General features: G+C 35.1%; 3 protein-coding genes and 2 long non-coding RNA genes across 8 annotated transcripts in view; 4 read left to right on the forward strand and 1 right to left on the reverse strand.

Moving 5' to 3' along the window:
• Positions 1 to 5,058: 5,058 nt before the first annotated feature.
• On the forward strand, positions 5,059 to 32,427 carry LOC120336871 (uncharacterized). Of its 2 annotated transcripts, none has more exons than XM_039404640.2 (23): positions 5,059 to 5,490; positions 7,704 to 8,086; positions 8,167 to 8,275; positions 10,352 to 10,465; positions 10,765 to 10,900; positions 11,092 to 11,269; positions 11,443 to 11,689; positions 12,181 to 12,315; positions 13,256 to 13,400; positions 14,472 to 14,611; positions 14,916 to 15,100; positions 15,580 to 15,784; positions 15,966 to 16,043; positions 19,932 to 20,135; positions 20,367 to 20,486; positions 20,878 to 20,984; positions 21,400 to 21,583; positions 21,996 to 22,148; positions 22,597 to 26,595; positions 26,998 to 27,141; positions 27,758 to 27,916; positions 28,570 to 30,630; positions 31,680 to 32,427. In XM_039404640.2, the coding sequence occupies exons 1-23, from the start codon at positions 5,203 to 5,205 to the stop codon at positions 31,899 to 31,901; spliced, it is 9,696 nt and encodes a 3,231-aa protein (XP_039260574.2). In that variant the 5' UTR covers positions 5,059 to 5,202; the 3' UTR covers positions 31,902 to 32,427. The 2 variants fall into 2 exon arrangements, with proteins under 2 accessions (XP_039260574.2, XP_039260575.2); XM_039404641.2 differs by having other exon boundaries at positions 28,570 to 30,589; positions 31,680 to 31,839.
• Positions 32,428 to 37,992: 5,565 nt separating this feature from the next.
• LOC144414761 (uncharacterized) lies at positions 37,993 to 40,192 on the forward strand. Of its 2 annotated transcripts, XR_013470667.1 has the most exons (3): positions 37,993 to 38,793; positions 39,079 to 39,195; positions 39,617 to 40,192. It is a non-coding gene; the product is annotated as an uncharacterized LOC144414761 (long non-coding RNA). The 2 variants fall into 2 exon arrangements; XR_013470656.1 differs by lacking the exon at positions 39,617 to 40,192 and having other exon boundaries at positions 38,004 to 38,793; positions 39,079 to 39,570.
• Positions 40,193 to 48,708: 8,516 nt separating this feature from the next.
• LOC120335958 (uncharacterized) lies at positions 48,709 to 51,860 on the forward strand. The gene is made up of 3 exons (XR_005568744.2): positions 48,709 to 48,866; positions 50,853 to 50,943; positions 51,729 to 51,860. It is a non-coding gene; the product is annotated as an uncharacterized LOC120335958 (long non-coding RNA).
• A 4,106-nt stretch (positions 51,861 to 55,966) lies between these two features.
• Positions 55,967 to 59,441, reverse strand: LOC144419923 (uncharacterized). The gene has a single exon (XM_078110153.1). It carries the CDS (start codon positions 59,421 to 59,423, stop codon positions 56,616 to 56,618), a length of 2,808 nt encoding a protein of 935 aa, XP_077966279.1. The 5' UTR covers positions 59,424 to 59,441; the 3' UTR covers positions 55,967 to 56,615.
• A 6,139-nt stretch (positions 59,442 to 65,580) lies between these two features.
• LOC120336257 (uncharacterized) overlaps positions 65,581 to 72,089 on the forward strand; it is a 7,966-nt gene continuing 1,457 nt past the window's right edge. The window contains exons 1-16 of one of the 2 annotated variants that reach the window (XM_039403890.2): positions 65,581 to 65,858; positions 65,982 to 66,121; positions 66,661 to 66,788; positions 67,340 to 67,425; positions 67,845 to 68,006; positions 68,382 to 68,435; positions 68,587 to 68,730; positions 68,815 to 68,898; positions 69,255 to 69,478; positions 69,662 to 69,863; positions 70,101 to 70,235; positions 70,667 to 70,866; positions 70,952 to 71,005; positions 71,199 to 71,331; positions 71,581 to 71,637; positions 71,927 to 72,013. In XM_039403890.2, the coding sequence (XP_039259824.2) occupies positions 65,648 to 65,858; positions 65,982 to 66,121; positions 66,661 to 66,788; positions 67,340 to 67,425; positions 67,845 to 68,006; positions 68,382 to 68,435; positions 68,587 to 68,730; positions 68,815 to 68,898; positions 69,255 to 69,478; positions 69,662 to 69,863; positions 70,101 to 70,235; positions 70,667 to 70,866; positions 70,952 to 71,005; positions 71,199 to 71,331; positions 71,581 to 71,637; positions 71,927 to 72,013 (2,101 nt within the window). In that variant the 5' untranslated portion in view covers positions 65,581 to 65,647. The remainder of the gene's footprint in view (positions 65,859 to 65,981; positions 66,122 to 66,660; positions 66,789 to 67,339; positions 67,426 to 67,844; positions 68,007 to 68,381; positions 68,436 to 68,586; positions 68,731 to 68,814; positions 68,899 to 69,254; positions 69,479 to 69,661; positions 69,864 to 70,100; positions 70,236 to 70,666; positions 70,867 to 70,951; positions 71,006 to 71,198; positions 71,332 to 71,580; positions 71,638 to 71,926; positions 72,014 to 72,089) is intronic. The other variant, XM_078110207.1, reaches the window with a different exon arrangement.

A 72,089-nucleotide genomic window follows, 5' to 3' on the forward strand; every position in this document is an offset into this window, starting at 1 on the left:
TCGAAAAATTCACATAATTCCAAGTTTTTGTTTAAATTCATTAAACTTTGCTTATAATCTATATAACTATATCTTTAATTTAAAATAATAAAATCAACCCCCTCTTGACCGGAAACACATGCTGCTGGGCTTTAAAAATCACCAAAATCGCCATATATGAGTTACGTCAATTTTGCGTCAGATTATCAAAAGTCAATCGAAAAATTCACATAATTCCAAGTTTTTGTCGAAATTCATTAAACTTTGCTTATAATCTATATGACTATATCTTTAATTTAAAATAATAAAATCAACCCCCTCTTGACCGGAAACAAATGCTGCTGGGTTTTAAATATCACCAAAATCGCCTTATATGAGTTACGTCAATTTTGCGTCAGATTATCAAAATGCAATCGAAAAATTCAAAAATTTATAAGTTTTCGTTGAAATTCATTAAATTCTGCTTATAATCCATATGACTATATCTTTAATTTAAAATAAGAAAATCAACCCCCTCTTGACCGGAAACACATGCTGCTGGGCTTTGAAAATCACCAAAATCGCCATATACGAGTTACGTCAATTTTGCGGCAGATTATCAAAAGCCAATCGGAAAATTCACATAATTCCAAGTTTTTGTTGAAATTCATTAAACTTTGCTTACAATTTGTTTGACTATATCTTTAATTTAAAATAAGAAAATTAACCCCCTCTTGACCGGAAACACATGCTGCTGGGCTTTAAAAATCGCCATATATGAGTTACGTCAATTTTGCGTCAGATTATAAAAAGTCAATCGAAAAATTCACATAATTCCAAGTTTTTGTCGAAATTCATTAAACTTTGCTTATAATCTATATGACTATATCTTTAATTTAAAATAATAAAATCAACCCCCTCTTGACCGGAAACAAATGCTGCTGGGTTTTAAATATCACCAAAATCGCCATATATGAGTTACGTCAATTTTACGTCAGATTTTCAAAAGTCAATCGGAAAATTCACATAATTCAAAGTTTTTGTTGAAATTCATTAAACTTTGCTTACAATCTGTATGACTATATCTTTAAGTTAAAATAATAAAATCAACCCCCTCTTGACCGGAAACACATGCTGCTGGGTTTTGAAAATCACCAAAATCGCCATATATGAGTTATGTAAATTTTGCGTCAGATTATCAAAAGTCAATCGAAATATTCACATAATTCCAATTTTTTGTTGAAATTCATTACACTTTGCTTACAATTTTTATGACTATATCTTTAAGTTAAAATAATAAAATCAATCCCCTCTTGACCGGAACCACATGCTGCTGGGTTTTAAAAAACCACAAAAATCGCCATATATGAGTTATGTAAATTTTGCGTCAGATTATCAAAAGTCAATCGAAAAATTCACATAATTCCAAGTTTTTGTTGAAATTCATTAAACTTTGCTTATAATCTATATGACTATATCTTTAATTTAAAATAATAAAATCAACCCCCTCTTGACCGGAAACACATGCTGCTGGGCTTTAAAAATCACCAAACTCGCCATATATGAGTTACGTCAATTTTGCGTCAGATTATCAAAAGTCAATCGGAAAATTCACATAATTCCAAGTTTTTGTCGAAATTCATTAAACTTTGCTTATAATCTATATGACTATATCTTTAATTTAAAATAATAAAATCAACCCCATCTTGACCGGAAACAAATGCTGCTGGGTTTTAAATATCACCAAAATCGCCTTATATGAGTTACGTCAATTTTGCGTCAGATTATCAAAATGCAATCGAAAAATTCAAAAATTTATAAGTTTTTGTTGAAATTCATTAAATTCTGCTTATAATCCATATGACTATATCTTTAATTTAAAATAAGAAAATCAACCCCCTCTTGACCGGAAACACATGCTGCTGGGCTTTGAAAATCACCAAAATCGCCATATACGAGTTACGTCAATTTTGCGGCAGATTATCAAAAGCCAATCGGAAAATTCACATAATTCCAAGTTTTTGTTGAAATTCATTAAACTTTGCTTACAATTTGTTTGACTATATCTTTAATTTAAAATAAGAAAATCAACCCTCCTCTTGACCGGAAACACATGCTGCTGGGCTTTGAAAATCACTAAAATCGCCATATATGAGTTATGTCAATTTTGCGGCAGATTATCAAAAGTCAATCGGAAAATTCACATAATTCCAAGTTTTTGTTGGAATTCATTAATCTTTGCTTACAATTTGTATTACTTTATCTTTAATTTAAAATAATAAAATCAATCCCCTCTTGACCGGAAACACATGCTGCTGGGCTTTGAAAATCACCAAAATCGCCATATATGAGTTACGTCAACTTTGCGTCAGATTATCGAAATTCAATCGAAAAATTCAAAAATTTATAAGTTTTTGTTGAAATTCATTAAACTTTGCTTATAATCTATATGACTATATCTTTAATTTAAAATAATAAAATCAACCCCCTCTTGACCGGAACCACATGCTGCTGGGCTTTGAAAAACACCAAAATCGCCATAAATATTGACATAATTTTGAGTTTCTGATAGAAATTCATTTGCTTCTGCTTACAATTTTTATGATTATATTTTTCATTCGAAATTTTAAAACCGTCCCTTCTCCGTTTTCTTTGCTTTCTTCAATCCGGCATTTCCTTTTTTATGCTTGTTTACCATATTTTAACAAGACAAATCATTGGGAACATTAAATTTTACGCGTGGGTATTTTCTCCGATTCTGTCAGTCTTAATTTCGTTTTTTGCTGCTAGCTTCCCAGAGGTCAGTTGGTGAGTGTTTTGTTCGCGGTTCAGTCTGTCTGTACCGTACTCACTTTCTGTCTCGATACCGGTACAGCAACGTTTTTTTTAAGTCCGCCAAAGGTATTGTACAAACTGCTGAGTTTGTGAAGCATATCGGTAAAGTCTGACGGTACCGCTGCACTTCTGGTTTAAATCTGAATTCTGTTATGTTACCGGTAAGTTATATAGAGCATACCGTATTGAGACATTTGAGGGAGAGTTTATTCTGTTATTTGTTTTTTTGTCACCAGAAAACATGCGATAGTCCTGTAGTCTACACACAACAGAATATTATTTAAAGCAAAAAGTTCTTGGTACAGACTGGGTGAGATATTTAAACAATTAAAATATCACGGTACCGGTATCATTCATTAATTCTGTAAGGTACCGGTACCTAATTAGTCTACCGGTATTTGATTTGATTAAGTCTGTAAGTTGAGATCAGGAGATACCGTAGGTCCCTGGAATTTTGCTACAAAATGAATGAATTTTCCAAACTCAATACAGGGAGTCCTCGACTTACGACGTTGTTCCGTTTTCGAGACGTGGTGTAGGCTAACCCGAATTTCAGTGTAAGTCGGAACATTATACTGTACAGTACTGCAGTACATAAATTACTCTATACATATCGTTCTGTATTGTTAAATATGGTACCGGTACTGTAACAAAATGTACAAATACTGCAAAAAAAGTACTTTATTAGAAAAACAGAAAACAATTCCATATCACATGAATAAAAGCAAATAGGCCTACTGTACAGTACAGTATTATCTTTTATATTTTTCATGGAGTGCGTTCTTAACATCGAAACAACGTTATGGCAGTATGGAGTGCGCGTTCGTAACCTTGAAACAGCGGAAGTCGCGACCGTCGTAACCCGAGGACTCCCTGTATCTGAATACTGTAATAAATATCTTCACCTGAGCTATAGGTCTATTTAATAATTGTCTATTTCTGTATTTGAATACAAAACAGGCATTCAATACAGCAATAATCACTACAGCACTATATCCGGATATCAGGTTATTATAGTCTGTATATTGGTCAAATTTGCTTCCTTGACACAGCTTGGCATCGTCTCTGAATTGGGCGAGAAAGATTTACATAAGGTTGAGGTAATTTCTGATGCAGCATGAAATTTAAATATTTTTACAGAATTTATAGATCTAAAGTATTAAGTTGTACTTAAATCTCATCACCTACAACATCTTCCGATCACTTTAATAAATTACGTACATCTGTGTCGGTAACGCGCTCTACTGAATAATGGTATTTTGACGAGCATGACTTCAGCATGAGCGACGCTCTGCACTGTTAAGTCAGTAAGTAACGGGCAGTCATTTTTGGGCAGAATTTGCATTTTTTAACAAAAAATTAAATTTGCAACATTAAAAAAGTTGAGAATAAATTTACACATGGGTCTTACTACATACTGAATAGAGCGCAGAAGAGCGCGAAACAGCGCAGAAGAGATGGAAACATTTTTCTTTCATTATTTATTAGCGTCTCTGAAATTTCAAACAATTTGATAGGAAACAGTATACAGTGGTAGGGAATGATCCAGAGTTTATATCAGTAATCTTCAACATCTTTAAATACCCCAACATGACGCACCCTAACCTGGTACAATACTGTGTTCAGGTTGTGCGTCATCTTGGTGCACATACTTCATGACGCATCCTAACCTGGTACACATACTGTGTTCAGGTTGTGCGCCATCTTGGTGCACATACTTCATGACGAATCCTAACCTGGTACACATACTGTGTTCAGGTTGTGCGCCATCTTGGTGCACATACGTCTGGAGTTCCAAAATCTCTTTGATTTTGCTTATTGGTGTGCTCATATTACGTCATGTGAGGTTATTTAAAGATGTTGAAGATTACTGATATAAACTCGTGATCATTCTCTACTACTGCATACTGTTTCCCATCAAATTGTTTAAAATTTCACGGACGCTAATAAATAATGAAAAATAAATGTTTCCCTCTCTTCTGCGCTCTTTCCCTCTCTTCTGCGCTCTTCGCGCTCTATTCAGTAAGTAGTAAGACGGTTTACACATAACAGCACTCGAAATAATAATTGACATCAGCACTATACAGGATTTTTAGCCAAGATATGCCAGTTTAGGATTTTGTTGGGAGTTCGGAGGCAATTTGATGAAACAGTGGTAGCTTAATTCAGTATTTACAATAGGATTTATTCATATTAAGAGAAACAAACAATTTGTTAATCTTCAATTACATTGGCTATAATTATGTCGAATGCCTCTGTTTTAGATATCATTGCAAGATTAACAATTTAGGTCTTAAATATAGTATGATTCAATGAAAAACTTGGTTGAAATGACAACACTGTGATGGAATATTCTCACAGTTTATTGTTTATTGGAATTTTACTTGCACATCCTGACAAACAGTAAAGATGGTCATCGTGACATCTAGCTCAACAATCGCCTCCGGTGTTACCACCTCTGCAGTTCATAGCTTGACATCGGTTAATACATCTGTTACCATGTCAGCGGCATGGACTCCCAATTGCATTGGACCACAGTCAGGCAATGGTAGCCCCATGGATTTGTCATCATCAGCTTATCAAATGCTCCTCAAACAAGTTGAAAGTCTGAGGAAAGAGAATAGCTCATTAAAAGCGGAGCTTAAGAATAACACATCACATATAAGCAAGCTTGAAAACGAGGCTTCGAGAATGAAGGTATGTATCTCAGGAGTTTAGTATAATATTCGATCATTTTTGTTCTGTACAGCTATAAGCCCAATTACCATATGTATTAATTTGTTATTTAATTTTAGTTGTTAATGTGTATACTTATTTAAACTGATGCCTCTCAAATATATTCAAAATTATTGTAACTAGGTACTATTATACATTGAAAAGTTGATTCATTTAATCATGGAATTTAAAATTCACTTTATGCCTTCACTCTAAGTATCATAATCAGTAGCCTACCAACTTTTGTGTGTTCTTCACTGTGTTCTTTAGCCTGTTCCTGTTGATTTGTTTGTGCCTTATTATCCCTTATACTACATTACAATTGTAGGTCTTTAGTTCAAAAGGGTGAAACTTGAAAGCCAATGTTTTGAAAAAATGAGAGAAAAAACAAAAAGTCTTCAACTTTTCATTGAAATACTTATGGTGAATATTGTTCCAAACTATAAATAAACACCAGCTTAAAAAGCACCTGTTTTTGTGATATTTTATGTGGACAGCCACATTTCAACATTTCTTGATTTACCTTTTAGGCTATAAAATTTTTATTGTGAAGTACTAATTCTAACATATATAAATTAGTGTATTCAAATAAAAAAATATTCAAAGCGTATGTTCACAAAATCAATGTCCTTGGTAACCCTTACATCAACACAAAATGTCTGCCTTTTACACATAAAAATATGGCGCTCCAGAAGTATGTGTACCAATATGGAGGTAACTAATTTTGTTTGCCTACTTTACGTCACGTTGTGTAAAGGGACTGAAGTCTATGGGCAGGGGGGATATTCACTTGGCTAACACAGACAGTCCCCGAACTCGTAATAAAAGTAAAATAAGGAAAATTGGAATAAACTTATGGCCTAACCTTAACCTGGTACGCATACTATGGGATTACCAGAAATAATTATCAGTTTACCAATAAATGTTTTTTTTTCAAATTTAAGGAAACGGTTTAAATGTAAGCATAAAATTCTCGTGGATATGTCATTTAAATGCATAAAATCAATTTTCTGATTTCCAGAATAGGTTTTAGTATTTTTTTCTCTTATTTTTGCCTAGTCTAAACTTTCCAGACTTTCATCTCATTTTTTATTAATAAGTGACCTGCGACTCACATTTTTGCATTCGATTGATGAATAGTCCCATCGGAATTCAATTTCCCCTTCAAGATTTATTTTAGAAAAGTTCTTTGTCTCGAATTTTTATTAAAAAAAGTTTGTGGTTTTCGCTATTGATTTTTTCCTGGATCAATACCTATTTCCTTTCCCCTAGTCCCAGAGCATTGCATTTTAGTTATAAATTATTCATCTAATGCATAGTAGGCTAACATATGGGCGAATTTTTATTGAAGTGTAAATTAAAGGTGAGGGGGTTCTGCCTGTCTTCAAAAATGGCCAAATAGCGGCAGATTTGGTTTAAAATAGCATAGAATGATGGATAAAATAACAAATAGATATTGAAAAAAATATGAGTAATTCAATATGTAAGATTCAAGGTAGTCGGTTGGTATTTGATGCTTTTCTCAAGTTATTGAGCTCTAGAATAAATGAAGATATTCCAAATGATGTTTAAATGTAACAGTATACATAATTTCAAGAAGAATCAATAAATTAAGCCAGGTCAGGATTTACTGTCTGGTTCACTGATGACACTCAATCTGATATATATCAATGTAGCAGATTATAATGAGAATGAGGTTACTGCATGACTTTGAATGAAAGGAGATTTAAATAATAATTTGGAATCTTCATTGAACTTATACAACAAATTCCTAACTGCTTCCATATTAAATTCAATTATAGTTATGTTTACAGGATGATATTGTGCTGAAATTTGTCAAATCGTTCAGGTTACTTGGTTGCTGTTTTCAATCCCAAAATCTGTGATGATTGAAAATTTACTTGTTTTTAAACTGTTAATTTTATTTTGATATCTTGACTTTCAACTTATATGCATATGATTTTCAATTCTATCATTTCAGTAAAACTGGATTTAATTTTTGTGAAACTTTGTACCTCCCACAAGAAACCTTTATAATTTATAATATTACAATATATATATATATCAAGTTTCTTTCAATTCTGTTTTATTTTTTGATTTTTCCATTGTCAAATATTTCAATTTTTATATCTGAATAAATTTTCGTGATATGACTTGTTAACATACCACTTACCAGAGTATATTTTTCCCTGCAGGACATGGTATTATTACTTGGAAATCCCATCATTGGTAATGGATCGGAACACGATGCACATCAACTAAACAACAGCAACTATATGCATTATGCAGAGGCAAGTTTTCCCCAAGATGAAACTTCTTTTGCTGGAGATATAGCCAGCTCTAATACTGTTGGTCAGATACACCCTAATGCTCTTCAAACTCCTTTGAAACTTCAAAACGGAATGGACCAAGAATACAAGAAACAAAGGCCTGAGTTTCTTTTGGGCTTACGGCAAAATCCATATGGACAACATTCAGTCCTGCATCATAGTGCATTACCTGGTTCTGTGAGCCCGTCACCCACAGCTGCTGTAGCCGACGCTATGAAAAAGAATTTGTTGCCTTTGATAGCTGAAAGGTATGATTATAGCACACCACTAATGCATTTTTTTAAATATTTTAATGGGTTGCAAGTACAACTTTTTGTATATTCTGTAGGGCCAGTATTTATCGAACCATAACTATTGAAGAACAAACTAAGGATTTCTATCTTAAACAATTGGATGAATTAAAATCAAGATTGGATGGCGTTTCGGATTCAGATAAGGTAACATTTTTATATGTTTTATATTCATGAAGTCATGAAATTTTCAAATTGAAAAGAGATTTTTCGATATCGTATATAAATTGTTGGACCCTAAAGGTGTATTAAACGAAGGAATTTCAATAACCTATAAAGCCTGATCAAAATAAAACAAACCTGGTTAAGGCTCATTGAAAACTGGCTTCATGTCAAAATTGATAATCACTGGTACTAAATTTGATTTCTTTTTTATTTACTAATCTTATCTATAACTATTTGAACATTAAAAAAAATTGTCTTGTTCAAGAACTTATTTTTTATTTAGGTGTAGTACAGTCTAGTTATTTATGAGTGCTTTACAGCCCTTTATTTGCAAAAAGTTACTTATAAATATTAGTCATTGTTTAGATTATGAACCTTTGTTGAAATGTTAGATTTTCGTCAAGTTGAAGTTGACCCAGGTAGTAATTTCCATGAAATGTGGTGAAATTGAAGTAGCAAATTATAAATTTCATACATGATTATAGCTTTCGATATTGGATTCTATAAATAAAAACCTCAAATTGTCTGCCTTTTTTTTTAATATGCAATAGTTAATGTAGAGAACCTAGGCACACATCTGCCAAAATTATAATTCAAACCTGTAATCTTAGGAAGTTTACTATGTAATCTGCTCGTACTGTTATAGGTCATGTTGTCCGATAAACGAGTACCCACACAGTTTTTTTTTTAATTTTTGGAGGTGAATGTTGACAATATTGCTTTTCATTTTTACATAAAATACATCATAGGCTATTCATTTTAGTACAATCAATATATATTATATTTCATTATTTTTCCCTTCCAGAAATTAATTAAAATTATCCAATGATATATATACACAATGACTCAAATACTAGAATAGGAATTGCCTTCGTTTTGTCAAAGGTATACCGGTAATTATTATTGAGAGTCTAATTTGCTGGTAAAAATGTCGTGAATTGATGGTCAAGTTTTCTTGCTTACCAAGTTCAAAAGTTTAAATAATAAATAATCTGTTTTTTGCCGTTTTCGGTTTTAATAAATATTTTGCCAGCAATTTATATTAAATGACAGCGCACCAGGAAGTTTTATTGAATCTTTGTTGAACTATAAAGTTTTATCCTTTCAAAATTTATCAGAGTATTGAAATTTCATTGTTGAAGTGGTTTCATATTATTTTTGAGCCATCTGAGTAAATGTTTGTCTATTTGCTCATATATATAGTCACCACAATAGTCTGTCTACGGCTCAGGTATTTTTCCTTGATTCTACTCAATGATAAAATATATGAAAAATCTCATTTTTTCCATTAAACCGTCAATTTATAACTATGAATTTTTAATTTAAAATCATCAGTCAAAAGGGACCAATATTATTTAATTTCAATCGTATAGTATGATTTGTGAATGTCATAAAGAATTTATATCGGAATATTCAAAATATGAATTTCAACCATTTTACACTCAAAATTTGACTGATGTGTAAATATCTTCACTTTTCTTTGTGTTAAAAATGGTGGTACTGGTGTACTGATGCATGATTGTTCAATAATCATTCTATGGACCTAATATTTACTTTCACATCTTCCAGTCATACTTGTGAAACCACCTACTTGTGTGGTCTGACTGACAAGGTCAAGTAAAGTGACAACTAATCTGTATTCGTTGTAGATGAACTTTCAACTTCACTTGTTTTGATACAAACTTGGTACATCCATCATTTTCAAAAAGTTTAATTCATAGAACTATATGCGACAGCAAGTAACAGCATTTGTGGTACATGCATATTAGAAAACACATAACACAGACGTAGTTTATTTTTGTGTGTGCATAGCAGTGAGGCATGAACTTGAATCACTGTGTGTGGTCTAGCCATTTCATTGCATACTGACATCTCGTTTTGATGAATTTATTGTCGTGTGATTCCACATTGCCAATAAGTTATCTATGGCAGATTGTTTCCCAAAAAGTTCGATTCAACTTGGCAATCTGTCAATTTAAGTGCTTTAGGCCTGGATGAGCAAGGTCAGTGACTTTTTTGGTAAAAGGTGATAACTAAATATTTTCAAAATAATAACAGTTTTCAAAGACCAAGGACAAAACAAGGCAACAAATCGAAACGGAAATTGCAAATTTACAAGAGAAAATGGAACAAAATTTGGGTTCAAGTGAAGTTATGAAACAAAGATTAGAGGTTGGATGAAGATGATTTATTGTATTATTAATATTATTTGTTTGACATATGCATAGTAACCTTATGATAGATCTTGGGTTCGGTGGGCTAGTGGTAAAAGCCTTATTTCTGACTATGATGGCATCACAAGTTAAAATCTCAGGTTCTAATCCCATGCCCACCATCTCATCTTGGGTGGGGTAAACTGGATAGGAAATACTGAACCGGAAAGATTACGGTTTTTTCAGGATTGATTTCTAGTATTCCAGAATATGAAATTTGTTTTATGAAATATTTTGAAATTTTCAATTTGTATTCAGGCAAGAATCAAACAGCTTCATGATATAGATAAAGAAATAGTCAATGTGGAAAATCATATAAGAAAATTAGAAATGACGCCAACATCACCAAATACTCCTACAATCTCTGCTCAGTCTCATCCACCTAATGAAACAGGTACTAAACTAACATCTATCAGCCACAGTGGTCTGGGGGATAGCGAAGGCATTGCAAGGCAATAGCGAACCACTTTACCTAGCAACAGCTGCCTGTGCAGAGACTTATTCAGAGCAAAATGTTATCGACATGCCAAGCGCCAAAATTAGAATTAGCTTCAAATAATTTATGACATGCTATTTTTCTTTTAGATTTTGGCACTTGTACGAAACATGCATCGTTTATGCGAGGAGGTACTGGGTTTACTATAACTTCAACTCAAACACCCAACTCAATTTCGGAAGGAATAATATATGAAGAAGAATTTTCATCTTGTGATAATTCAGCTTATGATTTACAAGTTTCAACGAGCAATGGAAAAACATCAAGGTATCATGCTTCCTTGGTTTGTCAAATACCAGTTTAAGTTAGTTGGATTTTGTTTGTACATTTCATCTCGAATAGTAAAGGCACACATAGCGCCCAAGTTCGCTGTCCTGTAGACAATGAAGCAAATAAATAATGTTTTTTTTATTTAATTTTGTTTTAATTTTCTCCTTCAGAATCGTGCAAACTATGACATCGTGTATTGCTGGTCGTATTACACAAAATTCATTGCCGGCATTATCTGAATTCACACACGCTGGAATTCATCCGCATGACTCTTTGTTATTATCGAGAATAGATCCAGCCGGTCCGGGAAGTTTGGAAAGTTTACCTTCTCAGTCTGATATTGATGATACAGCGAGCATGCATAGTTTCACTACCTCACTGCCCAGGCATTTTCAATCTTCTTCAGTCGGTCCTAAAGTAAGTCTTCAAATCGTTTGTCTGATGAGTATTTGAAAAGATTCCTGTTCGCTTGCTATGATATGCTACACATAGAGATCTGTAGTATGTGAATCCTTTCATCCTTGTTTGTCATTAGCATTTATTATCAACAGCTGCACCATCACATTTATTAAAGAAAATTTTTGACCATAGAATAGTTTAGATTATTTTCATTCTGGAAAACTGGGATCGAGTAGTCAGATTCCGACTAAAACAAATTTTATTCGAATTAGCTAAACTGTAAAAAATTGAAAATAAAATATATTTTGGTTTGCTTTCGATATGTAATTCGCAAGTTTGTATATCATTTAATTCATGCAAATTCTCTATTGAACATGAAAAAATTTAGAATAAAATCGACTAGTTGGAGAATGTATTCATAATAATTCATTATTCGGTTTGGTCACCCTGACATAGACCTACTATTTGATATACAGTACATAATACAACTGTAATTTCTTCATTTATAGAAAGACAATGTTCATTCACCAACATTTTTACAAGCTAATAAAGAAGAATTAGCTGTGAAAATTTCAAAAATGAGTAAAACTGCAGAGGGATGTTTGTCATTACGTCGTAGTGGGGGCGTATCTCTGATCGTGCAGGTATGGTGTTGTTGTAGATAAATCAGTGTGGAATTTCCCACTTCAGATGATAATATTTTCAAATTTGATATAATATAGAATGTCCCTAGTTTAATACACTTTTTCTCTTTTAATCTGAATCTGTAATCTGAATAAGCAAGAACATAAATTTGATTTTTATTAGAAATAATATCTCCTCATATCCTTTGGTGATATAATATTGATGGTATCAGCATTCCATGACATAATGGGATGGTATTACTATGTGGAAAAACAATTGCTTTTGTCTGGCGTGGTACTGTACTTTTTCTCATGTTGGTTTTAGCTGTAAGTATTTCCACATCAGTTAATAAGCATTGTAAATAGGTATATTTACATTACTATATCCAGTAAATAAATATTGAACCTAGAAGGAATGTTTGAATGTTTTTTACAGCGAAATTTACAATTTACAACAACATTAAAAATTTATTTTTGTGCCAATAGCACATAGGAAATAAAGTAAACACGGAGGTTGAAATATTCATATTATATTTTTAACAATTAGTCACTGTACTACCGTTTTTTGATTAAAATTTGTTATAGTGGTTGAAAGTTTATTTTTCACCCATTTGACTAATAATATTTTATCGCATTGCAAGTTGATGTGCTACCTTCATGGGCTATGCTATGTTAGTTCTCCACAATGCTTGTTATTAAGAGTCTTAGTTGTAAATCCAGCTCTGTCTAGTGATCCACAAACATCTGGTCACCAAACATCAAGGCAGTTAAATGTTGTAGGCATTGCTGAATAATAACAACCATTCCAAATCCAGTTGTTTTTTATTCTTCAGTGACATTTTTCTTTATCTTATTATAAAGCGGTTCTATACAACAATGAAGGAATGTATAAATTTATACACTGAAGTATGAAAATTCATTTTTATTTAACCCTTTCTTTATTCTTGTCAATCCATTTCAGATTATTCACGATGAATCTATTTTGAGCTTGCCTCCATCTTGGTCAGTCCCATCTAGCCCAGGCTGTATCCCAGCTATGGTTGCAAACATTTTGAAATCAGCAAAAGAAAGAAGATTTAGCATGCTACAAGCACTCAAGAATATTGGTATGTATTATACCATTGGTTCATCTTATATTTGTTTAAAATGTTAAAAAGTCTAAAATGAATTGGATGCTCGAATTATTTCCTATATCTATCAAATTAGTGTTCATATTATATTTTCTGCATTTTAAGAATCAAAGTCATTGAGTGAACATTGTCTTCAATGTTTTTCTGTCAGCATGACTTATTTAGAATTCATTTCACATTTCATATTCAAAATTATTATTGTAAAATGTATTCGAAATAATAGATTATTTGGTTTGGGATATGTTATTCTATAAAGTAAATATGTAAAGTTTGTTTTGTATGGATATAGGTCATCTAATGGGTGGAAAGTTGGGGTTGTTTCTATTATTTGATGACCACTTTTATTTGTTTGCACATTCCATATTTACACTTTAGTATTATGATACTGTTGGTAAATTCACTTGCGTGAAAAGACTGTAAACTCATAAAATGGAGAAATTTTTATCTTAGTAATAATAATAATGTGTTATAAAGAAAATTATTTATTTTAATAAGCTATCCGTAATTAAATTGGTTTATTCAAGTTATTGAATTTGACTCAGCTCAAAAAAATTTCAATATTACAGGGTTTTCATAAAGTTCTGTGATAATAGTTTCTTTTTTTTATGAAGTCAGTTCTCAATATATCTTAACCAGGTTTATTTTAATCATTTCGTTTCAAGTTTTGATTGAGAGATTGATCTATGACATGCGTTGTTCGCTCAACACAAGCTAGCTGTTAGTTTATTGTAACGTCATAGGCATAGATAATGAATAGAACTCAGGTATAGACCTTTCAACGCAGAGGGATTGGAATTACTCTCACCTAACAGATTAATCTAAATTAAAAACTCGTTTCGCGGGCCGCACACCATTCAAAATTGGCACTTCTTCGTGGGCCGCACAGTTTTTTCTTGTGGGCCGCATTTGGCTCACGGGCCGCAGGTTACACACCCCTGACTTATATTATATCGATTAGTATGGACCTTTGGTCCAAATTTGAGGTATATGATGGTAAACAAGTTGAATTCTAAGGTATTTATTACTATTCTTTTATTATCTTTTCAGTTCATTGTACAACAGATATGAGAACGAAAATTGAGGTTGTGGTTTTCAACCACCTGGAATTTATTCAAGGATATTGTGAACTGCTATTTGAATTTTGGGTCCATGCTCAAACTTTGCAGAAAAAACCTGATCATACAAAGGTAAAAATAAAATGTTTAATATATGTGAATTTAGTTTGGCTGTCATGGCTTATTTTGCCACGATAACTGTAGGGCAGATGCGATAACATTCTATAGAGAAATTTCATTTTCAATTCTTTGTTTTAGTAAAATAATCTCAAATATTACGCAGCCTTCTCTTATAATACAGTTATTGTAAATATGTGGTAGTTTTGCATTTTGAATTCCAATGCATTTGATTCTGTGTTATAAATTTCCACAATCTGACATTTTTCCTTTTTAATAATGTAAAAATGTAATTTTTAATTTCTGATACCTATTTTAGAATATTTCAAGCCCAAATTCTGTCAATGGACACACAGAGAATGGAAAAGATGTCGCAATATCTGATATCAGCAATAATATTAACAAAACATATGATTTCAAAGCTGGACTGGTTATGGTTTATGATTTTCCTGTGTCAAGAATAAGCACAATCATGAAACTGTCTCATAACGAGGCAACAAGAAGGTAAGGGCTTATGGTTCATAGCTCAATGGAACACTATCTGTAATAAATTTTTCTGTTTTTTTTCAATTAATTACATTCTGAAAGATGTGAGAGACCTTGTGCCAGATATGGAATCTGATCTCTTCAAATTTTTTATGTTTCGTTTTCATGCCTCTGCTCCGAACAAGTCTTTGTATTAGGTATTATTAAAAATGTAAGAGCTACCATTATTGAAAAAAAACATGTATCTCTCTAGTTTGGTATAACTCACACGATTGAGTACATTCTGGTTGAAGTTGTGATCATGGGGTACAGTTTAAATTCGAGATCTCAATTCTGCGATGCTAGCACAGATAAATCTGACTGCAACGCCATCATGTCCAATATATTAATGATAAAGCTGCTGTAATTTAATTAATCACAATTATTTTCAATTATCAGTTTCATCTCATGAAAATTTTTTTTTTCTCGTTTCAAACTCTCATTTTATCCCTCTCTAGCATTCCTGTAATCAACGAGTTAGGAGGTTTATTTGTTGTTGCTGAATTGTTTATATTACACTGCCGATGCACTGCATTCATTGATCTCGTACAATCAACTGTTGGTATCGAACCTCCTAGTCCTGATGTTGTTCAACTTCAATTACTACGAAGATTTGTTGGATTCGCTTTGATAAATTTGACTTTTGGAGATGTTACAAATAAGGTATTATTTCTTTTATTTGAATTTTCGAATTTTCAAACATGTTGCAAATTCCTTAGGTAGGTGTAGTTACAACAAAATATAAAATTTGGTCTTTTATTTTAAATATCATTACTTGCACCTGGAAAAACTTGTTTTTGAACTATCATAAATTAATTGGTGATGATTTTGACATTTTTTACAGGCGACTTTGATTCAGATGCCTGGATTGATTGACACGGTTATGGCACAGATGAGTATTGAATCAGAAGAAATGCAACAGGTATATAAATAAACTCCACAACATTCTCTGGTATTTTTTGGTGGTATAAATTCGTCTCAGTCTAACTATGTTGGATTCGCAGGTCAAAATTCTCCTTTTCGTTCCTAGTTTATTTTTAAACATATATCTCAATACTCCCAGAGCCAAGTTGTCTTTGTTTGTCCACAATGAATTCTTAGCAAGCAAGTTCATAGCAAGGTTTGGAACAATATTTACTATTACTCCCTTATATGAGATGTCTGTTTTTTTTATTTGTCATTAGAGTTTCCATTTGCCTGACAAACTTCCCTCCTTCCACGACACGTATATTTTTTATAATACAAGTCATGGCACATTTAAAAGAAAATGTGACTTTATTAGGATTAATAAATAATAACAAGTAAAAGTTCTATATGCACATTTCTGTTTTCATTGTGATATGTTAGCTTATTTTTGTGCACATAAAAGGTTGTTGAATATCTGATAAACCTAGTCACACTTTTGTCTCAACATTAATCTTTATTAACAGATTTGATTATTTTATATCAAGTTCTAAACAGGCATATTGGATGTAATTTCATAGTAAATGGAATAATATTTTGTGACACACTCGAAATTATTTTGCAGTTTGGGAATCAATGGTGTAGATTCAGACGCTTACTTGCAGTATTGCACATAAATAACTTGAACTTGATTTCCATGCTAAAGGCAGGGCGGATCGATTATCTTAAAGCAGGCTATTTTTGGTATTACTGTGGTTACACTTATTCGTGATACCTGATCTTTGATATCTAGAAATTCAATACTTAATTTAATTTGAGACACTTTCCTGTTGGCATTCGTACCCTTTCACCCTTTTACCTAATCTTAATGAAATTCCTGTCTGCTATACGATCCCCTAGGAATTTATCATTTATGTATTTGACATATGTTAACTGATATTACAACGAAAGTCACGAGCAGTTCAGTGCACTCTGGTTACCCTTGTTTATCTGTGTTATTAAATTTGTCAAGCAATGGCATCTGTCTACCTTATTCAAAATTTATGTAATTGTTCTCCACAGAGGGTACACAAGGTTTCTTGTGTATTGAACTACAAGTCCTTTCTCCTTGTCCACTTCATATTTCGGGTCCGTTTGTGGCAACTGGCAGTTGTCACAGAGATACTTAAACAAGATAGTAGTAAAGTTATGACAACTTAATTAATCGTTCTTAGTTGTGATTTATAGCAGGGGTGTGCAAAGTTCGGCCCACAAGATAAAATTGTGCGGCCAGCAGAGAAAAGGCAATTTTGAGTGATGTGCTGCCCGTGAAACGAGTTCTGGTTTAATCTGCTGCATGCGAGTAATTCCAATTTCTAAGCCGATGATGTTACAATGACCTAACAGCTTGTGCAAAGCGAATAACACATGTCAAAAAATCAATTTTTGTGCCTGCAACCACCAGTAAGCCTATGTTAAATTAAGGTACTTCTCGCGGTTCCACCCAGTTATTTGTATGTGGCCCTTCTGTATTAAAGGTTTCACACCCCTGATTTATAGAATGAAATTTACAATAATTTATACGTTTAGAAAAACTAACACCAAACAGTTTACTGTCCTGATTACCCATGTTAAACAAATGTCCAATTGAGTTTGTTTAAATTTGTTTAAGTTTGCTAAACTGACTTTGTTTAATGAATGAGAAGTTCTAAATAACTATTTATGTATTTTATGTGTGTAAATGTATATAAAATTGGATTTTCTCCTTTTTTGCATAAAATACGCCTTCCGATCAAAAAAATTACTGTTTTAAAAAAGTCAGACAAAATGTTTGAATTCAAAACTTTATATTGAAAAGATTTTTCAAATGTCAATAATAATACTCAGTCATTTGTGCTATATTTTATTACCCATAACAGTGGCAGACATGAAAATCCTAACCTATAATCTTGAAATACTATTGTGCCACCATATCTCCTATAAGGCATAATAAACAACAGTTTAGCAGACCATAAACTATTTTACGACCTAAACCCACAATCTTGTTTTGTATACATAAATTTTTTAACTAACTTCCAAAGAATTTATTGCTCTAACAGTCAATTGCTTTACGATGTCTTTTTGGCAGATGGTGCTCCTTTCTTGACAGTCTGAGTTCAATTACATAGCATTATGCATGAACTAATGGCCATTGGGAAGAATGCTACCAAAGATGCAGCATTCACAGATGTTCCACCCATAATAAAAGTCGATATTGATTTCTGTCGTCTTTAATATTTGATGCCTTCGTGTACTAACTTGCGTTGTAACGTTCCCCTAATTTTGACCTCAAGAATGTTTACCCATTGACTTGAGCAATGCTGTAAAGATATTGGAAATACTGTTTAGCATTTTGATTTCCCAAAACACTGAAATTTGTTTGTTTCAAAGGTTTATTTATGTAATATTTACTTCTAATCGAGCTTTTCTACATCCGAATACATTTTAATAAAAGCCACAATTTCCATTTTTTCGTATAAAAATTTCTGTCAACCCACAATATTCTAATTAATGAAATAGCAGAATTACCGACTAGTATCCGACTATTAAAATTAAAATATATAATATTAATTAATTTATTTGTGGAGTTTAAATTCAACTTTTTAATTTGCCTGACGTTCAACATTTTCTATTAATAAGTAATACACAGCGTGAGTAGGTGACCCAAAAAAAAACTCATAAATTTTTGGCCATCTCTGTTTATTTTCATGTCCTAATTTATTATGTTTTCTCTCCGAAGAAGGCCCTAGTAACCGCTTCAGACATATGGTATTCAACTTTCCCTATTTAAGATCATTATGTTTATACTTATCAGCAGAAATATACTATAAACCAAGCATAAACTTTATCACATACCGGAAATTTCTCCTTGGATAATTCCACCTCAGGGTGCATCTGCATAATACCTCGATACAATTTGTTGTTTAGTGTTTGTATAATGTTTTTGTAATCCTGATTTATTATCCTCACTAATTACACCTTAACCTTTGTAACTCACTCTGAGATGGATTTTCTGCATTTTTTTTTGGTTTTTACACTATATATGCAAATTGTTAATAACTTTAGCATTGAAATTGGGTTCACAATGTGGGAATTAAATATTGTCCTAAGTAACCGTATAATATATTCCATATCTTCTCTCGCTCAATGTTTGGCTTAGCATAGTGAGAATGAAGTTTTATTATCAAATAATATTTTTTAATCAAATTCCAAAATAAGGTTTCCTTATCACTTTGTTCACATATTACCATTCCAGTGGTTAGCTCATTAATTCTAATGTACATGTAGGATAGTCCTGGCCAGATAGGCCATTGTTCAACCTAAGCTGAGAGTCCCACCGAATTTGTCTGAATTTTGATAGGCTATACCAGAGGTGTGCAACAGTTTTTGTCTGTGGGCCATATAACCAACTTCAAACAACTAGCCAGGCCGTACAAAAAATGTTGTGGGAAAGGCAAGTAAAGAGAAAGGGACTATCGCTTAGCCTTACAGTGAAAGCACCAGGCAAAGCGGTGAAAGATTCAACGCAGCCCAGAGCAAAAAAAATCGAATTAGGATTTTATGCTCGATGGCGAAAATCTGAGTGCATACAAAGGGCCACACTGGATAGCTTGGCAGGCTGGGTTGTGGCCTGATGGCCGCCAGTTGCACACCACTGGGCTATACCAAACTGAAAAAATTTCCTCTCAAAACCCGGAATATATTCCTGCATCCATATGAATTTTTTATATTCACGAAAGTATGGAACATATTAATAAAGAATAACATATTTTTCAAAGTTTTTCGATAGAAATTTTCTAACATTGGAAATACCCCTTTTTGAAAACATGAATACAATATTTACATGACAATATTTTTGCAGTAACGAGGTTTTATTATCTTTCTTCAGGTGATGGCAAAACTAGTGAGAAATCTTTCATGGCAACCTGATGAAAAATGCCAGGATATACTGAGACAGAAGAACCTTGTTTCCGTGTTGATGAAATGTGCATTGAAATCGAAACGAGAGGATACACTGAAAAGTGTTCTCAGTGCATTATGGAACTTGTCTGGTCATTGCCCAGAGAATAGAACAAGCATATGTTCAGTAAAGGTACTTACCTCATTTGCTTATTTAATCTGTATGACTCAGAGACGCTGATAAATTCTAGTACGTTAGTTTTTGTATGTAATACAATTTGATTGCAAAGTAGATGAAACTAGATTATTGGTATTCGTTTTTTTTTTTAAACGTCAAACTTTTATCAAATTCATCTCTTCAGCTGCCCTTGGGGGGAAATATCGGGCGTAGGACATAGGTTTTGAAGCTTTGTTCTGTTTTCAGGGTGCATTAGCTTTCTTGGTATCTACACTGACATATCGAACAACAGATATTATTGAAAGTGGTGGAGGAATTCTGAGAAATGTCTCAAGTGTTGTTGCCACTAATGAGGAATATAGACAGGTAGTCTTTATTTTCAGAAAGGTTTACACATTTCATTTTTGATTCATAAAAGTAGGGCTATAGTTATAAAATTTTTGCACTTCAATAAAATGTTAACTAATACCGATATGGACCTAATATCAACTCCTAGATTGATACAACTCTTGGTTGGCATGCATTCACGATAAGTTGCTTGCTTTTGTTAAATATGTTTCACCCTTCATTATTACTGGAAATAGGAAACTGCCGACTTATTTTTAACATTTGCCAATTTTCGCAATTGTGCTAAATATTGAGGGTTCAAACTTTCATATTTGAATAATGTATAAAACTGTTTGTAATGGAATTTTTTCTAACAACTATACTCTCATAAATATACATGAAAGGATATAAATATTTCTTGAATCTTCAGATTCTTCGTGATAAAAATTGTCTTCAAATATTGCTAACCCATCTCAAAGCAGCAAGTCTCACTATTGTCAGTAATGCTTGTGGAACTCTTTGGAATTTATCTGCAAGGTCAGTGATATAAGTTGTATTGCGATATAGTTTTTCCTTCCAGTCCAACAAGGGTGGCAATGTCAATATGAAGTGATTTTGATCCTTCCAAAATAAAGTAGCAGTAGATATTTGTACATAGTCTTGTTGGACTGAACTGCATATAAAAAGTGTTGTAAGAAAGGTTGATATTGGTGTTTAATTAATTTTTTTAATAATTTGTATTCTTATTTAGTATAATTTGCATCAGTTGCTATTTTCGAAAAATGAATATTTGTGTTCGATAAATTAGCTATGAATCATCTGAGATGCTAATATTAGTCTCATTTCACTTAGGCAAAAGCAATACAGAATTATCCGATTTTGAAGCAATTACTCTTTTGAGGCAATGTTATCTTATCTGAAGAAGGGTCTGATCTCATTTTTATTTGTTTAGAAATGCCCAAGATCAGAAGTTACTGTGGGATTTAGGTGCAGTGCCGATGTTACGAAATCTGGTTCATTCTAAACACTCTGTGATCGCACGAGGAAGTAGTGCAGCGTTGCGAAATCTTATCTCTAACAGACCAGGTTCAGCGGCCGGGCCTGAATCAGAGAAAAGTGAAACTGTAAAGTTGAAGGTATGCATTGTCGTTACCCTCATTAATTAATGTTTGACAGTGTTTTTACTTATAAAAACTTGCAGTCACCATCACCAATAGCCAAAATTGAATGATTTTACTTTTTAAGACAACCCTGTTCTGTGGAGTTATCCTGAGTTTATGGGTAATCCTGAAATGTTGCGAACTGCAGATGCGCTGAGCCATATTTATTTTGTAATGAAATTATTCGTGTATTTTTTTCTAAAATCAAAAATAACGGATAATAAAGCAGCTGCTGACTGTTGGAATGAAAGATTCAATTTATGTTTGATCTATTATAAGCAGAACAGCAATGCGAAAATGCCGCTAATAATTTCAAGTCAAAATGTAAATTCATTTAAAAAGTATGTTTTATTGCTTTTTATGATGTTTTATTTTATATTTGTTTTAGGCAAGGAAACAAAAAACTGGCGAATCGTATGATGGCAAAAAGAACTTACCAGAAATTGAAAAATTTTCACCTAGACATCATGCATGGTCCGGAGCTAAAGATAAAATGATGTCACCTGGTTCTGTGATAAGCCCACAGAGACATAGTATGCAGGTATTGAGTGTGTACTATGCTGATATATTTACCATTATTAGCGTTTTTCATAGCCATAGCAGTTTTTAGGTCTTATTGACCAATTGATCTTTGACAACTAAGGTTCCGTAATTAAGGATGTTCATAGTCTGAAATCGAATAATAATTTTAGGTTCTTCTACTCTGTTAACTGGTAGAAAATAATAATGAAAATAGCAAATACAAGCATTAAACAGTATTTCCACCATCAGTTTGTCTGACAGAAGTGACAGTTTTTAAGCAATATTTCTCAAAAGCAAGGATTCAATAAATAGTCCATTTCCCAAGCATAGATATTTTATTCTTTCCGCTACTTTGTGAAGTGGTCAATAGGATGACAAAATCCTAATTATATTGATTTGGGTGATTGATACACCAATCAGCTATGAAAAATTTACACCTCATTCCTTCACATCATTATTTATTTTAGGAAACCTCCAGTTCCAGTCCTGTGCCTGATTTGGAGAGAGGAAGGCGATTTCAGAAAGGCGGTTTGCATTATTCCGGTAGCCTTGGAAATCTTCCCACCGACTTCAACAGCGAAAACTTTTCAAAATCTCAAAGCAATGGATCCAAATATATTTCCTCTGCTAGAAATAGTAATTCTTATCCAGACCATTATTCATCAAACTCCACAAACAATAACATTGCTTTTAGAAATGCAACAATGCCTAATACAAATCAGATTCGAAGTGGTAAAAACATTCCCGCTTTTACATCTGTTGCTGCCGCCGGTGGAATGTTAAAAAACGTCATGATGTTTAATGATCAGATGCTGCAGTCTGCTCAAACACCCGGACAACAAGCTACCAATTCACCACAATCTAATATTTCGCTCAGACAATATTTTCAGCTCATCGCAGGGAAGAAACCATTACCACCATCAGTAGGTACCGGTCTTGGAGCATCTGAACAAAGCCCCTCGTACATGCAAAACGCTGGTGGGTTTGGGGGTAACCCGTCAAATACAAACATACCAACTCACTTGTATAAAGTACAAAACATCCCGAATGTACAAAATCAGTTTTATCCTGGTTCTGGACATTTGGTAACCCCGGGAGCAACCCAGACACGAATTCCGCAGTTACAACAAGCAGGTGGTCAGCTGACGGTTCCTCACCCGCAAAGAATGCAAAAATTAATGCAGAATACTATGACTCCTAATAAGCCTAATGTTTTACCCAAATGTACAGAAGATTTAGTCAGACGTTTACAAGATGTGGAAGAAGATTATGACAATGATGACGGTCCTGTCAACTATAGTTTGCAATATGGAGATGAGCATATGACACCGGGTATCCAAAGCCCAAGAACTGAAGAAATCTACGAAACTGCTGCTATTGTTAATCAAAATTCAAGAACAAGACCAACTATACATGATTCTCATTCCAATTTTATGCATACTGGCATACCATCTGCATCTATGAATGGCCCTGTTACTAAATCTGATGGTGGCTTATCGGGCCTCAGTTCGTGCATTGGCAGTACCGGAAGCAGTGCTCAACAACGTCAAGATGCAAGTAACAAAAGACTTGCAACTGTAGTATCAAGTGAACATCCTGTTATTGATAGATCAAATCCATCGTTACCTGCTGCATATAACAGCTTAAGATTTGATAATGATCTAGATTTTGATGATGAGAAACCAACAAATTTTGGTGCCATGTATTCTGAAGAACAACTTTATGAACCTATACAACATCAATCGATGGGTATGATGCCGTTTTCAGAAGTCGATCAACCACCTTATCCAACAGCGGACCAAATGCAAACCAATCTCAACATGCAACAGACAACTGCTACGAACAATTGTCAATCCACAAGTGAGGCAGCACTGGAAGGCAAAGAACAAGATGATAAGTTTGATACTGGTGCTATCACTCCCGGCCACTATTTTGGTAATTACAAATCTGGAAGAAATAGCGGGATAATGACACCCAGAACACCGATGTATGAAGATACCCCGATGATGTTCAGCAGAGGGAGTAGTTCTTTGGGATCTGTCAGCGACGGTGAATCCATACACAGTTCCATTACAAGCGAACCAGGATCTCGAATGCTGAGTGGTCGTGTATCTCCAAGTCATTTGCCAGATAGTCCCAGTCAATCGATGCCTGTGAGTCCAAGAAGATCACCTCGACCACGAACGCCAGTGGAACCTCCTGACGATGATTTTGATAAGTCATCTGAAAAAACACTTGATTTACCTAAAACTGGAATGTTAGTAAATAACTCTGTGAATAAACCGCCAATGTCTGAGCGAATTGAAGATCGTCTATGTAAAATTAATCAGCCTGGGTACATTACATCTGTTCCTAATAAAGATGAAATGAACGTTTATCGATCTGAAGGTGCCATGTCTGTAATGACTAAATTCAGTGATCTGACCATTGACAGCGGCGATAAAATTTATCCTCTGGAAAATGATCAAGGGGTCTTGAGTAAAGTACAATCACCAACAGGGTCAAGAGCTTCTTCTGTTAACCATGCCAGTGATGTTCAAAGCAACTCTGATAACAAAATGGAGAATTCTGATTGTGCGGATAGGAATCATTCAGCTCGCACTGATGAAGACTTTTTCCACCCAGGACAACGAGCTGTGCGTCATGCTGGTTACATTACATCGTTGCCTACAAATGATGAAATTAAAAATTTCGTGCATGAAGGCACACTTTCACCAATGACCGCTTTCAGTGAAATCAGTGGTTTGCAAGAAGATAACCGTGGTTTTCAAAAAAGTACCGGTAGTGTGTTTTCTGTTCCAAATTCTTCAAATTCCAATAAAGTTGGACCTCGATCGGTTGCATCAAATAAAAATTCATTTGCAAGTCGTTCATCTGCAACTGGAGCCTCTGTGCCACCTCCTCCACAGACATCAGGAAAGGATGTTGTAAAGGAGGGAGACCAGGAAGAAGGGGATTCAAAAACGTCAAGACATCCGTCAAATTTTTCAAGTGTAACAAGCCCTACTTCTCATTCTATTAATGGTGCTGACGAGGATCTTGGTGACGATTCCGACAGTCTTCCCAGTTCATCATCGGACGATGATGATTTGTTACAACAATGTATTCAGCATGGTCTTCCGAAAAAAAGATCATCTCAAAAATCAATAGGTCGTAGTTCGTCATCGAAATCATCTAATCGTAGTAGCAGGTCATCTCGTTCGAAAGATAAGTCCAATAATTCTCTTCCAACTCATTCTGGCAATAGTCAGGTTTCGCATGAGGAAAAAGAAAAGAAACAGCAAGAAGATCGTCGAGTTACAAATCCGTCACCTGAAGTCGTAGCGGAGCGCAAAAGAATCGACATAAAACAGAAAATTGAATCTGCGAATCAAAAATTAAACGGAGTACACATATTGGAATACATGGACAATCTTATGATGAAAGTGGATGATACTGATAAACCTGGAACGTCACATAGTACTTCTAAGATGAAACAAGTTATCGACAGTGCAGAGAAATTACAGCAAAGCTATAGCGTTAGGAAAAAGATAAAAGAAGATGAAAAGCACGCAAATTTAACAGAAAAATCAAATTGTGATTCACCAAACCACTTTACCACTATGAAAATGCCCAAGACTACAGGCTTGCTGCCTTCAGAACCCCCACTCCAATTGCAGTCAAAAATGAGAATTCAATCTTACATTCGTGAAGGAATAACAAGTTATGCTACAGAAGGAACCCCAATAGAAATGTCAAGAAGTACTTCTCTGAGCAATTTAACCATAGACTCGGAACTTGGGGATAACATAGATATGACAGGAATAAAGATGATTAGGACCTCACATTCTGTGTCGGACATTAAAGACTCTTCAAATGAGATTCTATTCGGAAATTCTGAGGGTGTTTCCTCGCAAAAACCAGTTAGCAGTGTTCCCATGCATGTACGAAGTACTAGTTTAGGTAGTTCAAACTGTTCATCTCCTGTTACCAAAGACAGTCGCGAAATCTTAGAAGTTCTCGGACAACAAATCGCGGATTTGAGTCTTTCAACAGCGGAATCTGTAGTGAAGGATCCAGGATATACAACTTCACTTCCTCACACTGACGAAATATTTAAATACGAGGCTGAGGGTTCACAAGGTGGTGGGACAATATTTAGCGCTCTGACCATTGACAGTGACACAAAAATTGCACCAACGATTCCTAAAGATGATAATACAGCACAGCCCAATTATCCACAAGAAACCAATGTTTCTGAAAAAGCATCTCCCGGTGAATTACAAGAGGCAAAAGTTCCATCTGCAATACAGAGAAACAATTGGATTAATGATAATTCGTTAGAAGTAGATGACAATCTTTCTGCTTTAAACAGTCGGGTTAAAGAAAACGATTGGCAACAACCATTGATAGCACCGCAGTTCAATTCTCATTATAACAATGAGAATGACAATCTGGCCATGAAAGAAGAACAGCGAAAATACACAGTATGATCTTATACATTTCTGCTTTTATAGATTATTCCCTATATAAACGTGGTTTTCATTTTGCTACCTCCTATCAGCAAAGTAAACAACTAAGGTGGTGGTAAGGTCTATAGCAAATCATAATTTAATACAATTTTCAACCATATTAGCTAGCAATTGTGTATCTATATTGAAAAGTCTGGGGGTTTGAAAATAACAACGCAATAACATGTTAATTGAACTACTACTTTTTTTACGAATTTAACGAATTTATCCAATCTGAAGCAACCTTGTAGAAAAACATGGCCTGTGTTTATTAAATATAGAAATTACAAAAAGTACAGAATTAATAACAGGTGCAGTAGCTAAAGTTGCACATTCAAACATCCTTTCCTGCTGTTCCATGATATTTTTTATTCTTAGATTGAAGATACGCCACTATACTTAAGCGGTCCTGGATCCCTGAGTTCTTTAGATTTTGGATCTGATGATGACAATGAATTACTAAATGCATGTATAACATCAGCATTGCCTGTTGATAAGAGAAATGCTAATCCACCTCTTCCTGTAAGTTCGATTCAAATGTACGATATTTCTGACGTATCAGATTCAATTTGAGACTGTATGTACTCTTGTCTTCAAAATTCTAACAATTCACCATGTTCTTTTAAAAAGTAATTCTATTGTGTTTAGTGTGCTTGTTTAGTATTATTATAATACATATTTATGCACTCATTATAACTAATCAAACTATGCAAAATTCTGCATATGATGTGCTTGTATCGTTAGCTAATCATACTTTATTGATGGAACGAACAACTGAAACCGTTTTGCGCTTAGTCGGGGAGAAATAAACAGATCCAAATTAGACATAGGGAGGATGGTATCGAAAAAGGTTGAGAACTATTGGTTCAAGTGTGTATGTTGAACACATAGGAGGAAAGATGAAGCTAAAATTGTAAAAGATATTGTAGATTTGTGGCAAAATGTGAAATGCATGCATTGTTGGTTGTCTCCACCTATAATAGCATTATTTTGTAAGCAAGTGAATAGTGAAAAAAAAAATTAATAATGTTACAAATGTACAAGAGCAGTGAATTCTTTTTCCGTAATTACTCTCCCAAATCATTTAAATTCTTTTCTGACGTTTTTTTATTCATTGAACCATCTCCCTCATTTGTAGAGTCAAATACTCATGATGCAACAACAGTCGAACAACACTGATCCTCATGCTCGAATAAATCACGGTGTTCCTGATGGAAAAGTTGATAGTCCAACTTCTCAGCAAATACCTTTTGTTATCCCAACATTGCAACAACAGAATTATTCAGACAGACTGCAGGTATGGTAGAAACATGGGGGAACATTGTTTTTTTGTGGAGTGGTGCTTGGTTTAGTCATTAGTTTACACTGTTATCCTAGATCTCCTATAAGCAGACATAGAATATTAAGCTGTTGACATGTGAGAGATTGCTTGCTTCTTCTATTACTACTATTTCAAATTTTAGACAAGGAAGATGATATTTCACCCTAAATATTGCGACTTTTTTCTTATTCATGGATACACTTCCACATGATATTTTAAGGAATCTCTTAAAATTTTGAAATCCCACTCCACATACACAAATAAAAATGATTAACTCCAGCATTCCCCTCCCCAATTTTATTCTTCCATTTTTTAAATATAATTTTAAACTCTAGAATGTTTTACCCTAATATTTAGTCATCTGAAATTGTGAATCTTAAACATAATAGCGTGAAGAGAGGAGTTGACTTTGATGACCGTCTGGCTGTATCACTCCCTCTTGTCTATAGCAAACTAATTTATTACTTGTTATCATTTTTATTATTACAATGACTGTTATTTTATTTTGGTTAGCGAAAAAATAAATCTCTCTCTTTCAACATTTCACTGCAAATTATTTTAGTTCTATGTCCATATATTTTAGTTTGAACATTGCATTTTTATTTTATGCATTTATCATTTTTCAACAGATGAATCTGGATCCTAATATTTCTTCGGCATACATCCAGTCGCCGAATGATGAACAATGGTCACTCATTCAACGTGATGCAGATGCCCTAGCTGTACGTCTGATGCAACAATCTAATCAACAAACATCTACTGATCGAATGAAGTACTCTCAGGATATGCCTTTAAGTTCCAGTGTGTCGCTGTCTCAACCTACAGAGGGATTTTATAGATTGTCAAGGCAAGCTTCGATGCAAGATTCAGATCTGTCGGTCAGTTCTTCAGTGCTTGGCGAACGCCATTCTTATGATGTTTCTGCTAATCGAGTAAAATCACCACATGATAACACGATACAAAATCGCTCTTCGGGACCGAAACATCAAGGTGATAAATTACCAAATCGGTTAAAAACTCAAAATGAAAGAAGCTCTAAAACTGATAAAAAGTATAGCCCAAGAAAAAGTAAAGACTCAAGTGCAGTACGTCGTACTAGAAATCATCCATCTCATGCTAAGGATAGTTCTTCAGGCAGCTCGTCCTCGTTTAGACAACCAAAGCATCGGAATCCTAGCAGCAATACAAGAGGCGGGGAAATGTGTGGTTGTCATGGTTCCAAGCCTCGCTATTATAACCACGGCCCTGTTTCTGCATCAACCAGTCATTTAGTTGACGGAGTCAAATCTCCAAGTTCAAGACCAAGAAGGAAAAGTACTAATTCCGCTTCAAAAAACTCAGTGGGGGGTTATGAGCATGTATCACATCATCACCACCATCAGCAAAAACCAAGTCGGCCCAGAAACCAAACTAAAAACTTTTATCACCCCAGCGTGACTCAACTTTACCCACCTCTAAAAGACATGGTGGGGGTTTTGGAAGGGGTCGCTTCTGTTGCAGCGAGAGGAGATAAGGTGGTTGCTGACCGAAATCCATCCCAATATTCTGGTAACCACAGCAGCCAACCTTTGAGCAAAAAATCTTCAAGCTCCTCCTTAGTCCGTTCTGCAACATTTATCACAGAAAAACCGAGCCAAGTTTTACTGGAAAACATGACTCAAGAAGAGAAAGATCATTACACAAACAGTTCTATGTCTTCTTCTGTTTCACCGTCCCAATCTCAACATTCTTCTCGGAGTGCTGGAAACCCTAGAACAAGATCTCCTAACAGTAGTTCCCAAAGTCTCAAAACACAGTCACGCAATGCAGTCTCTCGTGGTAGCACTCACAGCCTTAAAACCCATTCCACTATTACTAAAGAAACTACAAAGCAGAAAGGCAAAAAGAAAAATCCACCTGCTGGACAAGCCAAACCAAAGCATAATAAAGTGTGGAGTGGAATAAAAAAGCTTCTTTCACCCAGTGACGATGCGTCTAAGACTCCTGTTAACACCATCCCTAGTAAGAACAGCACACCTTCAAAATCCAAACAGAAAAAGGATGCAATAAAGGGGGTTAAAACACCAACTAGACATGTTAAAAAGTCTGCTTCTGAGAAGCTGCCAATTTCCAGTGAGAAAAAAGTGAAGCAGTCTAGTAATATGAGAACAAATGAAAGTGGATCTAGTCTTTCATTGTCTAGCAGTAGTGCAAGTAACGCATCAACTTCAGACATAGAAGTCACAAGTTCTGCTAGCACGAAGATGCAAGGTAATGTTACTCCATATGGACTTTTACCTAAGTCTCCGTCAGTGAATGCAATAATGCGTCGCACATTGTCTACAAATATTCCACAGAGCCGTTCAACAGGTATTCTGGATCAGTCAAAAGCACAAAAACCATCTGGTTCTTCAGTGTGGAGGCGAACGCCACCGAAAGTCGCAACCAGCTCTAAAACACAGCAAAGTTCAGAATTGCACACTCGTAGCGGCACACGAAACGACACGTCAAAAAAGTTGATTTCAAGTGATCAGCAATTTATCAGTATCAATCGAAAAGCAACAATAGAATCTGAAAATATTTGGGTTTCAAAAAAGGATTTAGCAAACCTGCAGCATGAGTATTCACCTCATTCTGTAACAACAAAGTCGAAACTTCCAATTCCACAAGGTCAGAACCCAATACAAACCAGTGATGATGCTATATCAGAGGTATAGTGTTGTTTTGTGTTCTGTTTGTCGGCTGTCATATTGATGAACTGTGAATAATTACTCTTTATTTTTACGAAATGTATGCAACTGCCAACTGCAACTGAAAAAACCCTGTCCTTATTCGTTTTCATTACCCTACTTCAGAGTATGCGAAATCATGATGCACTTCAATAAATCATTCATAGTAAGGAAATATAATATGTGAAGTTTAATATGGCTTGTCGTTCATAACGTGACTGCATGTTCGTTATAGCAACTCATGCTTTTCTCATAACGTTAATTTCAACAGATTTGGGCATTAATTGTGGGTAGAAATAACAGTTTTTCAAAAAAATGGATTGATATGTCAAATTGCTATCTGAAATTATCTTATGGAGCACACTTCGGGAATAACTACTGCTCAATTTAATCCTGGTGTTGCGATTATAAATATACTTGTCCATGTATATTGACATTAAACACTGCGTCCATTCATAATCTGCCCTGCTGATCGCTTTTTTTCATCAAGAATTTCCCAGAGCAACAAATAATCTAATAAGAGAAATATTAGTATGGAAAAGTAATTGACAAAATAGGAACTAGACATAAATTTGTTAATGTTGTTATGGAAACTGTAAATAATGTTTGATAAAAAATAACTTAAATGTTGCTGATCACATTTCAGATTCGAGCCATGATAATTGTTACATCCATATGACTTGTGAATGTAGTGAATATTGTTTGTATTATCACTGGTTTCTTCAGCTTTCCATCCAACCCTGTGTAGGTTCAGAGGCTTGAATCCTGTAAGAGAAAATTATGTGTGTGAGGATTGCTGGACTCCTCTCTATATAGGATAGTTCACGTAAACGCTGGTCAGTTCTGTCTTCATTCACCATCAAGTTAATGTATTGAAACAACTATCTAACTGTCCCTATACCCGACATGGACTGGTAACCGGAGGAGGTGCTGTGGCCTTATTATCAACTTTCCTCTCACTTAGGATAAATATGAGAATCCTAAAACCCTATCCTATCTCAACTTTAGTACAACATTTTCATTTCACGCAGGTTACAGGAGAAAATCATAAGCAAGGTTCCAGCAATTCACCAGCATCGGGGTTTCAGTCACCGCCACGCACTCAGTCACCGCGGATTGTACAGCAAGTTGCACCATTCAATTACCGTCCCTCACCACGACAGAAGAATTCAAGTTATTCTGAGGAAGTTGTAAGAAAGAAATATTATAGCAGTAAAAAAGTTAGTCCTGACTGCAAACAAACATCTGTATAAAATTAGATTGTGTTTTTGAATTCTATCTTTTTTTATTAATGTTTAGCTGTTCTCACTTCTATTTTCAGTTTTTTTTTTTTTAATTCATATACAATTTTCATACAGAAACTGTATATACAAAAGGATATGAATTGTGCATACTTTAAAGTTGCCTTAAAGGGTTGTTGTATCAAGCGATTTGTTAAATCAATTCAGGTTTCATTCGTTTCTATTGGTGCTTTACTCTATCCTTTGTTATATGGCGGTACATTTTTACAATCATTTCTATTACAACGATTAACACCACACTGCTTCATACATATTCATATTGCTTTGTATTCGATCTATTATAAGTTTACATAAGTGCTGAGGCTTTCCTTTTCCAGTATTTTACTATGTTAATTTGTTTCTATATGTGTTGTAAAGTTTCATATTTTCTCTTTATGCCATAAATGAATGTTATTGAAATAATCTGTCCATGTATTTATTTATTACTGCATCACCGTTGTGCTGCTATTGTGCTACATTCTATATTACAATACCTGTTGATCAACTCTGTTACATAAATTTATACCAGCTGTCGTCTAGTATTGATATTATGTAGTGCAGGAATAGTCACACTTTGGAGTTAGCCTACTTGCGAAGGCTTGCAATTGTTTGGTGTATAACAGAAGACTTACATTTCCTTTTGCGCTCGAGTAATCATATGAATTGATCATGATCTAATAAAGCAGGGGTCGACAACCTAACATAATCCAAATGTAATTTAGATTGATAGAGACCAGTTATCGTTTTTCATGCTGTGGCGAGGTTCAAAATAAAATGTTTAATTTGTAAAATAACCAGCCGTCCGCTTGGCACTCGGAATTAACTTATCCTTTCGGTTTAAGTGTGAATGATCTCTGCTTGCAATCTTCTCAGTGTAACATAGTTTTATTTAAGCCTCTCCACACCATTAATCCGTCGTTATGATAAGAAGAATATAGCAAGTTTTAGTCGAAGCGTCTTCGAGAGAATTAGCTCGATTTTTAGACTTAGCTGGTTATCCGTCCGTTTTCACACTCGGCTCGCCATATGATTAGGCCGTTTTATATCTTTCCACTCCTCGGGATAAATATGTAAATCCTATCCTAAAAATATGACAATGCCTTAAAACAGTGGTCGCGTCACGCTAATAACCGAATTGCGTAAGTCATTTTTAGCAGTTTTGAGAAAAACGTAAAAAACTTCGTAATGATTTTGTGTTGCAATTGAGAGTCAATAATTTGCCATGGTTCAATTTTTTGATCGTAGCCGGATTTAAGTTAATTTGTATGACGCAGTTAAGTGACGTCATAATGGCGCACTGTGACTTAGGCAGAAATGTGTCTATGACTTGGGGACATACGCAATTTTGCAACTTCTCTATATGCACCAGTCCTGAAAACTAAACATTCCAAAAACGAATGTAATTCTCAGTATCTACAATGTCTAATCCCCAAAATAGCTAATCAGTTTCAATTACATCATTTTTTATTTATATAATAATAATAAGTTTATTTCGACTCCATAATCAGCAAAACAACAAGATGAATGCTAAAAATAAATAAATAAAAACTGATCATGAAATCAGGAGAGCGAACAAAACCTTAGATAAGGTTTAAAACGTACAGAATGTATATAAGATGGAAGGTTTTGCCAAGAAGATGTGGTACGTGTTCACTCACCTAAAATAATTGAAATATTTCACACACGCACCCACACACACAACCATATAGAAGTTATTAAGTAAAGGGAACATGAAAAATTACATACTGGTAGTTAATAAAAAATAAATAAATAAAAATTACTTGCCACACCATATTAATAAATTTATCATGATTGCCACTGCCAAATTGATCAATTTTATAAATGGGAGTGAACAGTAAAGATAAACTTTTATAAAAAAATATATTGTCAAGCTGATTATAGATGGAGTCAAATGCCAAAATGCCCAACCAAAGTTGCCAGAATTGGGTGCATGAAGAGGTGGGCTAGACCATAGGTTCTCAAAGTGCTCCGTACGGAGCCCCAGGGCTCCGCGAGAGAAACCCAGGGGCTCCGCGAGCTATTCGATTACTTTTCAAAATAATGACTTGGCTAATTTTGTAACTGCTCAAAGAAGCAATAACAGCTTTGATAAAATTTGACAACAATATAGCCTCGGAAAATGGCAAAGATGCGGAATTAAAAAATGACATTATTTATAAGCTGGAGCGCAGCCAGGATTCTTAAGAGGTGGGGATTTGAATCGGAAATTTCCGCGCAACATTCTTTGCGATTATAAAAAAACGGATAACTAGATTTCTGTTGCGTAAAATATTCAATGCATGGCCGTTAAAGTGTCTTGTCGTAATATTTCAATTGTACTCATAGTTAATCACGTTTCATTGGAGATTACTATCAGGATTACTGAAATGAAAGAATACTATTCTAAAATAACATAAAATACGTGATAAACTGCCAACTATAAATAAATTGGAGTCGTATTTTTGCGATATTGGAATTTGTCAAACTTGATTTGTTCTTTTGCACTTGAGATTATAATTAAGCAAGATATCGCCGTTTAAAAACTCACAAGATCTGGGCAAAATACGAACGAATAAAATTTATTTTAATGCATGCGGCTCCGTCGGTAGAATAAAAAAAGATAAATCGCGCACACAATTGACTGTGTTTCGATTTCGCAGTTACTATACGATGAATAACCGAAGAAAACCTAACATAACACCAAATTTTGTGATATACAATGCCTATAAAAGCGTTTTTAATCTGACGTGAGTCTGCTAAAACCAAACATATAGTGTGATCTTTTATTTTAAGTTTTAATATTTTAGAATGCCGTTTTTCAATCAAGAAATTTGGGTTGCGGATTTACCTCTTTATTATTAATTATTATTTTTAGCACTTCGTCGCCGATGACTATATGGTAACATGTTTTTCACATAAAACTCATAATTCCCCACCAGAACAAAAAAGCCATTATCGTCGTCATTGTGGAACAATACATGTATATGCCAAAGAAAATTTTTGATTTAGGGAGAATAAACACCGGCGTAAAGATGTTTAAAAACATGCCATGCTGACGAAAACTATCGGTGATTGTGACAAAATGCAATCGCGCACGTTATTAGCGGCCTTCCGAAAATGTCAAAAGGGAAAAGATTCGACCCCTAGTTTAATATGTTTGTCAAGTGTCAAATTTACAGCTTTAGTAAGAGTATGTATAATTTATCTTTGAAATTGAGATTTATTTATGACTTGCATTAACCCTATTAAAAAAGGTTCAGCATTTAAATTAAGTAAAGTACGTTTAACTTGCTCAGGAATATTAATCTGAAAGTAACAATTTTAACATTTATTTTGGGGCTCCGTGAATAATAGTCAACCTTTTCAAGGGCTCCGCAACACCAAAAGTTTGAGAACCCCTGGGCTAGACCACTTCATTGCCCAAACTAGAGCCTATTATTGCCAAATTATAGTCCAGATTGCAATAAGTATTTAAATCTATCAGTAACTTTATAAGTATGAGTAATTATAATTAATTAAGGTAGAAAGACAGGGTATAGGAATATGTTGGTTGGTAAGGTTATAAGTTTTTTTTTTTTCATTCTCAGATATTGACTTCTGCAAGGATAAAGGAATTAGTATTGTTATTTCACAGGATCATTTCTTCATTTAATTATTGTGGCGTAATAGATGTCAATTCAAGTTTATCGTGGATGAGACATCAGCCTGCGAATTTTGTTGTTATAAACACCATTTATATTCAATAAACTAGCCATTGTATTGATCATCACAGAACGACCTGAAAAACAGAAAATAAATCTGCGAGTAGGATATTCAAGGGTTACATATTTGGAAACAGCACTACCCTACACTTTTGTTTAGAATTAATTATTATTTCGAGTAGATATTGATTATTAGTTATCTATCTATAAAACGCTAGTTCAAAGACCAGAGTTGAAATATGGTTGGGACACAGGGTGAATTCCTCGCAAACCATGCAGAAACTCTCAAACCACACTGACCATTCGTATGTTGGCCTTCACATCAACTTCACAGCAGAACCTCAACCTAGGATAAAATTTTGTATACACACAAAACAAATCATAGAATACCACAACAAATTAAAATGAAGGGGAGAATCCAATATATCTCCACTGGTCGCCTAATTACAATAATAGGTACAGGAGCTAAACTATACGGTCTACAACCCTCATAAGGTATCACAACACCCATATAGAAACAAAGACCATGCATGTGTAATGTCAAAAATCCAACGTTAAGCAAAAAGGGAACATGCGCATGCAGATGTCAGAGTGTAAACAGCCATTTGAAAAATAAATAAATAAAATAATTTGCTGTGCATGCTACAGAACCCGACACACCAACATTAGATGTAGAACAGGTGGAGAGAGATTAACTGCCGGCTCAACAACAATCAGCAGCTGCAGGAGCAATAGCAATAGATAGATAGTTTATTTCGAAAACTCCATAACAAACCTAAATTTAAAACGGAGAATTCTGGAGGGCAAGCAAAACCTACAAAAAAGTTTAAAACATGAAGTATCTCATGTGCCTGCCCACCAGCACGCACACAAAAACACAAGCCCAATTAAATGAGGCTTGGGCCAAACTTAAAAAACAAAATACACGATAGTAATAAACTTTCGGGCTGTTGTACATTCTTTCAACAATTACGTTGATAATGACCAATACCTACAACCTCATGCAAAGATAATGTGGGGAGTGGAATGTAATAAATTTGCGACGATAGTCATACTCATGAAGCCATGAAAGCTTTAAGAAAAACCAAGCCATGAAAAACTACACTGATTGCTAGATTGGGCATTGCGGAAAAGGTGATAAGTGGTTTAATATACAAACAAACGCAAAACCATGGCGGCAAATTCGGTGTGCGGACACTCATAAAAGCAATTATTAGGAAAAACACTAATCACACGTGAGCAGGTCTGTAGCCTAATTGATACATTGACGTGGCCAACATTGTTAAAACAGTACCGGTATACACACAGAGAGAACAAATCAAAAATATGCCACTAAATGAATGTTTAAAAATGTTACACTGTAAGTTACACTGCAAACTATTTACACATATATAGTTGAATACTCAGTATTCAAGCGGAATTTCTAGAAATAGCAGTATATCATACTCTTTGTCACAAAATAAAATATCTGAATCAATCCCTGTTGTATTCATCTTTCGATTCTGTTATGATGTCCGTATGTTGCCTTTATGCTGCCATGTAATTTCATATTTCGGCCTTTACTTGTTGATATTCCTTAAGTGCTGGTTCATTGTTGTCAATCTAATCTTTCTGCGCCGTTCAAAAATGCGACCGCACCCGACGACTGCCAAACACAAACTTTAAATCCAATCTTTTATCCATAAACTTCTTTAATTCCGGTGGATGGGCCTTGATCATGTTGATATCACGAGATACAAATCTAATAGTAAATACCGAAACACACAGCGTGTAGCATTCTCAGTCCAACAATATTGTAGCTGTTTAATATTTTCATGAAAATAAGTATGTGCAAGTGAAGAGTGTCCCAACTTTCTATCATGGTTATGTTTAAAAATATATATTTCCTCAATATAACACGTTCTGCACACCCACCCAAATAGGACTAAGATTAAATATAAAGAATAAAACAGCAATGCACCCAATATAAAAGCCAACCAAGGTAAATTTGACTCGGACAGTGGATATCACAAGTGTACGTCTTCCTATACTGTAGTAAAAATTCAAATTAATACGCGCTAAGCTAGAATCCGAGATGCAAAAACTCGAAAATACTTCGCCGAGGGTATTTTGTCTTTGTGACGTCACAATAGTACTGCGCTAACAAGGATATGATTCATTATGACGAAACATTTTCACAAATGTGCATGACATACTAAATCTCCATTTTTATGGGTTTCGGAATTCCTAAAATAAAATCTGAATAAACAGACAGGTGCGCAGCATTACATAAATACCTATTTTATAAAAAACTCAAAATCGCCAAAAATGACTTACGCAATTCGGTTATTAGCGTGACGGGTCGGCAACTAATAGGCCGCGAGCCGAGGCCATTTATCTTTCAGTTTCGTAGCGCACATCAGGTAACTACCTGAAAATGATTTTAAAATGTTCCTTAGAAATTTAGTAACAAATATTGCCTTGTTCCCACTTCCAAAAGTTGCACGTTTTACAGAAAAGACGCTTTTACTACAATAAATATGTGTTACCATCTGTCCTATTTTCTCTGCTTTTCCGGTATCATGGGCCAATGAACGCAGACTTCTGCACGACGTAACAGTCAAGTTAGTCAGCTGTAGGTGGATCCCCAGTGGTCGGATGAATATCAGATGTACTCAACTGCTCGCTTTTGCGTTGAGTAGCCTTTCCATAGTTTTTTTCAGTTACCGGTAATATTAGTCCAGTTATTCTAAGGAGGTGTTGAAAAGTATAGGTAAGATATTAAACACTTGTATATCCTTGCCATAAATAGCAATTTTAGTTGAGCACTAGCTCATAAGACGTTGTTAAATAGGTACGGTGCGGTAACTCCAAGGAAGGCTAGACCTAGAATAATATGTCACAAACAACGATATTTTCTGGCTTGCATGAAATGTTTATGATTAATTTAATGACTCTTCTTGACTATTCAGCAGACTTATACTACTATATAGGCCACAGCATATTTGGAAATAGAAATGAATGGCTGTTTCTGTAATGCACGGTTGTGTGAAAAAGAAGAAATTAATCAATTTTACTAATGTCGGTTGGTCTAAATCTAAATTCATAGAGTCGACAAGAACCTGGGAAGCAATGATAAGTTATGCCGGAGTGGAAAGAAAGGTAGCATTGGAAATGATTGAGAGGTGAGAAATGAAGTTGTAGACAAACAGTTGATGTTTCAAAATATAGTCTATAGTCCATACTCATACTGTCATAGGACATTTCAGACTGTGATATATCAAAATTTAGTGTAGATATAGTCTAGTAATGGTATGCAAACACTGCTGGACTGTAGAACATGCAATGAGCATATATACGCTCATTTAGTACATCAGATAAAATGCATTATGTATTCAAGGTATTAGTTAGTATTTAAGGGTATTTTTAAAATCATGCTGCTCCAAATATTATTTTCTTCCTTATTTTAGATACTGTACTACAAAAGAAAACGGCAATGTTCCACCAATCCGACCTAACGCAGGCTCTGATCCCTGCTGCTATCAGTGCTATAAAATGGATTAAACAAGAAGTCTTGAAGCTTAAAGGTATATGAGAATCATAATAGTTGCAAACAGCTTAGATGGGCTATTCATATTGAAATACTTTAGCACTTTTCTGCAATTGGAACTGCCCATCAAATTCATGTTGGAGACTTCATTGAGATTTTCAATTCATTTTTTTCCCTCGACTATGAAGATCTTTTGAGGTTAACGAGGTATTAATAAATAAAGCTGAGGAATTTGAAGAGGATATGAAGAATGTAAATGATACCAGGGCACGTCTATTTAACACTGTCAAACATAAGGATTATACTCTCCACCCAACAATGATTCACTGAAGAAGCATGTGGCCCTCAAATCAGTTCTTGAGTTGGCAAACTGCAAAGAAAAATAGTCAAAATAATATATGAAAGTGTGCCAAAATCAACTTAAATTGCACAGATTTTTGTTTTTGTATTGACTGCAGAAATCACAGTACACCTATAGAGGAAAAGTCGATTTTTGAGATAGTGGATTTCGAAAACAATTCAGAAGAAAGTGAATTAGATATTACAGTTGATTTAATAAGTATCATACATTTGTTTTTTTTTCGGACATTTGTTAGTGTCGTAGTCCTGTTTCTAGAAATATTATTGCCTTTGTTCAAATACATAACCACAAACTAAAAAAAGATTAATTGTAAATTGTAATATTTCTGTTCACTATGTTATGTACATATTATATGTACATTCATTTAATTTTCTTGACTTTTGCGGTAAATTTCTAAGTGAGAAATAACTGATTTGTTTGTGTTTTCGTGCTCACGATGTTAATTTGTGACTTCATTGCTTAAAAATAAATACGTTTGATACTTGATAGCTTCTATAAAATGGATGTAGCTTTTTATGCTGTTCTTGTTGTAAACTGCTTGTGGTTATTACATAAAATTTATTCTCAAATGTGAATCAGCGTTGTTGGTGTCGCTGCTTTCGAGGTCACTCCCGACTCCTGTCACACAATTAAAGTATTTTTTGTTGTTGGTTACATGTATGCCATATTTTTCGTAATCCACCTAATAAATTATTATTGACTGAGGAAGTCCGATTTTGGTCAGGCAAATCATTACAGGAATACATTTGTGTTAGTGTGCTGTAGGGCTCTCGAATTGTATAGTTCTTATGTATGCGTTGTAAACTTATGGTTATTTAATTTCCGGGAACCTCTTATATTCAATTTCGCACCAGGATTGTGGAACAAGCTGTAATGCGTTCATTATGTTCGTTTTCACACAAAACTGAAGAATTTATTTAGTTACCAGATGTGCGCTACGAAACTCATTTTCTGGGCGTTTTCATGGTTTCGTCTCACGACCCATATCCGTGGTAAGGATCTACAAGTGTTTAATAATTTACTTATACATTTTTCAACAACGTCTTAGCATAACTTAACTAATAATAACTAAACAGGGCTATGGAAAGCCCGCCCAACTCAGCGCAAGGTCGAGCAGAAATAACTAATATTCATCCGCTCGCTAACAGCTGGTTTAATTCAATTGTTACGTCATGCAGAAGTCATTGTTCAGTGCCGAAAATGTAGAGAATATCAGATCGTAGCACATATTTCTTGTAGTAAAAGCGTCTTTTCCGTAAAACGTGCAACTTTTGGAAGTGGGAACAAGGCAGTATTTGTTACTAAATTTTTAAGGAACATTTTAAAATCATTTTCAGGTAGTTACCTGATGTGCGCTACGAAACTCACTTTCTAGGCGTTTTCCAGGGCCTCGGCTCGCGGCCTATAAGCTTATGCAATAAATTATACGCGTTAAGAAACTTATGTTGATAATATACTGAAAAAACGAAAGCCATGCTATTTAATGCGAGATTTGTATTTATTGGCTGGCAATTAACTGTTCCAATATTGGAGATATGGTCGACATCGACACATGTAACGTGTTTCATACAGCCTACTTCAATATTTCCTTTTTTGTAGTTATCAATATTGAAAACCAGGCCTCACATTAATAAGATGTTGGGAAAAGTAACAATGCCTGTAAACCTCCTGTCTCTAGTCTGGGTATTGATTGATGTTTGATTGAACATTTGATTTTACTATTGTTTGTTTTGCCATAACTAATTTTTTACCCGGTGTGTTAACTTATGATTATCCTGATCCCTGAAGTATAGAATTAGCACTGACTAGTCATGACCGGTTAGCTATGAGCAAGTAGTGGAGTAGTCACTAGACACGTTCCTAGCGAGAATCATTTTGTTCGAGAGATCTTATTCCGACTGATGTGAGACTTTCTTATACGGGCGTTGAGGGAACAATTGACCTAGCGTCAATGCGACATAATGACATGGGAATTGTTTGTGAAGTCAGACATGCTGCTGAAATGCGTTATGTTTGTCTGGTTTAGTGCTTTTTTGATCGTGGAGTATGTCTTTAGATTGTAGAGGCTTCATTAGGGCCTTGTCCGTTTCTGTGTCACCTCTCTGCGGACCGGTAGTAAGTAGTAACCTTTCCGCGGACCGGCGATGGGCCGCGGCCACTGAAATGGAAATATATGGAACGATCTTCTCTCTCGTTTTGCGTTGTCGCTGCGCGGGACAATTTGATCGCCGCCATCTTGGCACTTATGCTTCCAAACTTTCTTCCTGCTGGTAGGGTAGTTCGCTGGTTCTGGCTTGTTTTTCGTGTTTAAAAGCTGCTAGTTTCATAATTGGGTATTTACGTTCAAACTTCCCTAAGTATAGGTGGCTAGGTTAGTATTTGTCACTAGCTAGTTAGTATTTTTTTTTTATATTTTAGGCTGACAGTACGATATAGTTACGGAATAGTTTAACTAAAGGTACGGTATGGCATTGCCAAAAAAATCTGAGGCGGAGAAAATGATTGGAAAAAGTAGCGGTATTGGTACTCAGTGCTCCGCATATGGTTGCAAAAAACGTTTTAAAAGGAAGGACTTTCGAAGTGATAGCGAGGGAGATGATGACGAGGAAAGTGTGCTGAAACGAAAATATCCAAGGACATTTCATAAGTAAGAAAAATAGCCCAGCAGTTTGTGTTAACAATATCAGTTTTCAGTTGTCTGCCAGTGTGTGTTTTAGCAATTTGTTCATAGCCTGCTAAACATTGTAAAAGATAAAGCTAGTTTTATTATCATGATATACAGATATATGTTAGAGTAAATGCATACAGGTGTAGCTGTCTCGGAACAGTATTGAGGCTCGTCTTCTGTAACTATAACGTCAGAAGTCAGTTTGTAGTAAAGTTGTAATTTAGTCAAAGTTGTTGGAAAAATTGTATAAGCATTTAAATCATTTGGGCTGAAGGCGACAGCAAGTTTATAACATACAAAGTGGTCAACAATTTAGCGCATAAAACTATTATTGACTAGAAAAGAGCGTTTTTGACTATACAGATAGACTATGTTAAATCCAAATTCTGGTTCTGGCCTGCTTCAATTCAAGTAGCTCAAATCCGAATAAATTGTGCACTTACTGCATGAAATGATTATCAGTTCTTTTTTGCTCATACATAATTAACAATATTTTTCTCAGATTCCCTTTGAATAAGGCACTTTGCGAGAAGTGGGTAACTGCTTTGCGGAGGGCGAATTGGATTCCAACTAGTTCTTCATGTTTATGCTCTGACCATTTTAAAGAGAGCGATATTAAGAGAACCGGGCAACGCACAAGAATTAAGGACAATGCTGTTCCGACCCGATTCAAAGCATTTCCAAAATATTTAAGAAAGGTATGCATAAGATAAACAACAAATTGAATCCTCAATAACTTTAAATGTTGTACCCAAAGCGACAAAAAATCCTGTCACATATTTTAATGTGTAATTCATTCATGTGTAAAGCAGAATTGGTCAGTGCAGGAGAAATTTAACAATGTGCTCCATGACTACTCATATTCACAGGTCATTGCTTCACCTACAAAGTTAAAAAAATTAAATCTCAGCTTACAACATTTAAAAGCAGTAAGAAAACGACTCCGGCTTTGTCAAAAAAAAACATATCGATTGCAAAAACATGTAAAATCTCTTGAAACGGTGCTAAAGTCCCTGAGAAAGAAAAACTTGGTGAGTGCTTCATGTGAAGAAAGTCTACAGCGATCTATACCTTCATCAATCTTCAATAGAATTTTAATGAATTTACAAACTGGAAAAGGCGTCAAATATCCCAAGGAGCTAAAAACTTTTGCTATGACTTTACAGTTCTATTCAAATAAAGCGTATCAATATGTGCGGAAAGCCTTAAATCTGGCTTTACCACATCCAAGCGTAATAAGAAAATGGTACCAGAAACTTCCAGCTGAGCCTGGTTTCACAAAAATTGCATTTGATGCGATCCGGCTGAAGGTGAGTGCTGCATCGCACCCATTGATTTGTGCTATGATGATTGATGAAATGGCAATTAGGAAACATGTTGCTTGGGATGGAGAAAGGTATCGGGGCTTTGTTGACCTGGGAAATGCTAAAAATCAGGATGATTCTGCCCCACTTGCCAAGGAAGCTCTTGTTTTGATGGCTGTTTGTGTGAATGGGTCCTGGAAAGTACCATTGGGATATTTTCTCATTAATGGATTGACCGGAGAAGAAAGAGCAAACATCATAAAGATTGGGATTCAAAGATTGAGTGAAACTGGAGCCAAGGTGGTATCCTTAACTTGTGACGGGCCATCTTGTCATTTTTCAATGCTCTCTCATTTAGGAGTTGTTGCCTCGCATGTAAGCATGCAATCATATTTTACTCATCCTTCGTGCCCATCTGAGCGGATTTATGTTTTCATGGACGTTTGTCACATGCTTAAATTAGTCCGAAACACCCTTGCAGAGTGGGGTGTTTTGCGTGATGGCAATGGGAACAAAATTTTGTGGGAATATTTTGTGCAGTTGCAAAAACTCCAATCAACTGAAGGTCTTAGGCTTGCAAACAAGTTGAAGCAAAGACATATACACTGGTATCAACAAAAGATGAAAGTTGATATTGCTGCTCAAACCCTGAGCAGCAGTGTTGCAGATGCGATCGAATACTCTGATACGGTGCTGAAATTCAAGCAGTTTAGTGGAAGTCAAGCAACTGTAAAATTTATCAGAATTTTTGACCAGCTTTTTGATGTGCTAAATTCCAGAAATCCCTTCGCTAAACGATTTAAGGAGCCACCTTCAAATAAAATAAAGACCTTCAAATAAGCATATTTGGGAACCATTCATGAATCAGGCATGTGCATACATTGCACAGTTGAAGGATTCTTCAGGAAGACCAATCTTGATGTCAAGAAGAAAAACTGGCTTTATTGGCTTTTTGTTATCTGTATCCAGTGCAAAAGGCGTGTTCAATGACCTGGTCACTTCAAAATATTTAAAATATCTTTTAATGTACAAATTTAGTCAAGATCATTTGGAACTCTTTTTCTGTGCTGTAAGAGGTGCTGGGGGATTCAATAATAATCCAACTGTGCAACAATTTACTTCTGCCTATAAACGACTGCTTATGAGAAGTGGGGTAAAAGGCACAGGAGGGAACTGTGAGCCCCAGGATGCAACAAGCATTTTGAATGTTTTGGACAGCTTCAGTCTGACTAATCATAATATGAGTTTAAGCTCAGTATCTTTTATGAAGAAATATGACCTTGAACCACGGACTCCACTAACTTCTGACCATGACTATGCTGACATACCTAACACAATCAGGTTGTCAGAATACAAGCTTCAAATAATCAAATATATTGCAGGATTTGTTGCAAAGAGGCTGCGAGATACCATGTTTTGCAAAAAATGCAAGGAGGCTCTCGTATCATCTACTGATCATACTTCAAGTTTAATATATTTTAAAAACCGTGGAGGATTAACAGTTCCGTCAGCAAGTGTTATAAAAGTTTGTAGAGAAACTGAAAAATGTTTTCAAAGAATATTAGCTACCTCTGGAGGTAGACTGCCCCAATCCACTGGGCTCATCAATGCTATCGTTATTGCAGTGCAAGATGGTTTAATCGATAAGCCTATTTTTCCCGACCTTGTAAACCACTGGCGCGATACAGGGTTTGGTGATTGCCATATTAGTTTGATGGTGAAGGCCATTATTAAAGCATATTGTGGCATAAGGGCCAAACATATGGCACGAGAGTTTAATGACCAAGCTTCTGCAGTTAATATAAGAAAAAAATTGTCAAAGTTAATTATATTTCAGCACCAGTGAGGAAAATTTTTCGTCATTTTCTCAACAGGTCATGCTTTGGCAATGAATAATTTTAAAATAAAGTTATTAAACAAGGTCAATCATTGTCTATTTGTATCACATTTTTCATCCTGGCATGGCCGAAATTACGTAATGTGGGTGATAATTTGGAATGCTATCAACGGAAACCTAAAATAAATTTTAAGTTTAAAATTTGTTTTAAGAAGTATTTCCAGTCTTTTCTGAACAAGTACTGATTCATACCTTTCATCTCGTACGTTTTCATTTGTGCGATATAAAATGAAACGCTTTTTTTGCCACTACTGTTTTCAATTTTGTCCTATTTGTGTCATTACTCTTGTTTCACGATTTTTAGTTACAATAAATTAACATGCTTTATTATAGGTATAATGTAAAATGTGAACCGCCAACCTTATTCATGTGGGGGAGATGTTTACTTAGTGTGTGTTATTATTTGTTTGGTTTGTTGGCTAATGACTGGATGTTAAATAAACTTCGCTATCTATCCAAGTTTTCTGATTCTTATTATATTACAGAGGTGTGGCCAAAACTGAATAGGCTATACAGAATACCGTATTTGCTCGTTTAATAGCCCGGGCGCTTATTTTTTTAAACAAACTCACTAACCAGGCCCTTATTCAAACCGGCGCTTATTCAAGCAGGGGCCCTTGTTATTTTTAAAGTAAAATTATACACAAAAATTACGGTACCGGTATCTTTGAAGACAAATATTTGACGACATTAATCCTTTTTCCATGTCAAACGCAAAGTATTCACGTCTTAAGAGTAATTCCCTCATATTACGCTTCTTATTTCCTATTGCTCTCTACCACTGAAAAATCAGCTTTCACACCGGGCGGGTATTCAAGCACCGCCCCGTATTTATTTTTATGTCCTGTTCACACGGGCGGCTATTCAAACGGGCGCTTAATCAAGACCGGGCGGTTAAACGAGCATATACGGTATGTTATGAAAAGTTTTTTTGAACATTGGAAATCGAATATATTCTAAATTGGAAACAACTTAATTTGGAAAATTACAATAATCAATGTCTTAGCTCCGATAACATTTTAATTAGCAAAAAATGGTATCAAGGCGCACAAAATATGAAGCCGGGCTAGGTAAACTATGGCCAAATACAAGAAAATGGGTTGGCGATTCCGGTAAGCCACTCGGAGCAATGTAGCCTACTGTGTGATTGGTTAGGCAATATTATTCATCCACGATTAATGCAAAATGAAAAATTAGCACGGTATGGCGAGCTTGGATGTATTAGCGTTTCATACCTAATAAGAAACGAATCAAGATCAAGCGAATATACAAAAAAAATCGACGCAAATAATTGGTATCTGTCAAATCCCATATGAAATACATTACGCGCTACGCAAAATTTGGAAGTCTAACGTCAAAACGAGAGAGGCTTCAAATGGTCCCGCGAAAACGAGAGAGAAGCACACTCTATATTTATATATCTCTGTGGCCGCGGCCCGGTGGTTGCCGACCACTGCTTTAAAATACGGACACGAAAAAGCACTGTCAGAGCAGTGTTCCCATAAAAAATTAAAATACAACGAAATTTTTTTGTGAAATATCGGTCACAATGGTCAATATACCATAAAATAGAAGTAATGATTTTTTAATAACCTGTAATTGAATACAAAAGGTTTAGTAGTGCAGAAAAAAATCTTTCTCGACAACAATGTCAAGGCTTTCAATTGACAACAATAAAAATTTAGCAAAACCATTTTTTATGCACACTTCATGTCCAATTACCAAAGAAACAGCGACGAGTTACATGTACAAAATACCTTATGGACCTAAGGTAAACGCCCATAGTCCATAACACTATTATGGTGGCCCATCGTTGTCACGCGTAAAATTGAAAAAAAAAATGAAAAAAAAATAAAAAAAAACACTGAAAATAAAAGCAAAATAAAAAAATAAAGGTGAAAAAACATGAAAAAAGAATTAAAAACAAAAATGCAAAAAAAAATGCAAAAAAAAAAATTAAAAATAAAAACGAAAATAAAATAAAAACGAAATAAAAAAATGCAAAAAAAAAAAAATTGAAAAAAAAAAAAAAACTCGAATAAAAAGAAAATAAAAAGGTTGACAACGATGGTCCGCCTCGTGGCCCAACGTTGTCACGCGTTTTTAATTTGAGAAATTTTGCTGCTGCTTGGGACCAACGTTGTCAGGAATAATCCTACGCGCACAAATGCGTTCCCTGGGTTTCTAACTCACTACTGATTTTCTTGAGCAATATCCAATAAATTAAATACGAAAATGTTTTATAAATTTTCATGCTACAAGTTCAACCAGAAGTAATATATTTATAATAATGTTAAAAGAATATAGAATTGAATACGAAAATTCGTTTTTACGTGTAGAAGGTAATTGAATTAGAGAATGCTGCTTAACTGCTCAGTTGTCCGGACACTCGTGCGATGCCGCTACCGTCTGACCAAAGGGGTTATAGTCGCTTTGCGTCTGACCGTAACGGTACCCATGCAATCACTCATGAAACGAATGGGAGATACGGATAGTCTTGTAGAATATAGTGAATCAAGGGATGGATCATTGGTCTGGATCGGTATGTTATGGCTGTACGGTATGGGGCAGGCGCAGAGAGTGTTTCAGTAGTCTATATTCTACGAGACTATCCGTATCTCCCATTCGTTTCATCGATACGGTCAGGCGCAAAGCGACTATAACATCTTTGGTCAGACGGTACCGGCATCGCACGTGTGTGCGGACAACCTAGCAGTTAAGCAGCATTCTCCAATTCAATTACCTTCTACACGTAAAAACAAATTTCCCGAATTTTCGTATCCAATTCTATATTCTCTTATCATTATTATAATTATATTACTTGTAGTTGAACTTGTAGCATGGAGAATTTATAAAAGATTTTCATTTTGAATATTGCTCAAGGAAATTCGAAGTGAGTTAGAACCCCATGGAACACCGTTTGTGCGCGTAGGATTTTTCCTGACAACGTTGGTCCCAAGCAGCAGCAAGTTTTCTCAAAATGAAAACGCGTGACAACGATGGGCCACGAGGCGGACCATCGTTGTCAACCTTTATATTTTCTTTTTATTCAAATTTTTTTTTTTTTTTTACTTTTTCCTTTTTGCTTTTTTTCATTTCGTTTTTATTTCAAATTTTTTTTCACATTTTTATTTTTGTTTTATTTTTTTATGTTTTTTCACCACTATTTTTTTTTATTTTACTTTTATTTTCAGTTTTTTATTTTATTTTAAATTTTTTTTTCAATTTTACGCGTGACAACGATGGGCCACCATACACTATTCTGCATTCGGGGTGTTTGAGAAATTCAATTCATTTTGATTAAGTGAACTCTTCTTTAAATCGCGTGTAAATAATCGAGCAAGAGGTCGAAGGGTCGGCTTTAGTTGAGGTAAGTCTGTCGTAACGCTCTCTCCTGTACTGACTTTCCTTCTGCTGTTTCATCGCCCGTTTGTCGACGTCGACAACTTTAAAACACAGACTTGCATTAAAAGCAAAGGTAAGATATTAATAATGAATTCTTAATCGTTTTGTCAGTAAATTCTATACGGTCCTAGGTAGACGGATTCAGTAATCTGGTTAAGAATTGGTACCGGTAGCGCTGTGGTATTACCTGTACCGGTACCGTACCGGTACAGGTATTCTGGTACCGTACCGGTAATCCGTGGAATATCGTATTGATTCTCCTATTGTTATCTGATATCGTACGGTATCTTTGGTCTGATCGCACCCTGAACTCATTTTTTGCCACAACAATTAATTTGTACCGTAGTCTGGTAGTCAAGCGGCGGTGTGGCTCATCGTGCTAAGCTTTGCGAATAAGTTCGCCACTGCGCGGGTTCGAATCTCACACGGGGATACCGGTAGTTATGTGTGAGAGGATTGCTGGTCTCCTCGCTGTCGTAGGGTGGTTCAGGTAACTGCTGGTCGGCCAGTCTGGATTTTATGGCCTTTTTGAACGAGAAATCGGGCGTGCAATCACAAATTCCCGCGTGCAAATAAGAATTGGCGTGCAATTATAGCTCACGGCGTGCAAAACAACTGCGCCCGCGTGAAACTGACTTCGATCTAAGATACCTCTCAATACATCCGCGTAAAATTACCGGAATAAAAATGGATAAAAAATATGTTGAATCATAGCAAAAATGGACGTTTGACCTTTGACCCCCAAACATTATTTCTACAGTTTGTTGCTAATTTTGAGAGTGGTTGTGCGACTTTGGTTACCGGTACTGTTCAGTACATCCGTGTAAAATTATTGTTTGAAAAATACGCTGAATCAAAGCCATAACTGGCCAGCGTCGGTTAGGAGGCGATCTTTCTCACGGGATTGGTAACTGCTGGTCGGCCAGTCTGGATTTCATGGCCTTTTTGAACGAGAAATCGGGCGTGCAATCAGAAATTCCCGCGTGCAAATAAGAATTGGCGTGCAATTATAGCTCACGGCGTGCAAAACAACTGCGCCCGCGTGAAACTGACTTCGATCTAAGATACCTCTCAATACATCCGCGTAAAATTACCGGAATAAAAATGGATAAAAAATATGTTGAATCATAGCAAAAATGGACGTTTGACCTTTGACCCCCAAACATTATTTCTACAGTTTGTTGCTAATTTTGAGAGTGGTTGTGCGACTTTGGTTACCGGTACTGTTCAGTACATCCGTGTAAAATTATTGTTTGAAAAATACGCTGAATCAAAGCCATAACTGGCCAGCGTCGGTGAGGAGGCGATCTTTCGAGGTGAGGAGGCGGGATTCCTGTCATTCAACACGATATGGTGTTTTTTGCTTCGCATTTTTCGATCAGGCCAAACTTGCAATCTAGTATTAGTCGACAATTGTGAAGTTATAATTTTTTGGCATCTTTATATTACTAGATAATTGATTTACAAACTATTTAAACCGATTTACATTAATGAGCAATTGCAAATTTTCGGTGTGCAAAAATAATTCGCTCGCGTGCATTTTTGTGGAGCGCTAGCGCCCTCGGGCGTGCATCTGCCATGGAATCCAGTCTGGCTGGTCGGTTATGTTATGGCTTCCTTCACCATCAAGTCCATGCTTCCGAAAAGAAATAGCTAACTAATCCCATACCTATACCCGACATGGAATGGTAACCGGACGAGAGGCCATGGTTCGCCAATGGTTAAGCCGTCTTATCCACTTTCGTCTCCCCCAGGATAAATATGTAAATACTTTCCTATCTATAATCTTGTAAAATTTCTGCACTAAAAGTCTTTCCAAAGTTCTTCAGTGTTACATACAGCAAGCTGCTTGCTTAGGCATGTTCATATTGACTTTTAAATATTTCATGTTAGTCTGTATGAGATAACAAGATTAATAAAATCACTACTTTTTCCAATCTTTTGTAACTTTTCAGTTGTTACTAATTTTACTTTAACTGGTCTCACTTTTTGGGTAGGTCAATGTGACTTATTCAACAATTGTTTATTAATAACATATTATTTTCAACATGTTTTGCAGAATCGAAATGGGTGGCGATGCAGAACCTCCGTTTGAACTGAAGGGATTTCAGAAGTATTTTAACTCATATACTCAGAAGGGGAGAGCAAATGTAAGATTTTACTTGCATGCTGATATTAATGTGTTCTTGTTAAAAAATTATGTATCAGAATGTTTATGAATTTTTGGGTGTGAAATATGTTATTGATAAAACTTTGGCAGTCTATCAATTTGTTTATTTTAAATTATATGTGCCTCGGCCTCGCATTGTGTTTATTCCGATTGAATGGCTACGCCATTCCTAACCCCTTCTGCTGCACAATGTAGAGCTCAATAAGTGCTACCAATCAATCGAATCGTTTCTCATTTTGTATCAAAAAGATATCAGTGTGTCAATCTTGTACAAAGTACCAAAAACACCTAGAAGAGAAGTATACACTCCAAACCAAGGCTGCAGGGTCGCAAAAACTTTAGTTTGATGTAGAGCTGACATGGGCAAACTATGGCTTGCGGACCAAATGCGGCCCGCATGACGCTGTCACAACCAAATTAAAACCAACTCTTGATGTTTTAGCAAAAAAATATCTCAAGGAATTTGTTTAGATTTCGATTACATTCAATTATGGAATGGGGTTTATTGTTTTCCACTTTTGCTCATGAAACACTGTAGATATTGTTCAAAAAAAGTTACTTTTTATGTTACACTTACAGTGCCCTCCAATCTAGGTAACAAAATTAATAGCCCATGGTCCAAAAACCTTGCCCACTCCAGATTTAGAGTCATTTAAAAAATGACTCAGCAAAATGACTCAGTTTTGTGTAGAGCAATACCTGATGTAATAGATGACATTTATTAGTTTTTTGTTGCATTGTAATTATGTATTTTTATTTTTTAAGGTGGTGGTCTTTTCATTAGCTCTTGCAGCAGTTGGAATATTCGCGGCCACAAGACCGAAAAAGGCTTCATGATTGCATCTAGACACGTTTTTTGTTGTACCTGATTTAAATTAAATGCTTTATTAAATACAATCTGTGTACAATGTCAGATCAACCTTACTCAGGTTTGGGACGATATGATATTTTGTGATGGTCGTTTTGGTTGAAGTGGTAACAGGATATCACTTCAGCTGCCTTGTGTTCTGAAACCAGTAGTCGCAGCTAATAGGGAGCACCTGGAAAGATTCTTTCAGCTCAAGCAGAGTTGTGGCACGCCGTGGTCATTCCGGTAATGGTTGTATTACTTGATGCAGTGGTGTTGAGTTTCTTTCTTTAGAATCTAGAATTCAGGTCAATCAATCCAATTTTGGTCGCCTCGCCATGAGACGAACGCGGCAATGTAAACGCACTCTGGTCCAGATCAAAGCATTGAATAAAATAGTAAAAGGCAACGATTTTATTTTTTACTAACTAGAGTTCAATAAATGTATCTGTCGTCATATGGTGCAATGTTATTTCAATGAAGATGCACGTTTTAAATCCGTAACAAATATACAGAGAGAAATAACACATTGCCGAAAATGTAATTCGACATAGGGAAAAATTTGCACATAGTGTGTAAGCTAGTAGCTTTCTAGCAGAAGTGCAAAAAAGAAGTAAAAGCTTCGAATTGCGCGCGAATAGCAAGAGGGCGCCAACCCTCGGTGTACACCAGGGGTGGCCATCGCGTCTGGTGTCGAGTGAATTTTACCAAATTCCCCCCGAAAATTGCATTGAACCAGTTTTGTGTTTTAAAACAGAAAGAATACAGTACTGTACAGGCAATACAATATACGCATACAGTATTTGAGTCTGGGCGAGTCCGATAAAGCATATTATAACGTCAAATGCAAGTTTTTTTCTAATTCTAAGCAAGCAAAGAATCGCACTTCGAGGAAATTGTAAATTAGATACTGAAGTTTGAGCAGTCATGTAACATTCATGGTTTTTGAAGAATTTCCGATACGTACGACTAAAAATTAGGCACGCCTTATATCTGTATGGTATGATTCGAATAAATCTCAAATAAATGATGAAACATTTACTCCGAGTACAATTGAAAATCAAATCAACAACCTAAATAGAACATAAAAAATACAAATTTTATGTCGATTTTATTATGAATGCTGAATTTGCATATTCAGTACTCATTCGTTTTTGTGTAGTAACGTTATTACCTGAAGATTTTAGTCGATCGTGATCGAAAGCAGGTTGGTGTACACGAACCAGAAAAATTATTGGAAATATTTTTCAGACATGCTAGATGTGGCTCCATTATCTTTGTATCCGTAAGCTGCGAACTCTTTGCAAACCCATGCGCGAATACTTTGGATTTGGTCCATCTTGAATCAGGTGAAAAACAGCATGTAACGGTGAAAAAAGGGTAAGGACAAGTGTCGAAAACAATTTGTTTGACATAAAAACTTGCTCTCTTCATGTCGAGGCCGTTTCTGGTTCTCTTCTCTTATCAACGTTTAATTCTCATTCCTTATTGAAGAAGCCGAAAATGAATTTATTCGTGGATAGTTTCACGCGGTGTAATTGCCATCGACGCGAAACTGCGATTGTCCTTTCGTGCAAATTTCCATGAGTACAAATGTCCATGGGTTCAAAACTGCAAATATACGTTGGTTCAAACGTGTAGTACGACCTACAGCAACGCTGTAAAGAACTACTATGGCCAATAAATCAATAAATTCACCGAGATTCATATGCCCCACCTCGCTACCCATAAATGGTAGCATAAATTTACGAAATGCAATCAAGCCACCCAAAGGAAGCTTAGGTGATGGCAGCTGTGAAAAAAAATAGAGACCTCTCTCCAGTGAGATGCTTATGATGCTTCGCGGACGACTTGTTGGCCACCCCTGCTCTATAATAATTGCGGGTCAATGATATGCGAAGGAGTTTCATTCTGTAGAAGGATATGACAGAAACATTCGTTAAAAAACCATGACCAAACGTGCGTATATTTGATTATTTCCTTATTGTTTTTCTTCGCACGGAAATATGGGTAACCTCAAATGAGTTTCTAAAAACGAATCCAGATATGTCCAAGTGTATTAATTTTTACATCATAATAATCGTTCGAGAGTCTCAGTGAAATTAAAATAAAGTATATTATACGTCAAGGTGACAGCACATTTGAACCCACGTACATTTGAACCCATACCTTTGCACCCGTATATCCGCGGTTCAATCTATATACGGGTGCTAACATCCATGGGTTAGGGTTAGCATGGGTTCAAATATCCGTAGGTGCAATAGTATGCAGGTTCAATTGTCGTGGGTTCAAATGTAATGGCACGATTCAACACATTCTAGTTTGAACTTTGATTCATCAAAGATGTAATAGAATTTAGCAACGGATTTCAAAGACATTCTAATCCGAGCAACCCATAGACCCACAAGGATATATTTATTGGGTGATATTGAAAAACGAGTGCTCGAGACGCACTGAATCGGTGACGGCTCGGACACATTCCCGATTTTAGTGATGCCTCAACAATCAGCGAAATTTGTAAGTTTCTTTCTCTGCTAGCCCTAATCAACAAATTCTGTGTAAAAGATATAATTAATATTGCTCGTACAACAACTTTCTGATTATTGCGTGTATGTAGTTGTCAATTTATTTGTCTATAACGAAGTCGAATTTTCATTATATATATATATGTGTTATTTGAATGTATATCGAGATGAACTTGATAGTGATAATGAAACAAACGATTTAAGGAATAATATTAAACTAAATGATGAGCGCCCAATACATTTCCATAACAAGAAAAATAAATATATATCTTGAACCGTATTGATAAAATTTGGTATAGCTATTGGAAGCACATTTTAGAAAATGTTTGCAAATATCCATCATCTAGACATTTTTATAGAAGTATTTCACGACCTGATCCCCCACGAGTGACGAGGGAGACTTTATTTCGCTATTGTCTTCATTTTCTAAGCTCAAGGTTGGCTGTTTTACCTGTGTACGCTAACGCTACTGCTACTCTTGCTATTTAAAGTGTCGAGTTGCTGTTTCCAATAAATATTCAATCCGGAATCTTGGGTCTTCTGATGTAACAACCACAGTAAAACCTAACTGTGACATTATGAGCGAATTGACATTACGAATTAGGTCAATTACGGCAACTTTCAAGGTTTAGACTTTATTAGACGATGAAAGGAATACCTGCTTGAAAGAAAACGGCGGTTGTTGCATCGTGCTAAACGTTGGGTATACCCCTATGTGTGTCATCCACCCTTCGATTATCCTGCGCATGTTCGTAATTTTGAATCCCATGGACCATAACCAGTAATGAGCTAAAAAAAAAATCGTCCACGGAAGCTTACAAACATTTTGTCTAGCCTAAGATAAAAACCAAGAGCTATACATCTGGAATATGTCTATGTAAAATGACAACTACATTCAAAGCAATTCATTAGAAGCCTTACTCAAAATTAAAGTGCAATGTTTCTATTACTATTCACAATAAGCATGAGAGATGTTATATTGGTGAGGTATAAGGAGAAATTTCCTGAGCTGAAAGGTCGGGGAAACATCGATTACACGTCAAGGCTGTACTAATTATTTTTCAGTGGCGATTTAAAAATAATACGACGTTACAAAACTTACAGTTAACTGGGAAGCTAAACTTTCCTTTAACATAATTTATATCAACAACAGGAACGCAAATGCAATAAAATATTTAACAACAGGAACGGCGCTCCGGTGCGTTCCGTCTACAAATCACCTGTGAGTGTGAACCTATGGCAATAGTGTAAACATTGTGAATAGTGTATTGTTATTGTTGGGAGATCTTGACGTTGTTGCGAAGGAAAATTGTATTACTGGGCAACTAAAGACCAGTCGATTCCAAATATTCAGTTCTTGAAGATGGAATCAGACACTAAATTGTCATTTCTTCAAATACTTTTTCATCTTTTTACTAATTTCTTTCTATTTTATGGATATTGCGCATTACGTCGGATTAGTGCACTATCGAAAAGCCGGAGTTCCTCGTTGCGCTGGAGTACCGGGTATATAAATTGCTAAGGCGGCGATACTTGATTTGCAATATAGATTTCAATGCAAGTCGCTTAGACTACCGATAGTGTGTTTAGTCTTTAGAATTTCGTGTCCATATATTTCAGCATTCTTGCTGCGTCTTCCTGAGAATATCTTGAAAACTATATTATATTTGTAAATTTGGAAGGTTTTACTGATATTAGGCATATATATCACAAATAATATCACAAATAATGATTCAAAACTGATTCAAAATTTCATACTAAATAAATTCTAAAACTACATACACATAAAGAAATCAATAACAATATACTCTGATTTATGCTTGAACAAATATATATATTAAAATAGGCAATTCTAAGATTTCAATGAGTTATATATACTATATATTAGGCTACGTTTATTTTCACACTTGGGCATGGTAAACATAAACATTATGCCAGTGCCTGGTTTGCAATTAACTCCTACGTTTATGTGGTTTCTTGTATAAATTCTTGTTTAGGGCGATGATTGAAACCAAATCATGAAAATATCATAGTTGTGTATAGTATAATTAGATTTGTAATAATGTTCTATGGTCTTATTTTTAGTTTACTTATTGCAAAAAATATATATTGAGACAATATTTTGATAGATGTAATATTTATAGTAATACGAAAATGTCGCAATCATGAACGTATGGAAAAATTAAAACTGAAATCACAACAGAAAAGTACATTTACATATGTAAAACAAATTATAAATTTAGCTAACCCTTCACTATTATGTTGGTTGGTATTTATTTCTTATTCCAACAATGCTTTTAGTATCAAATCTTTGCACTCACAGGATGTTGACACAAGGTTGTCGCCGTGAATTTTTTTCAGAAATTCCCTATCCAGCGAGCTGAGTTGCACAAGATTGAACAACGTTGGGAGAACAGTTGTTCTTTCAGCTGCGTTCGCTCTAACCCATTCCAAAGCTGCCGTGGCTTTCATTTCTTCTGTTGCATTCACATCGTGGGACGAAAAAAGATACACAATATCCTCCTGGTCCAGGTTCATGAACGCTTTATGGCGATAAATAACGCCAAAATTTGCTATCATATATTGCCGTAAATGTTGGACAATGTTAGTCGGTCCGAGATTAGCATGTTTCCGTGTGACTTCGAGCAAGTGCGGCCAATTTATCAAATCAATATTCGACAATTCCGTAACTGAAAGTAAACAGCTGACAATCATTTCATAGCATATTTGAGATTCCCGAACAAGGTTTTCATTTTCAGCCTCGTAAAGAAGTTTGAAAGGAAGAGTGTGTGGGTTCAAAGTTGAGATCATTTCTGGAAGAAACCTTTTCCTTTCAATCACACTGCTTTTTATCCATTGCATTATGGATGTCCATTTCAGCTCTGATTTGCCACTTATTACCGGAGAAGTGATTAAACCCATGAACTCATCCTTTTTCAGTTCCTCTTTATTTATTTTTTCAAAATTGGTCACCATGAAGTCTTTCAAAAAATCCATAGTGTCAGCCGAACAAAGTTGATTGTATTTTTTAGCAAGTTGGAACAAACTAAACCAATTTTCAACATCAATGTCGCTGTATGATAGTGCTGAAAACAAAGACTTAGTCACCTCATCCACACATTCCTGTATATGAGATTGACTTACCAAGGGCTCTTTATTCACATAGTTGTAAAGAAACGTGAAGGAATAATTTTTCAATTTGAGCACTTGTAGCAGTTCAGATAAACTCGCTTGTCGATTTTCGATGTCTGCTTTCAACCATTTCATTGCCGAATTCCAAATTAATCCTTCCGGCCATTTCTCCAATTCCGGTGATTGCAAAATCACCACAATATCTTCTTTTTCTAGACCACAGAAAGATTGTTTTGCTCTGACGTGTTCGAAGTTGTCCTCCATAAATTTATATACTTTCTGGATGACAACATTTGCCCGATCAGTATCATGTATTTTTGCTGTTTGAAGCAACGAAAAGCAATTTTCAATATTGATATCATCTGCAGTCAAGGCATAAAGATATGCCGAAACTACCATCCCTCCGGTAGTTCTCGATTCTCCCACCAAGATATCGTTTTGGACAACCGTATAGAGATAAGGAAAAGACCAAGTATGAATGTTTAGCTCTTCGAGAAAATCCGGTAGATGGTCAGCTCGCGACTCTTTATCACATGTAATCCATTTTCTTACTGCTTGCCATTGAATTTCGTCACTATATTGACTAACCCACGGTGATCCAAAAAGACGTTTCATGTCATCATGCTGTATTTTAACAAAGCTATCACTGGTACTGACTTCGTTGAAATTGGCTGCCGCAAATCCGATTACTTGATCCAAGATTCCTTCTGGTACATTGCCATTATATTGCTTCACTCTTTCGAGAATATAGAACCAGTTAGACAAATTTAAATCTGTGACTTTCATAATTGAAAACAGGGATGCCAATACGAACTTCGTACATTGTTGTGATCGCTTCACTAATGTATCTTCCAGAATTACGTTGAGAAAAAACATAAAACCGAATTTTTTCAGCTTCAAGCTTTTTAGCATTTTACGGAAAAGAGGTTTCCTTTCTTTGATAGAACTCTTCACCCAGGTTGTTGCAGATTTCCACTTAATTTCATCAGAGTCACATTGAATGTAGGAACACTCCAAAATGTAACACACGTCATTGTAATTAATACGTTTGAAATCCCGACATTTACAAACTTCATTAAAATTTGCCGCCATGAAATCCCGGACCTCGTTTAGTTTTTCAATTGAGCAAAGATCTTCGTATTTGTGTCCAAGTTCCAGAATTTCAAAGCAATTAGACATTGTGATGTATGAGTTATTTAACTCACAGAAGCAAGCCTCAATAACAATTCTTGCACCTTCTAGAGATTCTTGCACGAGATTTTCTTTCCACATTACCGTAAATAGGAAATCAAATCCGTCTTTCATGACAGAAATCACAATTTTCAACATCGACGCCAAATGCGTTTTCTTATTTTGAACATCTCCATTGATCCATGATATTGCCGCATACCATCTTTTTTCGTAGCCTCCAATATTTTGCATGTAATTGGCGACGTCCTCTATCCCAAGGTTTTGGAAGCCAACAGTATGAATAACGACATCACAATTTTCTACTGAAAATTTTTCCGCCATGCTGAACGTGGATGGAAGACTGAGATCTTTTACGATAGCCTTGATTTGTAAACAATTGCCAATTGATAGGTTGTTCCCCAAGAATTCCACACAGTTTGCAATTAATCCTCTGAGTTTCAGAATATGCGCCGCAAGAAGTGTTTCTTTCACATTACACATTGTAATATAGGCTTCCCCGGTGTACATATATTCTAAGCATTTTCTTACAGAATCCACATTCAATCCTTCATTTTCATACCAACCTTTTTTGACCTGTTCAGGATTATCCGTAAACAATTCGACAAAATAATCTGAACATGCCGCCAATACTGCTCGGTGGGCAGGGAAAGATTCATCGCCAATCTCGATAGTGAAATCGCAAATGAACATCTTTGTTTTCATTTCTCTTAAAATAGACAGCATAGAATATGAATGTTCAAATTTGGTTGGTGCGTGAAGAGACATGTTTATACAAATTTATTCAGATCTGCAAAATGTACAATTATATATATATTTTATTTAAATTGTCAGTGGTAACAGCCAATATACCCATTATAGCTAATACGTTGCAAGGTGGTTGTTTTCAATTTCTCCTGTTGGCAGTTGGAGGTGAGGGGATAATTAGAACTTCGTCATGATATTTTTATGCCAAAACAATAACAAGTCACGCCTCCGGATCATTTTATTTTTATTTTGGCTGATAATCCTTGGATATTTTTTACAATTGTATTTGGTATGTTACTCAGATTAAAATCACCTATAGAAAAATTGCACTCTTACGTTTATTTTTTGCTTCACCTGCTACTAGTTGGTGCATTTAATTCTACGCTATCTATCTAGACTAGAATGTAGGTCAAAGCAATTCAACAACCTACAGTTTACAAATAAATCAACACGAATATTACTATCTAATAAAAGCACTGTATGCCATCAATATTTGTTGCGTCAAGTCGTTAGCTGGACTAAAATATTACTACCCATATATTGAGAAAGATACATCACATTAACTCTATGTTTTAAAAAAGAGTACATTATAAGTAGCTTAAGTGAAATACCACACAATAGCGCTATTTTAATGAATCTATCTCTACTCTATATTCTGTTACAAATTCATTTTACATTTACCCTTTCAGTTAAACAATGAGCGGAGAACTCCAACAACAACTTTGATATTTGTTTACACTTTACAACGGAAGAATTTAATGAGTAACTTATTATATTGTGAGAAGTGGGTATCGGCGTCGGGGACTACCTTGATACATTGATTCTATTCAAGTTTGCAATACGATCAATTGTATATTACAGCGAGGCGTGTGGATTCTTTGTTGTTTTGAAGTTTTCTTTCAGGTGAAAACAATACACGATACAATGGTGGTTATTTATGGCATATAAAAGTTGAGCTACATTGCCGAAACGTTTTGGGATAATATTCAAACTATTGAAACGAACAGACATAAAATCTCCATTATAAAAAGCCATAAAATCTTTGTTATACAAAGTTGACTCTTAATATCCATTGGAATATGTAACGGGGAACATCGAGTTAATAGTATTTAACCCGGTAAATAACGTTAGCACCCTATAATACAGTGAGCGATACCAAATACAAATAGTTCCTAAAATTACAGAACCGACGAAACTTCAATTTGTATAGTCTCGGCCATTCAAAGATGATAGCGCAAATAAATTTGCCTCCAAGGAGAAAATGACTCTGCTGAGAGTTGACTGAATAGGCTACTTAGGCAGTCTATAGTTCGCAAAATATTGCCGGAATAATATCATTTCAAGTTAATTTAGGTACATTTTTCTCCAAACCTGTCTTTTTCGTGAACCTCATGTTTTTTTTCTTGCAGAAAACCGTGCATTTTCCAGGTAACTGCTAAAACTCCTTTCAGCAATTTCCAGTTCTTTTTCAAAATAGTGTCGTATTTTTGAGAAACACTGTATAGCCGACTAGCATGACGTCAAAAGTTCACTTAACAGTGCTTCTGTGTCACAATCAAAGTTGCTGCGCGACCCCTCTTAATTAAATTGTTTCGCGGACCCCTAAACGACCTCGGTCTCCCACTTTGAGAACCAATACTCTATTTGAACATCACTATAACAGATAATACGTGCGAGGCGTTGATAAATATCGTAAATGATTAGCTTGGATTTGGCGTTATTACCTATTCAGCGGTGCGGTTTCACGAATGGTGCGGTGCAGTATGCCTGCAAAGGCTGAAATCCCTCAGAAGATTCCATGTGCTGCAAAGCCAAACAATGGGTTCGATAGTAGGATGACGCACGTAATGAACTTCATGACCGATAAGAAAGGCATGGATTGAACAGATAAAATAACGAACAACGAAAACCCGTTTCCCGTTCAACCTTAACGGCAGTCAGGTAAAGAAGAGGGAGTGACATGCTAAACTGCAGTCACGAAGCCAGCCAAAAATAGTCAAATCTGCTCCATTTGGCAAAATATCAGTCGAAAACATGGCTCAAACACCTCGCACACTCCTGTGTGCGACTCTAAGATAATATAAACCAATGAAACAATATAATTGGGCAAATTCCAGTCCGTCCCACCTTGAACACATTTTACAGACATAAGACGAAATTGTTTGTGACGTTCACACCGGAGTCAAAGACGATCTTTAACGAGATTTATCTGGCCGGTAGCCCAAAATACATTTGTAATAGCATTAAATTTACAAGTATGCGATGTAACTGGTTTATATAAACAACTCAGCCCCAAAAAGGTTTATTGTTGACTGCAGTGTTGTGACCAGTTCGTTTTCAGACTCGGTCCATATCTCTACTGGAACGCGCTAACCGGCATATAATTCTACGATATAACTTTTTTGGACACTCATTAGCTATTATGCCGTGTCGACGAAAACTTCTAATTTTTCAGTGACAGGCACGGTTAATTAATGACTTATTAAATATTAACGAAAATTGTTTACGACATGCTCAAACTCTAGGTTAACGCTAGCTTGTGTCTGGCATCTAAATTTGTGCCATAGATATATAATTATCTTTAGCTTACTTCCTCAAAGTCATTATCATAAAAGAATTAAAAGTATGAATATGAGTAAAGTCATGAATGTATCATTGTACTTGTTTGCTAATAAGTCACTCTGGTCTCTGCAGTTTGATTTGAAATAACTCAATACAGGCTGTAATGGAGAACACTAAGAAATGAAAACATCAAGTCGAAAGAGTCACAGTCCTTCCTGAAGAACTAATAATGATTTCATATATTGTGCTAACACGTAGGAAGTGCACATGGTATCATATTAGCTAAGCAACTTCCTACTTCCTCATAGCCATTATTAAAGAAGAATTACACTTATGAATATGAGTGATGTCATAAAGATATTTTGCATTTGTTTGCTAATAAGTCACTCTGGTCTCTCAGTTTCATTTGGAATGACTCAATACAGGCTGCAATGGAGAACGCCGAGTAATGAGCACATCGAGTCGAAAGAGGCAGAGGTCGTACCTGAAAAACTAATAATTAATTATTTTTATTATAAAAAGTATCATTCGTTCGGTTTTCAACCTTCTAAAAGTATGTGCAGCTCGCCAATGACTTACAACCCTTAATTTTATCCATGCTTGAAATCGAATTTATGACATTGTTTCACTGACTTTGATCCAAATATCAAAGTAATAATAATTCCAGAAATGGATGCCCTCAAGCACGAACCATTATTTTTCATGCTTCGCAAAATTATTGCATACGTCACCACTAACAATTTCTTGTTATAATAAATATTGATTCAGTATTGTTTTTATTCATACTTTGCTTATTTATCTTCTAGCTCAGGGATCACCAAACTACGGCCCGCGGGCCAGATCCGGCCCGTGGTGGCCTTTCGTCTGGCCCGCAATAACACGAAATAGTGGCGAATTCTTTTCCAATGAATGTTTCCCCGAGCATCGACTTCCTTGTTTATTTGGTAACATTGGCCAATCAGCAAGATGCAAAACGTGACGTAACAATAGACATTTTCGCATCCGTTCAGACACTTTTGTCACTAGGACAGATTTTCAGTCGTGATGTTAAACAATATCTCGATCTCGCGATTTTGAATGCTATTCGTTAGTTTTTGGTAGTGATTTCGAAATTTAAAAATGAATAAAATAAGTCAATCATCATTTTGCTATCTCAGGAGTTGTAGTTTAATTGCAGTAATCAAAAATTGTCTAGAAATAACTGTGATAAAATAGGCCATAAAATTCTTTACCGTTTTCTGCGAAGGATGCACTCGTAGCAAGTGCTTTGTGCGAAACTTTTGCTGTGTACGTTTCTCGTGCTAAAATGAACGTCGAACGTGCATTTTGCGCTAATAGTACAAGTCACATTTACTTTTGTACTGCTTACATGCAATCATGACAGCAATTGTTTTGCTAACAGCTAACCTCAGGATAGTTGTCTAGAAATATTGTATATTTGTTTTGCTATGATCTTGATCTATATTCTGCGATATAGAATTTAATATTCAAGACTTCAGAAATGTAGAATTGATATTGCTGAATAAATTGAACGGATTTTCCAACTTTTGGGAGTTTATTGCATTGCATTGACAAAAATATTGGTCTGGTTTCAACAGAGTTTGAGTCATACCTGGCCCGCGGTCAAAAAAGTTTGGTGACCCCTGTTCTAGCTTATCATCAGTTATGATTTTTATACGAATATGGTAATATTATTAAATTAAAAAAAGATGATGGATCACGGCTTGTCGTACAGTTACAAGCCTAAGTTGGGTATGTGTGTGAATTTGAATGACCGGTATGTTACATGCTTTTATACTAAAGGACGTGGTGGAAAAGCTTGTTTAATTAGATATATATGTAATTCTTTGCTCACCACTCGTGCTTTCTAAATGTCCAAAAGGCTTTCTCGAAGAAATGCGCAATCCCTCATGTATAAGTAGATTCAGTTTATGTTAAAGAACTTGCAGCGACCTCTGGCTGCTGCTTCATTTCGATTTATCAATGATACAGACATATTAGTTAGTATTATTCGACAAGATACGTAGGGAATCTACGATACTTTTTCAAATTTATGTCAAGCAATCGTTCTTTATTTCACAAGCGTCGAAAAATATCATGTGATATAACACAGGTTGATCCGTGCCTTCGTAAACAGCTCGTGACCATCTACAATTATCCAGGCATATTGCTCTTCAAAAACGTAATGACGCGACCGTTACGCAGATTAATCTCGAATAATAGGACATACACATCCGACGTTATATTATTTTTTCATCCATCCTAAAAAATAAGCTTTAATTTGAGCTGATAATATAATAGAATTTTCAATATTATATCCGATTCCGAGCGCCAATTGATAAACATTTATCACCGTTAGCTTCGCTTGCGCCAAAACAGCATAGCGGGCTTTGGCATAACGCGTTAAAAACACCAACCATAACTCGAGAAATGTATGTTTTGTAAGAACGACCCTGCATTGGAAACGCACACAACAATGGGGCAGTCAGGCGAAAACGACTTCTTCAAGTGTCGTAGGAATATGGAACGCCACTTTACCGTGACGATAATTCTCAGAATCGACTGTGATACCCATTTTTTGCTGCCGAACTATTTATAACTACAGATAATATTGGCTTTAAACTTGAATATATAGCAATTTCAGGTTAGAAATACTAACAGAAAGTACACAGTAGGCGTTTCAGTAAAATATTTAATAAATTCAGCTTCGAATTGAATTGTGTTTGAATTTAAGTCTAGAATTGATAACATATGGGTTATGAACTCGGACAGACAATTTTTAAATACCCTGTAAGGAAAGAATAGTTTAAAATAACAAGTATATTTTTGTCAATAAAAAAAAATTGATGGTTTAGCATATCTTGTAAGGGCTATTTGAAAAAACTAGCAGTATTGTTTGTAAAATAAAGCCTAACATGCTGTAGTGTCAGCTTTCCGCTTGTCTCAGAAATAAAAGTCTTCAGACACCCTATTGGGTTTGAAGTGACCTGCCATTTATTTGCCGTTGGCCAGACGTCTTATCTGTAAAAATATAACGTTCTCCGAATTCTACCAGTGTCCGTTCTACCTGTATAATGTAACTCGATGATAGTGACATCGGCAAATATTTGCAAATCTCTATTTTGGCTCTTGGTTCTTCAGTGGTCACTCGTGAATTAACTTTACGGTGACTTTACTTTACTTCTGAATGAATTTTCTGTGACTTTGCACCGAACAAATACTTATAACACAAAATTTAATATGTAATATGTACGAGACTACTTTTCTTGTAGTTGAAGATCGAATTAAACCATGTAATTGACACAGGACCAAATTAGATTATATGAAATAATTGTCACTAATATTTCGACCCTATAAATGAATTTTATTCAAATTTCCAATAATATATATTGACAGTTTTGACGTTAGTTGGTTTTAAAATGCAATCAATATGATAGTTTATTGTGTGCAATGAGAAGAGAGGAGTAGAAACAACATAATACAATAACGTATAATAACATCTTTCAATCAAATTGTATCGAGCGGGTCGAATTTCAATTTCGAACTTTAAAGGAAAAAGAGCTGCTTAATTAACTCTTAATATGGGACATACTTTCAAATCTCTATTCTTAGCATATACATGTATTTCAAAAATAACTAAATAAAATAGCAACACTATTATTTCAGAAACTACCACGTAGGGAATGGTTAAAATGTCTGCAATATTTTCAATTATTTGTATTGCAAGTTTATGTTTCATAAACGAAGTTGAATCATATAGTAATGGCGACATCCCCTGGGTAGTTTGTAAAAGCATGATTCCAGGACATTCGACCCAGTCGCAACCGACGTCTACATCCATTTACGGAATCTATTTCGATTCTAATTTATTCATTCCACACCACCCGATAAAAGGCAAGTTTATTATATCAAATACTCAAATATTAAATAATTAAACATCCAATACCGTTACCATAAATAATACCAATAAGATGAATATTTCTATTTGAACATTTTTTATTATTATTTCAAATTCAGTGCATCTTTCGGGGTTACCAGAAAACATTCTAGGATTCTACTGTCAATCGAGAAACCCTGGCAACGACAGTGTTCCAGTCGGTCACTTTATAAATATCGAAGCTCTCGACAATGTGCGTGGTCATGACTGTTTCAATGCGGTGAGTAAAAGTAATAATCCAGTATTTATGGTCATAATGTCTAGTGGTTGACACCTAGGTCGTTGTTTGGATATTTTGGATTTTTTGTTAGTCAGTTGTTCAACCCTAGTTTACTGTCATCGATGTTTGTTAAGCTTCCGCGCTTTAAATCAGATTCTTGTTCAGAGTGGAGGTTCAAAAAAAATTTAGAATGTTTTGAGTAATTTATGTGGCCGAAGCCCGTTTTACAATAAAAAAAATAACATAAAATTGCATATCTTCCAAGTATTCCAGTAAAAAAAATTCGGTTTGATTTTGATATCATCTGGTATTCGAAAATGTCCTGCTCTAATCACAACATTCATCAAATGTTTGTTTGTCCAAAAGAAACAATTTATAATTTGATGATTGCGCGTTATCAACTATATAATAGATTAACCAATCTCACTTAGTAAATTTTATACGAACAAGCATTTTGAGTCATTCTTAACTCTAAAAAAAGAATTTTTTCTTTCGCAAACAAAAAGAATAAGAAGTAATAAAATATCTATATATTTTAGTCTCTACCGTCTATGCCCGGATCTCACACAACAGTAAGTCACAGTTGGGCCTGGACTCGAAATCCGTCGCTGCATCTTGCTTTAGATTGGATGACAACTGATGATGATCTAGAAAAATTCAAAATCAGGTTCATAGTTACTTTCATTTCAAGAAACATTCCGATTGCTACATATAACGATTACTTAGAAGTCTTAGATGACATAGTTGTTTTATATGTAATCGAATTGTTAGACTTAGAACGTGATGCGTAGTAAAGCTTGTATATAGCAGGTTTGAGTACAATTTGCATTACTCGAATCTATGATTAAATTCCACTTTAAGAAAAAAATCATAACTCAATAATAAAATTATAATTATGCTTTAACTCAATAAACAGCCAGGCAGGCATACTGTATTACAATCTTGAGTCTTTTCAGTGGACCGTGAATAAGTCTAACCAAAATGTATTTTGTGTAAATCTAATATTACAATGCGAGTGACCAAAAGACTGTCATGTATGAACATTGGATGCAAACATAAAACGCGTTTTGAAAAATGATATATAACTGAAGTTACTAGAAACATAAAAATTTCCAGAAAAAAAATTGAATTGTTTACCGCTTTAGGTTTTTTAAAATGTTCTCTGCTTGTATAAATTAGTTTGTTGCAAATCAAGATATTGTGTGTAATTTGTTACAGATGTACATTTGTGCAAACGAGAACTGTGTTTTGGGTTGGAATTGAAAGTCGTTTTGTGACGTCGTTACCAAATAAATCAGCAGAAGGTGAACTATGATTATTGTTGTAATTTGCTTTAATGTTAATATACGATTTAGGAAATTTATCTCCGAGCTAGTTGATATCTTATTATTATTTGGATAATCATCGATGATGATTTGCTGAATATAACAAACTGTTATTGCTTGCAAATTTTTCACTAAATAGGTAAGTATAATAATAGATAGAATACTAGGCATCAATGTCGAAGATACCCAACTGAAAGTTTTATTGTGTATGCTAAAAATAGATTCAGTTTTAACAAACTGACCGATCAAGTCAAAGCGTCCTATATTCAGTTTTGTGATGTAGAGATTTTATATTTTCTAAATGAGCAATTTAAAATGTTAAACATTCTTTTTTTTTTTTTGCAGTAAACTTTTATAAAAATATGGAATTTTGCGATGAACTTATCACATTTGTTTAGATTGTTGTGAAGCTGATCACGTTTATGATAATTGTGAACCACTATGCAGGCATGCATCCGAACCACCAGATTCTTTTGACGAAGCAAAAAAAATTCTACAAGGATCAAATGAAACATCGTGTAACTTTAAAAAAGCACTGCTTGCTATTCGCTGTTCTTATTGTAAGATATTCTGCTACTTTCGTGACTCAATTATACGTTAACAAAACTAGCATTATGTCTGATATATGTAGGATAAATTGCTTTTTCATAAAATTTGTAAGTCAGGGATAACTTTTCAAGACTGGCTCTGACTTTAGTTTTTACAGACGCCATCATATATGATAAATTTCATTTGATTAGTTGAGCTCTATCATCTTTTGGAACTGCCGTAATTCAGACCTTCAAATATAAATTTGAGATAGAAAAGAGGGCTGTTTAAAGCCCACATAACCCTTTATGCCGATATATCCTTTCACTGGAGTTTCATATTATTATTAATATAATATTTCGTTGGAGTTGATCCTAAACGGCCAATCTTTTTTTCCATTCATTCAGGGTCTAAATTTGACGATGAAAATGACACAGAATATGATCAAAAAGAAATAGAAAGTATTTCGGATCTTTATTTTGTTGAATTTCTTTTTTAATACTTCCTTTATGTATCGTTTAAATATAATTTGTTACTCAAATAATTTTGGTAAAATATATTTTTTTAATTCTCTAACACTGCACATTTCTTGAGAGATTACATAAATTTCAGACTGCTGTTTTCGCATTGGTATATCTCTCAGATGTGCGACTTATTGTATTAGCAAAACATACGCAAGTATGAATGTGGATGAAGCAGAATTTCAAGATTGTATAAGAGAAAATCCACAACTATCATCATGTATTATACATCCAGGTATAGTCAGAAATAAACCTTGCTTTGGATCCTTATATATCGGTGATTAAAATATACCATTATCGGTGGATATTTTTTTTTCAGCATTCGACAATATCCAAACCACACTCGGTGGTGAATCAGACGTTACTATGGATGCGACAACGATGGGCCTAGCTGCACATACAAGTATGCCCAAAATTTGACTTTATCCACATATCCACTCAATTCGACAAAACATACAAATACAACTTTACCCACTACAACTTTATTTACAACTACACTTCCTTTCACATCGTCTTCATCGACAAGTTAATCTACACCTCCATCCTTTTCATCTACAAGAGCATCAACATCTAAGACTTTCTTTACTAGTAAAATTCTACCAACTCTGACAACATCTATAGGTACAGCTGTGCCACTTGTCGAAGTAACTACAAGAGGAGCTAAACAAACTTCGGATTTATTTGAAACCACTGCTTTTCCTAACATGCCTAGCACTGAATGGCATGATGTTGCCATAACGACCGATAAAAATATTCCAGGTTCCGCCGCAGTAACACCAAGTTCCAATAAATCACCAGCGTCTCCAGTCCCGCAAACGACAACGTACACGCCACAACCAACTGGGACTACAATATTTCGAATAACGATAACTGTGGAGGTGGAAGGTGCGTTGGAAGACACAGTTTTACGACAAAATATATTCAACGCTTTACAAACTGATCTACTAACACCCGGATTGGCGAATGTAAATGGATATAGAGGGGTATGTTCGTGATAAAATAAACAGTGTAAATTGATCTAAAATAAAAATTGTTTTTGAATTTCATAGCCACTCATTGAAGCATTTTGAGCTAACTAGTATTTTCCATCCATACGTATAGTCATTCCGGTAATACCCATGTTGAAGCTGTCTGTTATAAAACTTATAGTGCAACTGTCAAAACAGGTTACAGTCGGAGTGGAAGTTTATGAAGGAAGTCTCGTCGTTGTATCGGAAAGTCGATTTCTACAGGAGGACGACGGTTCGGTTCCACTTCTGTCAGTTGTTAAAAATGCATTAAATGAACGTCTTAACGAGAATGGGGATCGTATCAGACATCAGAGTCAACATTGGTCTGTTTTCACTCCGATAGAAGTGAATCGTAAAGGTATTCAATTAATTTTACGCCCAGGTACTTCGTGTCATTCTGTTATCGATTTGATGTCGCCAGCAGGCAACAGTCTGTCGCTTGATTTGGTGCAATTCGTCTTTAGAATGTTACAACACAGCAAAACGAATGATACATGCCGTTGAATCCGTAATTTCAAACCAAGTGCAAGCCTTATTTATAGAAACGGTATTTCTCAGTGAGTATGCATATAAATAATAGTAACTATTGTTTCAGTTATTAATGGATTGTGTGAATCTAACAGTTGCAAATCAGATGAAATCTGCGTTGAAGTTGGATCGGCCGATTTTGTTTGCGTTTGTTTAGATCAAAATCAGAAAGAAATACAATGTCAAAAAAGTCACAATACCGGTAAGCAAGTTTCATCATATCCAATACAATCCCAGCACCTCTGATCAACTTTTATCATATTGAATCAGAAAAAAAAAATCGACAATATATAGACGAGATAACGATCAGAGACCGCTGACTTATCGATCTAGCGCGTGTATCCTTCGCTGTGATTCAACAGCGACACCGCGTGTCCCATCACTAATTAATTAATACCTCGCTAATTTTAGGACATAATTTATCCAATAGGCTTCTGGTCCGAGATGTGATGAATGCACAGGCAAAATTTGGAGCAGATTCAACCTCGTTTTCATGAGATATCGCGTGTATCTAACAGACAGGGAGACAAACAAATACCTATCAACATACTTACCGATCAAGATCGATAAGTAACAAAGTGTAATATACCCCTAACATTTTTTTTATCTGTGTTAAAAACATTATAATTTTAGGCTTATCAGCTGGTGGAATTGCGGGAATTGTCGTTGGATGTCTTCTATTTTTATTAATTATTGTTTTCGTGATTGTGTATGCATGCCGCCAAAAAACAACGAGAGATAGTTCTAAGCCTAATTCAACAAACACAATAAAACAAAGGCACGTATCAACAGTAAGTAATGAAAGCTACGTTGAGCCGGACGATGAATTGAATGTGAGTGGTAATTAATAATTTTGCTGCGTGAAGTATACTTTTTTTTCTGCATCTATGTATAAATTGCGCTTCAATAATTTTCCAGAATGTCGAACCCTTGTACATGTATATTTCGAACGAGGATATAAAGCCACCTGCGGTAAGATTGATATCTAGTTAGAATATTCACACAATTCTGAATGAATATCTCCTGCGAATTAATGACGTTCTTCCCGGGTGCACGCGACAGTGGCATACGCAGCACTGTCTCAAATATGTATCTTCGGTGAATTGGCGTATTTTTTCCAAAGGTATTTTTTAGAATTAATATTATTTAACATTTGTTAATACAGTTACCAGCTAACAATCGAGCTACACTGCCATCGCACTCCATGACTTATGATGTCCCGAGTTCAGATGAAGGAAACAAAAGCACAAATGAGTTGAAAGAAAATGAAGAAGGATACTTGGTACCAATTTCATCAGGTAATTATAGCACAAACTATAGGTGTCGTTGAAAGAAATCAGTGTGACCATTCACACAGTTATGGAATAGCATAACAATGATTGATGTGCTTCTCTTAATATTTTTGGTAAAAAAACTAAAACTGCAATATAAAAGATAAGATTCCGACGTAAAAGGTGTGTCGTATTGAAGCAACTGATAAATTTGACGTATTTTGTCTTTGAAATGTATCATTCATCAGCCTTGTTTGATTATGCGTTATCATCCAGATATTGCAACTGTCCCAGAAGACAAGTCATCAGAGACAGAACCTGACAAATCGAATAGTAAGACTAATGTATCAAATTATTTTAGAGTGATAATTGTTAGATGAATACAAATTCATCAAACATTGGATAAGCACTCTAATGTGTTCAATGACACGTATTAACAAATGTACTAACTACTAACGCACGTATGGCCATACATAACATGCAATTATCACGATGACTTTCAAAAATACCAAACATTTTCATTGTCAAATCGATGAAAAATGAATAAAAACTAGAATATTGTATTCATTTCTATTACATTCGCTTGAATAAAGTTAGATATCAAGTATTATCCTCATTACAGAAAACCTCTATTCTGAAGCATACTCAATGTATGACAAAAACAAAGATGTGAATTTAATGAACAGCACAGATATTACCGAAGAAAAAGGTGAATTGATATCGGGAATATGTGATTCTTGAATGCCATTGTTGTTAAGTTTGATTTTTCTATTGTCTAATAATAA

Source organism: Styela clava, chromosome 2, assembly GCF_964204865.1.
Source record: "Styela clava chromosome 2, kaStyClav1.hap1.2, whole genome shotgun sequence".
Taxonomy (NCBI): domain Eukaryota; kingdom Metazoa; phylum Chordata; class Ascidiacea; order Stolidobranchia; family Styelidae; genus Styela; species Styela clava.

Bases quoted from the DNA above. Each gene is read 5' to 3' on its own strand.
- LOC120336871 (XM_039404640.2), top strand. From the start codon at position 5,203: ATGGTCATCGTGACATCTAGCTCAACAATCGCCTCCGGTGTTACCACC. The intron at 14,612-14,915 runs GTAAAAATAAAA...TACCTATTTTAG, and splicing joins AAAAACCTGATCATACAAAG to AATATTTCAAGCCCAAATTC. The intron at 26,596-26,997 runs GTATGATCTTAT...TTTTATTCTTAG, and splicing joins AAGAACAGCGAAAATACACA to ATTGAAGATACGCCACTATA.
- LOC144419923 (XM_078110153.1), bottom strand. From the start codon at position 59,423: ATGTCTCTTCACGCACCAACCAAATTTGAACATTCATATTCTATGCTG.